Here is a 70,962-nt window from a genome sequence, read left to right on the forward strand (position 1 = left end):
ACTGGACAAGTGTTCTACCATCCCCACTCCCTGTAGGAACTTCAAAAGCCACAGACAAATTGGAGAAAATACACTGCTCAGGTAGAGTAATGAAGAATCCGTCCCACTAACCTTCAAATTTGACCTCATTGAGGCCTCCTTAAACTCTGAGCTTTGGGGATGATTGGCTCATGTGCCACCTTGCCACAGGACATGGGGTGAGAACAGGCTCACCAAACAGCTGCAGTCCTTCCTGGTTTCTCAGTGCCAACCCATGGAAGCTCAGCTTGCCGAGCCAGTTCCCCACTCAGGCTCAAGCCAAAAGTGCTGCTGTCTTCAGCTTGTCAATTACACGGCATCACATTTACTATGTTAAGATTTCGGGGTACTTTCAAGTTTGCAAGGCTTGCCCAGGGCCCAGAAACTCGACCCAAATCATCTACTTCCTGCTGTTACTTAACCTTCCTTTATTTAATCCATCCTTTCTCGTGTCATGAGACCCCCTAGGCCCAACTGCACTCATTCTCAGTTCATTTCTTGGTGAATGTCTCCTCCAAAGGTAGGCTCTCATTGTCTGTTACTACTTGTTGCACTCCAATATAGAAGGATCTTAAGCCAGGAGGAGGCTCCCCTCAGAGCCTCACTGGCCTGGAGAGCAGCAGATATGGTATTCCAATAGATCCCAGCCAAATTTCTTTGTAATATTTGCATGTCTTTCTAGAAAGAGGATACACAAAGATGTTCATGGCCCACAGAAGCTGAATCCTCCCCAAGGCATATGTGAACACATGCCTGTGTGGAGTCCAAAGGTTGACATCAGAAACCCTCTTTCTTCCTTTTCCAGCTTCTCTTTTGGACAAGCCTCCCACTGAGCCTGGAGTTAACCCACTTGATTAGATTGGCTGAACAAAGAGCCACAGGGATTTTCCTGCTGCTACCATCCCGAGTCAGTGGGAGAATAGTCTCATGAAATCCACAGATCCCAAACTCATCAGTAGTTTGCAGAAAATAATCAATTGCTTTTAGATTACTTACCTTTGGGGGGGGTTGGAGACAGGATTACTTACTTTTTTTTCTTGTGTTGGAAACTGAATTTTGGACTGCACACAAATTTAGCAAGCATTCTACCACTGGCTTTGTTCTCAGCCCCTCTAGATTACTAACACTATCTAGGACAATGCCGCACTGGGCAAATAGTTATTACTACAGATATACTATAGAATATCTGGAGAATTCTGGCAAAGCAAAGCTGTATATGTTTAGCACAGGGTCCTCCCTGCAGGTTTAGTGGGGGAAGGGCCGGTCCAGCCAGTCTCTTCCCAGGGCTGAGTGGGATGGTGAGTGTCTTCGGCTCAGACCCTCCCCCCATTAGTTAGTGGGGAGAAAAAACACACACTAAATCGGGAGTCTGTCGAAGCCGAATCTCAATTTATTCCAACAGGCAGGAACTTATATAGGGCTGAGGTAGGGGATGGGAAACATAGGATAGGGTAAGGTGATGTGAGGAGTAAGGGCCAATAGTATTTCACCAAGTTGGCAGGTAGCTAGGCAGGGGGCAATCTTGCATCAGGTCTGGCTGAGTCACCCCCATGTGGAGGTTACAGGTTAGAGACAGATCACCAAACTCTAGCCAGGCTCAGGAGCTTACATTGGGCCTCACATTTGAGCCTTTCTTAGGCCCAACAGTTTAGCACAGGCAGAAACTACCACCACTATCCTAGCGCTGAGGATTCAACCAGGACTCTGTGAATGCTAAGCAGTCATTCTTTATTTCTGACTACATTTACTCTGATTGGTTGAATCAGTGGGTGCAGAACCCACAGATAAGGAACAGTGATGTTTTCAAAGTAAGGCCTCCATGCCGTATCACCGTTTTGAAATGTAGCTCTGTCTTCTTTGCTGTGGAGACACCTAGGCCATCAGCCCTATCAGCATGAGGTCAACATTCCTTTCCCAGACACTGGATGTGAGAAACTCATTGATTCGGACAATGAGTAGAAGTTGTGCTGATGCACCAAAGGAAGACAAGAAGGTTCAGGTAGTCTGAACTAGTGGCAGATATGGTATTCCAATAGATCCCAGCCAAATTTCTTTGTAATATTTGCATGTCTTTCTAGAAAGAGGACACACAAAGATGTTCGTGGCCCACAGAAGCTGAACCCTCCCCAAGGCATATGTGAACACATGCCTGTGTGGAGTCAAGACACCCCACACAGCAGTGTGTCTTGACCCATGGCTGAGTATGTTTGCTGTCGAGGGACTTTGGGACTGTCCTCTTTCTACATCAAGAAAAGAAATGCAAATCTGCTAGGGAGTTGCACTGTGGATACCAACTTGAGTGCTTTTTCTACTTAGTTATAAAGAAGAAGAGAAGGAGGAGGGGTTGTGTAGCTCAGTTGGTAGAGTGTTTGTCTAGTACTCCTAGAGCCCATGGCATAAAATTTTGGCATGGTGTCACATACATATAACTCAGTACTCTGGAGTTGTCCCCTCTGGGCTGCTGCAGAGGGGGTGGTGTTTTGGGCTGAACTCAAGATATGCACAGGACCCTTCTTCACACTGAAGTGCTTGAAGAAGTCCAGTAGACCCTCCTCATCCCAAGATTGCTTTTCGTCTTTGATTAGTTGCTGATGAGTTGTGCCCCTCGTGAGAGAAGCCTTCACTGCCTGCATATGGACTCACTGTGATAGGCATATGAAAGTGGAAGTTGGCTCCTGGTTGAGTGTCCGTTATGTAGACAGATTCCAGTCCAGGGGCAGACTGGCCTCTCTTGGTACCAGGGAGGCTGGGAGGTAGAAATGTTGTTGCTAGGTAACTGAAGATATGGCCCAAGAGTGCAAGCAGTAGACCATATCAGAGCATCAGCTAGAGGACTCCGCCTATGCTTTGCAGGACACCATTGCTGGTCTGTGTGGATTTTCTGATGGCTAAGAAAGTTGGAGGTCAAACTGTATGAAGCTGTGTGTTTCTTACCTGTGAGTGCTCTGGGAATAACCATAGGTGCCCCGTGCCCAGCTCTACCTGCCATCAGTGCACGTGGTAGTATGTTCTGTGTGAACGATCCCTAGTGGTGAATCACAGAGCAAGGTTTTAGGGCAGAACGTGGTGCTGTAGGAGAGCATGGTGGAGTACAAAGACTTTCGTGATTGTGTCCACATGCTTCTTTTGCGATGGCTTACCTAACAATGTTTGTTTTCCCCCCTTAGGTTGGCCTAGAACTTGGGCTCCTTCTGCCTCTGCCTGCCAATTGCTGGAATTTTAGTCCTCTGTCACCATGTCCCCCTCCCTAGGATCTCTCCTTGGCATTTGCCAAATGACTGTTTCCATCTCTTTTCAAGAGAAAGAAAAGTGCCGTCTCTCCTAACCAGTTTCTTCCCCTGGTTTGTTTAGTTATGAAAACACATAATCCATGGCTGCTGCATCATGCAAATAGCATTTGGCTCAAGCTGTCAAGAATGCTACCAAAATTGTTTTAGCAGAAGAGTTGAAAGTGACCTGATTGGATGCTATCGTCTCCCCAGGGTCACGTTCTCCAGCATTCTAAGCCACCTGGGCTATGTTTTCTCTTTTCCTTTTGTATAAACTGACAATATCACTGCTCCATGGTATGCTTAAGGGGAAAACTGTTTTTTTTTTTTTAATTGCAGTTAAGGGAGAGAGAACAGATAGAGACTTCTGGAAGAGTCCAGAGCAGAGAGAGAAAGTAGACTGAACCTGGCCAGCAAACTGGACAGGGCCAGGTTTATCTCCAAGAGAGGGACAGTAGTAGCAGGGGGTAGAGAATAGAGAAAACACAGGAAGAGGAAGGGATGGGGAGGGAAGGAGAGCGAGAACCAACAGGGAGAATAGCAGGCTTATAGGGAGAATTCATGGTGGTGGGGGCGTTTAGGGTGGGGGAAATGCGGAGGACTCTGACTCTAGCACGGACTTTGAAGTGTGATTCCAGTGCTTTGATATGCTGATAGGCACCACAGGTGGCTGGCCGTAGTCCCTTCTGCCAGCGGTAAGGGAAATGGCAACTTTTGATAGAGGGGAACCAGCTTCACAAAGTCCCTGAGGAAAGCTGGTTTTTATTTAACTGCCAGAAATCCTTCTATAGTACATGTTGAGCTTATTTCTGGGTATTTTTGGACTGCCTTTTTGTGGTTTGGGGTACTGGAGTTTCCTTTGAACTTGATACCTTTCTTCCTTTACAAGCCTCCATGCAAGCCAGATGTCTTAGAGGTTGAATTCTTTCTGTTGGGTTTCCTTCGGAAACTCTTTAGCGTCCCTCACCTCTGAACAATCCTGTATGCTTTTGAGAAAATCCTGAAACCAGGGATTAAACTGAACCCAGGAAACTAAACATCGTTCTGTGTTAGCATCTCTGGACTGGCCCGTAAAACCTGAGGGCCGACAGAAGTGTGGAGAAGGAAGGGTGTCTAGCTTCCATTCTTCATAATACAGGACAAATGTCGCGCGGTGAGGGAGGGGGTTTGAAAGCGAAGATCGAGCTCGCAGGGAGACGCCTGGCAAGTCCTCTCTTACTCCCGCTGGCATTTCAGACAGGCAAGAGTTGGAAAGGCCTGAGCGCCTTCAGCTCAATTAGAGCGGTAGCCAGGGTGACCCGAGGCCTAAGGAGCCGCTGGAAAGTGGCGGCAAGAATGCCAGCCCCAGGTGCCCATCCACGGCGGAGTAGGCGGCGCCACGCAGCGCGGAGGCGGGGTTGTCTCTGTGGCAACAAGCCCGCAGCGGGAGGGGGCGCGGAGGGCGCGGGAGGGGGAGTGGGCGCGGGTGTCACAACCGTAGTTCGGCTGGCTGGCGGGGTTCTGGGCTTCAGAGCCCGGAGATGCAGTCAAATGGGCGGCCGCCCAGGATCCCGGGTCCAGTGCGAGTGAACCCCGAGGCTGAGGAAAGGATCTGGCCGCCTCTCCGGCTGGCACTAGGAAGCGTCGCTCCTTCACGCTGACCTCGGTCTCGCTTGTCGCCTCGCCCTTGGCCACACTTAGTGACCGGCACATGGACCGAGAGATCTGCAGACAGGTCCCTGGATAGGCCGAGACTCGCGATGTAGGCACACAAACCGCTGTCGTCCTTCCCTTCGGCTCTAGGGCGTCGGGTCGCCCCCACCCCCCTCGCCCGGGAGATCCAGTCCAGGGTTAATGCCAACGAGTTTCCACCTCCAGCCGCTCCTAGAGAGGCCGCGGCGCAAGCCAGCGGGGGAAACTGGCCAGGGACGGACACTTCCTGTGGGGGAGAGGGGGGGCGGGAGAGCAGGAGCTCAGCCGGGGCCGGGGGCGAGACGAGGGGTCTCGGGCTGGGAGTAGTGGCTGGGGACGGCCGGAGGAGTAGACTAGCCGCTCACCTCCAACGCCACGACGCCCGAGGGCCGCTGAAGGCCACAGGACAACCAGAGACCTTGGGAGGGGGGCGGGGCCGCGGGCAGGGGCGGGGCCGGAGAGGCCCAGGGTCAAGACGTCCGGCCTTCGCGGCCCGAGCCCGGCCGCCCGGTCTTCTGGGCTGCACTGAAGCGGCGGGTGGCGAGGGCTCGGGTCTCTGGGCACTCGAACTGGGTTGCAGGATCGTCCGCCGTCGCCACCGCCGCTGCACTGGGAGCTGGCAGGGATGGAGCGGGAGGCGTCGTCGTGGGGCCTCGAGCCCGGGGATGTGCACAGTCCTGACGACATGGGCAGCCCCGAAGGGTCTCTCAAAGGTGAGGCAAGGACCGCGCCTCCTAAGAGTGTACCAGGAAACTGGGCTGTGGCCTGTGGGAGGAAAATAAGGCTGGAAGCTCAGACACTTGGGAGTGGGGTTGGGGTGGAGACTGGGTGTCCCTGGTCTTTGGAGAGGAGGTGGTAAATTTCAGCACCTTGATTTAGGGCCAGCGACCCCGCTTGGGGAGTCGGGGAGAGAAGTGTGTGACAATTAGTGGACCAAATGATCTTCTAGACTCCCAACCAATCTGTATTTTTTTTGTAATTCTCTGACCCTGCAGGCAACACAAATGAGAATGAAGAAGGGGAAACTTCTCAGCAAGAAGGCAATGGGGACTATGAGGTTGAAGAAATACCTTTTGGGCTTGAGCCTCAAACCCCAGAGTTTGAATCCCAGAGCCCCAGGTTTGAGCCTGAAAGCCCAGGGTTTGAATCCCGAAGCCCTGGGTTTGTGCCCCCAAGCCCTGAGTTTGCACCCAGAAGTCCTGAATCAGACCCTCAGAGTCCTGAGTTTGAATCCCAGAGTCCTAGGTATGAGCCCCAGAGCCCTGGCTATGACCCCAAGAGTCCAGGCTATGAACCGGGCAGTCCTAGGTTTGAACCCAAAAGCCCTGGATATGATTCGAAGAGCCCCGAATTTGAATCTCAAAGTCCCGGGTATGAATCCCAGAGTCCTGAGGATGTGCTGCCGAACTCTGGAGGTGAAGCTCGGAATCCCGAGTTCAAAACCCATAGCCCTGAATTTGAAACTCAGAGTTCCGAATTCCAGGAAGGTGCAGAGATGCTTCTGAGCCCCGAGGAAAAGAATCCACTGAGCATCCCCTTAGGAGTTCACCCCCTGGACTCCTTCACTCAGGAGTTTGGGGAGCAACCCACAGGAGCACTGCCTCTAGGGGCACCATTTGATATGCCTACAGGGGCCCTGCTGGCCACACCCCAGTTTGAGATGCTCCAGAACCCCCTGAATCTGACGGGGACCCTTCGTGGTCCAGGCCGTAGGGGTGGCCGGGCCAGGGGTGGGCAAGGCCCCCGGCCTAACATCTGTGGCATCTGCGGGAAGAGCTTTGGACGAGGCTCTACCCTGATCCAGCACCAGCGCATCCATACCGGTGAGAAGCCTTACAAATGCGAGGTGTGCAGCAAGGCCTTTTCCCAGAGCTCTGACCTCATCAAACACCAGCGTACCCATACCGGCGAGCGGCCCTACAAGTGTCCCAGGTGTGGCAAGGCCTTCGCTGATAGCTCTTACCTACTTCGACACCAGCGTACCCACTCTGGCCAGAAGCCCTACAAGTGCCCACATTGTGGGAAGGCCTTTGGCGACAGCTCCTACCTCCTGCGGCACCAGCGCACCCACAGCCACGAGCGGCCCTACAGCTGCCCAGAGTGTGGCAAGTGCTATAGCCAGAACTCGTCCCTGCGCAGCCACCAGAGAGTGCACACTGGGCAGCGGCCTTTCAGCTGCGGCATCTGTGGCAAGAGCTTCTCTCAACGGTCAGCACTTATCCCGCATGCCCGCAGCCATGCCCGTGAAAAGCCCTTCAAGTGCCCGGAGTGCGGCAAGCGCTTTGGCCAGAGCTCGGTTCTAGCCATCCATGCCCGCACCCATCTGCCAGGCCGCACGTACAGCTGCCCCGACTGTGGCAAGACCTTCAACCGCTCCTCCACGCTCATTCAGCACCAGCGCTCCCACACAGGCGAGAGGCCCTACCGCTGCGCCGTGTGTGGCAAGGGCTTCTGTCGCTCCTCCACGCTGCTGCAGCACCATCGTGTGCATAGTGGGGAGCGACCCTATAAGTGTGATGACTGTGGAAAGGCCTTCTCACAGAGCTCCGACCTCATCCGCCACCAGCGGACCCATGCAGCCGGCCGGCGCTGACCAGTCAAGGGTGGGGAGGTGATGGGCAGAAGAGAAGGAGTCAGGGAACTAAAGAAACCGTTTGAGAGGATAATGGAAAAGCTGGAGGAGAATAGAAGGATGGAATAGTCTAGAAGATGGGTCAGGGTGCAGGAAGTCACATGCCCTCAAGAAGTATGAGAAGTGGGCTACGAAGAGGGGTTGCAGGGAGGCTAAGCAGGCAACAGGAAGCACCAGAAGAGATCCGTGCTGCTGGTCTGAGCAGCAGCGGGCTCCTTAGCTGGGAGGCCTGTCCTGGCAAAGTACTAGCAGGGAGGGGGGGAGGGCAAGGGAGTGTCACTTAATTAGAGTAGGGTAGCTTAGGTCGGTAGCTGCTGAGACCCTTGTGAAATCAGGAAGAGTGCAGAGTGTAGGTGGGGGAGGAGGAGGGGGTCTGAGGTAGGGCCTGGGCCTCTCAGAGCAAGCCCCACCCCCCCTTGTCTTCCTCAGGCTTTGGAGCCTTTTGAGTTCAATAAAACTTTTATGTGGTAAGAGACGTGTCCCTAAGATGTGTATGTGGACTGTTTCCTGAGTAGTGGGAGATAGCGTACAGCAGCGAGTCTCTTGCCTTGGAAATGCCTTTGTGCTCAGTGGTGCAGGGGATCTTAGCAGCCAGAGTTCAGGGCGTGGATTATTTGCCCATGGACACAGAAGTTCATGCCCCATGTTTTACATGCTGATGGTAGGAGTGCGAGAAAGTCCTCAACTCTTCCCAAACAAAGGGTCCCTGCTTAGGCCAGACACAGACCCGGCTGCTTGTGTCTAGGTACAGCTGTTCCCTATCGTCTGGCTTAACCCCACCCCACATGCCCAGTCAGCACTTCAGTAGATCTTTTCTCTAGGCTCTTGAGACTGGAGCGGGAAGCTAAACACCTCAGCCCCACCCAAAGGGGGGACACCTGTCTGACCAAGTATGAAGGAGCCACTCCTCCGCCCCTTTTCCACTGCGTGACCAGCTGGGATTGGTTGGCCACAGTTCGGCTTTCTCTGGACCCTGTATCAATTGAAGGGACCACCTTGTCCTACCAGACTCAGGGGTCTAGAGTACAGACTTCTGTGACCGTAGCAGGGGAGGGCAGGCCGCACCTTTGGGAATCTTTGCTGTTGGGGACACATTTTGAGACAATGCCCACTGGGGGGCGGTGGCTGATGTAGCCCCTCTGAAGGTGAGCTCCTATCTCAAGAAGACGAAACAGTCGTAGAGGCCAGTGGTTGTTCAGTCGCTGTGTGGCTATGACCAGATTTGACGTTCATACTACATTTACCGGCTCTACCTCTGCCTAGGGCTTGGCACATTTGAGTCTCTTTGGTCTTTGGATCATGGTATCATTCCCATCCTTAGGGTCTTCAAACTTCAAAGGCCGTTTCCACCCATCTGGTCATGATCTGCAGCTCTGAAAGGGACCACATGGTTCAATTCCGTTTGCCTGCTTTTCTAAATTAAAAGCACTTTTGAAAGTAGACCATTATTGCTCAAGTGAAACCTTACAGTAATTGAAAGGCCTTCATGAACCGAATGCGGCAGCCACCCCTGCTGCCCCCTTCCCTCCTCCCCTTTCTTCTGAAATGCTACGTCACGCTGTAGCCCAGGCTGGCCTGACACTCAAGATCTTACTGTTGAAGTCTGTTGAGTGTTAAGAGGACAGGTGTGCAGCACCACGCCCGGTTTATGTAAGGCTGGGGACTGAACCCGGGGCCAGGGAGTGTCACTTAATTAGAGTAGCACCCTGCTTAGATGCTTCGGTGCAGTTACTGAAACCTTCGGCACTACACCAGTGGGGCTATAGTCAAAGGCTTCATACCTGCTTTATTTTTACTTTGTTTTATTTTGAGACAGGGTCTTTCTATGTAACCCAGATGTCCTGGAATACTTTATGTAGTTCAGGCTGGCCTCAAATGCACAGAGATCCACCTACCCCTGCCTCCCAAATGAAAGGCATGTATACTTGGCTTTTAAACATTCAAGTCTATCATTTTATCTTATATTTGAATTTATTTATTATAGTATTAGAGCTTGGGCCCAGGGCCTTGCATTTGTTAGGCAAATATGTTCTAACACTGAGCTACATTTCTAGTTTCACATATGTAGTTTTTAATTTTTTGAGACAGTCTCACTCTGTGGTCCTCCTTAACCTGGATCAAGCAGGCCTCAAACTCATTAGAGTTTCCAGTCTGTGTCTGGTGAAAAATGCATTTTATTTACTTTTTTTTTTTTGATAGCCTTGATCTATATCCCAGGCTAACCTGGATTGACTATGTAGCCCGGGTTAACCTTGAACTCATGTCAGTCCTCTTTGTGTCCCAATGCCTCCCAAGGCTGAGCTCTCTGCCTTGCTTGGAGTCAATTTTTGTTTTGTATAGATGTTATTCTTTTTTATGTGAATAAGTGTTTTGCCTGCATGTGAGTCTGAGTAATAAGAATGTGCCTGGCATCAGAAGAAGGGGTTGGCTCCTCTGGAACTGGAATCACAGATGGTCGTAAGCCACCATGTGGGTGCTGAGAACTGAATCTGAGTCCTCTGTAAGCAACAAATGTTTTTTTATTTCTTCAGCCAGTTGTTTCTCCCTGAACACAAGCATTCTTAACCCCTGAGCCATTTCTTCAGCACCTAGACTCTTATTTTTAAGTTCATTATTTATTTTGTATGCTTGTGTATAAGAGTGTGTATGTACGTAGCATGGACATGGCATGGCGTGTGGCTCACTTGTGGAGGTCAGAGGACAACTTGCAAGAGGAGTCTGTGCTCTCCCTCCTCTGTGTGGTCTCAGGAGTTAATGCAGGTCGTCAGGCTTGGTAACAGGTGCCTTCAATGTGATTATACCCTGAGCCAAACCGTCGACATCTTCAGCTGAGCCCACTTTCGAAAAAGCATCCCAGCTGGACTTCACCGTTTACCCCCTCCATATCGTGTATAACCGTGCCACAATCGAACCTGGCTCATACAGAGGCTAGAATATATGGCTGGGAAAGTCTGGGATTTAGGTGGCGCTCTGTGTGCTACTGTAGGAAAGTCACAATCCCTGCTAGGTTAAGACTTTCATACACAGCCTCGGTTTTTGTGGGGAGCGCCCACATTCCTGTAAGTAAACATCAGCTATGCTCGTAACAGTAAGCCCATTAAACTCATTGGTTCCTCGGAGTGAACTTTGTGGAATAGTGCCTGGGTTTGTGGTTGGGATCTTGGGAGGAGGAAGGGCGCTGTTCATATCTCCCCTGGGAAGGAATTTCAGCAACACACCTTTAGCTTCTGGGCCATTTTGCTGGCTCCTGGAGCAGGTTTTAAAATTTTTCTTTCCTTTTTGAAGTGAGCTTTACATATTTTATTTTTAACGATATTTTGTTTTTATTTTCATTTGTCTGAGATTTTGCCTGCATGCATATGGACCACATGTGTACCTGGTACCTGGGGGCCAAAAGAGGACATTGGATCCTTTGGAACTGTTACAGGTGGTTGTAAAACCACCATGTGTGTTTCGGGAACCGAACATGGGTCCCCTGAAAGAGCAGCAAGTGCTCTTAACCTCTGAGTCATCTCTCCAGTCCCCTGAAATAGATTTTTTTGAGGGGGAGGGTTTCGAGACAGGGTTTCTCTGTGGCTTTGGAGGCTGTGCTAGAACTAGCTCTTGTAGACCAGGCTGGTCTTGAACTCACAGAGATCCACCTGCCTCTGCATTGGTTTGATCTGCTTTTAGGTAAGTTTGACCTCTGTTGGGTTTCATATCTGCCAATTCATCCAACCACAAGTTAAAAGTGTTCAGGACCCTAGGGATGTAGGCTAGTGGTTGGGTGAGTGTTTAACATACTTAAGGCCCTAGGTTTTATGTTCAGAAACACCAAAAATTGGCATTTGTACTAAATGTATGCTGAATTTCTCTGCTCTTGTCATTATTTATAGTATACTGGTTTTTGCAAGAATAAAAAACAGATTAAAGTGTAGGGGTGGAGATGTGGCTTAGTGCCAGACAGAACACTTGTCCAGCTTACAAGAGGCATTGGGTTCTATTCCTGATGCCACAAGCACCTAAGTCACCTGCAAGTGCTAGGCCATTTTCTTGTTTGTTTTTCTTTTTAAAAGACTTTTATTAATTACTATTAATACAGTATTCTGCCTGCATGCTAGTCAGAAGAGAACACTGAATCTCATTACAGATGGTTGTGAGCCACCATGTGGTTGCCGGGAATTGAACTCAGGTCCTCTGGAAGAACAGTCAGTGCTCTTAACCTCTGAGCCATCTCTCCAGCCCTTGTTTGTTTTTTCGAGACAGGGTTTCTCTACGGCTTTGGAGGCTGTTCTAGAACTCTCTTTGAAGACCAGGCTGGCCTGGAACTGGCGATATAGACAGGCTGATCTCAAACTCACAGAGATCTGCCTACCTTTACATCCTGAGTGTTGGGATTAGAAGAATGAGCCACCATGCCTAGCCCTATTTACTTCCCCTGAGACTTTCTGTGCAGAACAGGCAGAACTTAAACTCACTATTCTGCCTCAGTCTTGCACATGGCTGGGATCACAGGTATGCATCACTGTGTCACACTGTTCTGCGCCCTCTTCATTCTTTTTCTTTTAAATGAAGGGTTTTCTAGGGCTCACATGACCTATGCTGACATGCATCATTATTCTGATAGCTCACAAATGAGTTGGGTGATTGTCTTGGTTAGGGTTTCTATTGCTATAATAAAGCACCATGACCAAAGGCAACTTTGGGGAGGAAAGGATCTATTTCATCTCACAGCTTGTAGCCCATTTTCCAGGGAAGTCAGGGCAGGAGCTGACAGGGGCCATGGAAGATGCTACTCACTGGCTTACTCGACCTGGCTTGCTTGGTTTGCTTTCTGGTAGCATCTAAGACCACAAGTCCAGGGGTGGCACTGCCTACAGTGAACTAGGCTCTCCCATACCACTCATCAATCAAGAATATGCACTAGGCTTGTCCACAGGCCAATCTGGTAAGGGGCATTTCTCAACTGAGTTTCCCTCTTCCAAAATAACTCTAGCCTGAGTAAAGCTGACAGAAAACAAGCCAGTGCATGGTGCTGAATTATTTTATTTCCATCTTAACTTCAGACTTAATAAATACAATATATCTAACACATGTCAAAAAGGCCTTTGGGGTTCCTGCATATTTTTTAAAGATGTATTTCTTTATTACATATACAGTGTTCTGCCTACATGCTGAATAGGGCACCAGATTGAATTGTAGATGGTTGTGAGCCACCATGTGGTTGCTGGGAATTGAACTCAGGACCTCTGGAAGAGCAGTCAGTGCTCTTAACCTCTGAGCCATCTCTCCAGCCCTCCTGAATATTTTTAAACACTTAATAGACATATGTCTTTGTGTGGGTGTGAATATGTGAGTGTAGGTGCCCCAAGGCTAGGGATGTTGGATCCCCTGGAGCTGGATTTATGAGCAGTTATGAACTGCCTGATGTGGGTGATGGGACCCTCTATGGGAGCAATGAGCTCTCCTCACTACTAAGCATCTCTTCAACTTTTTAAGAGTATAGAGGCAGAAGGAAAAATGACCCTGACTACCTCTAAGAATGTACTGTGGTACACACACACACACACACACACTCTCTCTCTCTCTCTCTCTCTCTCTCTCTCTCTCTCTCTCTCTCTCAATAGAATGTAATTAAACCAAAATGAATTATCTCCTCTTTCTGGAAAAATGGTTTCACTTCTTCAATACAATTGTCTTGCTAATGAGTTCTTCCCATGATTCCCTGGGGTCATATCAAGTGAAGGCTGGTGTAGCTGGAGAGGCTGTTAGGCTCTGCTATGATGGTTAAGCATTGCAGAGACAGCTGGGGTGAAAGGAGAAACATTGGCAGGGACCAGGAAGGAGCATGCTGGGGCAGGGAGACTAAGAGCAAGACCAGACCTCAGTTTACCCCGTCTTTCCACAGATAAGGCTATAAGGCAGGCGGGCTCAGATAGACTGGATGATGGCCTGTGTCTTTCATGCCAGGCTTGGAAATGTTCATGTACTTAGTCAGAGGACCATCAAAGATCACTGCCTAGGGGCTCTCACTGCTTGTCTTATCTATACAGGTACACGGTTTTCTCTTTTCCCAGTGCTGAGATCCATTCTCTGGGGTCTGATTGACCGCACAAGAGGATTAGTGACTGGCTCCTTCTGTAGCTTCTAGATCTCTGTGGCTTCCATTTTTGTTTTAAATAAAAGATGAATGTCCACTTGCCTCTCTTACTGTTGCTTTTCAGTCCATGGACAGAGCCAGGGTCTCCCGAGTACAGGGCAAACTCTACCACTGAGCTGTACTTTCAGCCCCTAGTATTCCCATCTTTTTTGGTCTGGTCTAATAGGCCAGGGTGGCCTGGAACTCGAAATCTTTCTGCCTCACCCTCCCAGTGCTGTAATTACTGGTGGTACCATAATTCCTAGCATGTATTACTTTCATATTTTTAAAGGTTTGTTATGTGTATGTGTGTCTGTGTCTGTGTGACTGGGTATGTATGAGAGTGCAGGAGTCCACATCCTCCTGGAACCAAGTTTTGAACAGTTATGAGTTTCCCAATCTGTGTCCTGGCAACTAAACTCAGGTCCTCTGCAAGAGCAGATGTGTTCCTAACTGCTGAGCCATCTCTCCAACCTATTTATTCCCATATCCTAAAAGCTGCCAAGTTGCTGATAGCCTCTTCTTTATTCGGTCTCTTTCCCCATGCTTTTGGTTGGAATTAACCCACAATGTTTGCTGCAGGCCAAGGATAGCCGCCTGAGGGTCATGACGGCAAAGGGACGGAGGGGTGTTGAGTGTGAAAAGACATTTGGGTAGGCTCACACATTTGAACACTTGGCCCCGATTTGGTGATGTTGTTAGGGAAGAATATGGGACCTTCAGGAGGTGGAGCTTCATGGGGGAAGTGGGCCAGGGGTGGGTTTTGGGCTCTTATACCCCCCAACATCCTAGTTGCTCCCAGCTCCCAGACTGTCCATGCAGTGGGAGAGCATCATGTTCCTGGCACACACGCCATTCCTACCATGGTGGCTTACATCCTTTCTGGAAGTGTAAGGCAAAATAAACCTTTCTCCTGGAAGTTGCTTTTTGTTGGGGGTAGCTGCAGAAAAAAAAAAAAACCTAAGACAAGAGAAAAGAGGCAGGGCTGATTATTTTGGTTCAACTTGCTAAAAATTTGAGGGGAATGTATTCATTTAAACCAGCCAGGCTGGAAGGCTGCACTAGCACAAAGCCATCAGAATTAGACATAATTCCACACTTACTGGATAAATAGATGCAGGCATGCTGTGTCCCTTACTTCTCTGTTGCTGTGATAAACTGTCACGTTCAAGGAAACTTATGGAATCAAGTTTATTTGGGCTCATGGTTTCAGAGGGCGGGAGTCTATGCTGGTGGGAGGTACTGCAGCCAGTGGCTTGTTGAAGCACAGTGTGGGGTCCCCCCTGAGCCAGGACAGGAGGAGGCAGGGATGTTCCAGGCAGAAGAGGACGTGAGGGAAGTGCAGCAGCACAGGGGGAAGACTGAGGCTGGAGGGGCAAAGAGGGAAGTGGAGAGAGAGGAAAGGGTCACTCCAGCGAGGCTGGGAAGGCCACTGGGGCCTGATTTCCCAATGTCCTCCTAGGCTCATCAGGAATTTTGTCTTTGACTCAAGAAGAAGGCATCTGCAGTAGCAATGCAATGACATTGGTGGGATTTGCCGTCTCTCAGCAGGGTCCAGGCTGGACTCCAGGCAGGAAGAAGTGCGAGGCAGATCCCGAAGGCTGGGAAGTCTGAGTGCCGGTGGGAGAGCTGGAATGTAACTGGGTCCTGAGATGACAGTTTCTACAAGTTTGGATCAAAGACTCTCTCTGGAGGACAGCAAAGCACCCTCACCTCTGACCCCCTGGCCTCCTTAATAGAGTCTTATCATACACTTGTAGATAAGGCGGGGATGAGCTCGATGCTCACAACAGGGAAATTTAGGACCAGGAACAGTCATGACTAGCTAAGGATAACGGTACACATCAACACATGGCTGGGCCATCGCCGTATCGGACCTAGAGCTCAGTCCTTGTCACCCTCATGGAGGGGCTCTAGGCAGCCCGGATCTTTGGTCTCTTCTCCAGATACTGCCGGAGGGTCAGCGTCTTCACTAGGGCTTCCATTCATGACACAGCCATCAGCCTCCATCTTCTCCTTCAGGTTCCGTTTGAAGAAGCCCACCTGTCAAAAGCACACACTGAGTGGGCAAGCATCCTGGGACCAGCTGCCCCTGCAAGATGTGAAGATGTCCTTCCTACGCTGACAAATAGGGTATACCACAGTCACATGGCACCTGCATATTTTGCCTATCAGAAATATCTATTTTTTAAGGGGCAGCAGCTCCAGGTAAAATCATTTGTCACACAAGCCTGACTACTTGAGTGTAGTCCCCAGAGCATCAGTGGAAGGAGGAACAGGCTCCTGAGAGTTGTCCTCTGACCTCCACCTGGCACTGTGGCTTCCTCCACTACTCCCCAAAAATAACAGAAAAATTTAGCTTTTTTAGATTTATTTTTATTATTTTGTGTGTATGAGTATTTTGTGTGCTTGGTATGTGATGAAGTGGTAAGCCTCCATATGGGTGCTGGAAATTGAACCTAGATCCTTTGCAAGAGCAAGTGCTCTTAACCATTGAGCCAACTTTCCAACCCACAAATTTAGAAAACAAACATTTAGTCTAGGTGTGGTGATGCATGCCTTTAATGCCAGCACTCTGGAGTCAGAGGAAGGAGGATTTCTATGAGTTCAAGGCAGCCTGATCTACGTCGGAAGTTCTAGGCAGCCAGGGCTGCATGGTGAGACCTTGTCCCCTCCATCCCCCACAAAAAAAGGATAAAATTAAAGAAATAGATATGCTTTTAAATCTTGTGAATACTAAAAAGCTTTAAGTTTGGCGATTCATTCTTTAGACTCATTAGAAGGTCATGTGTCAGCCAGGCATGTTAGCCAGCATCACAGCCCCAGCCTTCAGGAAGGAAGGCAGGAGGATCTTCAGCTTTAGCCATCTGGGCTATATAGTGATGCTCTCTTTCACAAATGTGGGCTAATGCTGTAGCTCAGTTGCTAGAGTGCTTGCCCAGCATGCAAGCTGATAACGCCCAATACTGCATAAAGCCCCGTGTGGTGAGGCAGGCCTAGATGGCTAGCACTGGGGAGGTGGAGGCAGCAGGCTCAAGAGCTCAAGGTCTTTTCAGTGACTTATCAATTTACAAGGTAAAGGCCAGCTTAGGCCTGTCTCAACAAACAAAACACAACACAGAACGGGGGCTAGAGAATGGCACAGCAGTAAAGAGTGCTGAATGCTTTTGTGGAGAACCTGGGTTCAGTTCCCAGCACCTCCCATAACTCCAGGAGATCTGACTCTCTCCAACCTCCCTCTGTGGGCTCCTGCATATACAAGGTGCATGCACACGTGCGCATGTGCACACACACACACTCACACACATGCATACTCATGGACACACATATACAGTCATGCACATACACACTGACACACACACTGATACACACTGACACACAGACACACACACTCTCACAACACTCATGCACATACATACACAGTCATGCACACACACACTGACACACACAGACACACATACATATACACAGACACACACATACACACACACACACCGACACACACAGACACATACACAGACACACATACATACACAGACACACACTGACACACACACATACACATATACACACACTCTCACTCACATACACACTCATGCACATACATACACAGTCATGCACACACACACTGACACACACAGACAGACACACACACGTGTGTGTGTCATGTATAAATCTTTTAAGCAGGTGATGTTTTTCTTTCAGAGCTGAGACTGGAACCCAGGGCCTCCCCCATGCCTTGCTTGCCACTGCTCTACCACTGACGCGCGTAGATCTCAGTGGGCATTTGACAATATCTTCTAATAGGAAGAGTCAACAGTGTGCTACTTAATTACGTGCTGTGCTCGCTCTCCTGAAAGCTTAGGATTGTGTGTGCATGTGCATGTGCCAGGGTCTCCATCTCAAGAATTAATTCTAACAATTTGGATAAGTGTGGAAAGTGGTAATAACGGCTGTTTTGTCAGTTTAGATGGATGCAAATGAGAAACCATCTACAGTGTAGATTCTACATGGTCCTTAATAGGGAAGTTGTTGAATAAAAGATGGAGCTCTGGGACAGCAGAAAATTAGTCAAGTTCAGGGGGAGGCACAGCTGGTGGTGACCATGGTGAGAGAGACATCAGGACAAGGCAGTAAGGGGAAACACACGCCTGACAGGCTGTGAGTGGGAAACGCGTCTGACAGGCAGTAAGGGGAAACACACGCCTGACAGGCTGTGAGTGGGAAACGCGTCTGACAGGCAGTAAGGGGAAACACACGCCTGACAGGCTGTGTGGCTCCACCCCATTTCTGCCTCTCAACTCCTCTCTCCCTTATCTTTTTTCATTTTTTAAATTTTATGTACATTGATGTTTTTCCTGCATGTATGTCTGTGTGAAGGTATTGGATGCCCTGGAACCTACAGACAGTTGTGAACTGCCGTGTGGATGCTGGGAATTGAACCCAGGTCCTTTGGAAGAGCAGACAGTACTCTTAACTACGGAGCCATCTCTCCAACCCCTCTACCTTAACTTTTGAGACAGGGCACCTTGTGCTGGCCTTGAACTTTCAGAGAGTCTACATCTGGCCCCAAATGCTGGGACTGCAGGTATACAGTATTGCATGCAGCTTCTGTTCTGAAACTCTCGAGCCTTTTTCATGGGACACCTGTCTTCTGGCCCTCTTTGTCCCTAATTTTTACTTGTCCAAATTTCAGTTCAAATGCCATCTCTTCTTGGCGGTCCTCCCAGGTCTGAGTCAGACACCTTCATTACAGGTTCCAGAATACACAGGCCTTCATTCTGCTCATACCTGTCTGTGTCCTGTATTTTGACTGTGAACTTTATGGGTGGGAACCTTGTTTATATCACATGTCTCTGTTTTGTGGGGCCTAGTACGGAACCTGTTACCAGAAAGTCCTCAGTATGTGGGTCCCTCCTTCCTCTTTCCTCCCTCAACCTAGTCCTGGCTGGGTCAGTGTTGAAATGAGTGATGGTGAAGTCTCTTTCACTTTGCATCTTACAGCCCTATCTGTAGAAGGATGGGGTGGGCTGAGGCTTTTTCTGTCTCTTATATTCCCCTACCCACTATGCTCTTCCCTGGCCCCTGCCAGTCACCCGCCACCCTTTGCCACGGCAATGCTTAACCATCTGGAAGCTCTTACCTTGTAGAGCACTAGGAAAATCAACAGTAGTAGTACTAGCCCCCCAATGCCACTGAGCACATACAGGTGCAGCATCTCCTTCTCGTAGACCACATCAACCTTCATGAGGACCTGGGGAGGAGAGCTAGGTGAGGGCAGGAGAAGCCCACCCACCCTAAAGGCCCGGTGTGCCCGGTACATCCCCAGTCTTATGTGTGGGTTCATCATAGCCTGCTTTCCTGCAGATGTGCCACCCATTGCCCTCACCAGTCACTTGGCCACATGTATCATAGGCTGCTCTGGGGTCTCCAGGGCACCAGGAGGAAGCACCTCCGCTGGGCACTCAAAACCCAGAAGAACCTGCTTTCTGTGTTTAGACCCATCTTCTGGCCACACTGAATGGCCTGATCCCTGGGCTAGCGGCCCTTTGCTAAGGTACCATTGCCTGATCTTTAGCAGACACCTGAGTCTGTAACATCTCAGACAAGTGACTCTGCAGTTGGCTGGCAGACACCCAAGTCTACAACATCTCAGACAAGTGACTCTGCAGTTGTCTTGCTTCCCAGTGAGGTGGGACCTCCTGTTCCACAACGTGAATTAGAGGTGCCTCTGCCTGGGGCCAAGCTTCCCTTCTCCCATGTGACCCCTCCGTATGAGCTCTGCGTGGGTTCCCGAACCTCTCTGCTGTCTGTTTGCAGGCTTCTGAAGTGTGTACCTGGGCCATGGAGGCTTTGCTGCCATACAAGTGGAAATGCTTGCTGCTGTTGAAGGAGATGGAGAGGGAGCTGCAGAGGCTGAGCGTGGAGGAGGCCTGCGGAGGAGGAGAGTGTCAGAACAGGACTGAGACCCCAGACTTCTGCCCACCTGCACAGGGAAGGAGAGGACCCAATTTTCTGCCTCATCTTATTACTCTGCTGTGATAGTCTAACGTGCCACTCACTCCTCAGTGTCAGAGGGGGATTTCCTAGAAGTAACTACCCCTGGCGACCGTGGCACATGGCTCTCACCCCAGTACTTAGGAGGTGATGGTTGGAAGATCATAAGGTGCAGGCTAGTCTGGCTACATAGTGACTCAAAAGCAAACAAAGCCGGCTGTGGTGGCGCACGCCTGTGATCCCAGCACTCGGGAGGCAGAGGCAGGCGGATCTCTGTGAGTTTCAGGACAGCCTGGTCTGCCCAGTGACTTCCAGTGTGATATAAAAATCCTGTCTCAAAAAACCAAAACCAAAATAAAAATGAACAACAAGCCTCCCCCACAGAAACACCCTATGAATTTAAACAAATCCAGCCAGGTGATTTGTTGTAGTTTGTTTGCAGCTATGCAGATCTGCGTATTATTTAAGAAGAGACAAATGGAGGGAGCCCATGTGGGAAGCCCACCCCCATCACTCCTAAGGCAAATGGATCCTCAACACCCCTCACTGCCAACTACAACTACCTTAATTTCCTCCGAGAGTGCCACTGTCCCAGTCACTTGGATGAGGGTCTCCTGCCTGAAGACAATTGGACAGCGGAACAGAATTCCAGGTAGACAAGGCTGTTGTGGTCAAGAACACCAGTCAGAGAGGCCACCATCCCAGCTTACTGCTCACCACCCACCTGATCCCTCAGCTCACACACCCATACCTCAGTTTCATTAGATGGCCTCTTCATGTCCTCACTGTGGCAAAAGACAGGAGGGTCCTAGGGATTGGAAGTGGGGTCTTCAGTAGGCCTGAAGCCTCTTGCTCCCCCACAGAACTCAGACACCCCCTCCAAGATATCCCTTGTCCAATTCAGACATCACTGAGTCCATGGAAATGCAGCCCATCCATCCACATTCCCTTCCTACATAGAGCTGTTTCTCACCATGGAGCAGCTCACTGTGCCCTCTTCGGAGTGGTACTCACCATCTGTACAACCCATGTGTGTGTGATGGGGCCCTCACTGGGAGGCTGCGGCACCCCAACCAAGGCCTCCAGTGTAGGCATGCTGTGGTCATAGGCAGAAGGCTGAATCCTCACCTGGGAAAGCGCAGAGACCGAAAACCTTGAATGGCGACTACCCCGACGACTACCCACCCTGTGTGACCCGAGGCGCTGCCTGGGTGAGTTCTAGAGCCTGTTACCTTATACGCAGTACATAAAGATGGACCATACCTGGCTCTGTCCTAGTGCCTTCTTGCAAGTGTGGTTAAGAGCACTGGTTGCTCTTCCAAAGGACCCAGGTTCAGTTCCCAGCACCCACGTGGCGATTTGCATCCATCTATAACTCCAGTTCCAGAGGACCAAACTCCTTCTGGCCTCTGGAGGTACCAGGCTTGCAAGTGATGCACAGACATAAAGAAATAAAATTTAAAAAAAAAATAAAAGAAAGTGTGACTTCGAGAACCCTTCCCCATGGAAGTTCATACCTGGTAGATATGGTGGACTTGCTGGGTCTTGGGACCTTTAGGGGTGAAACTGGTGTACAGCGTGGAGTTCTCCTGGCTGTGGAGAGAGAATTTCAGAGATGGAAGGTAGAAGGAAAACAGTCCAGACCCCCAGAAGCCTCGGAGCCTGGGGCACTGTGCTAGGGATTTCACAGCACCTTGTCCCGTGGTCCTGCTAAGGCCAGGAGAGAGACAGGACTGAAGCTTGGGAATCCACGTCTTCACTACCACACGCCCCCTTCACTAGGGTCTCGCTCGTCTACACAGCCGTCTCTCCCTGTGTGTCCTTCCCGTGCACAGCCCTCCGACTCCCACGACACCACCCTGCCTGCAGCTCACCTGTTCACACCAGCCGCCTCCCACTACTCTCCTGTACACGCCGCGGGTGTTGGAGGCTGCCACTAGCGGTCCCTCTCTGAGCCGCCTCCTTGCCTACGCTCTGCTCACGGTCTCCTTCCTGGCCCTCACCCTGGTGCCTCCAAATGGAAGGTCAAGGCCAGCTTTCTCCGTGAACCTTCCCTCTCTGCAACACCTGGCCCGTCTTTCCCACCTACACCACCTGGCTATGTTTAGAAGCACTAGCTAAAGGCTTGAGCTCAGACGGCAGCTACATTCTCGCCACGTCGACCCACTTTCAAAAGCCACTGTGCTCTCTGTGTGGTAACCAGAACACCCGGCTAGAGACCCTTGGAGTCTGCCACCCACTGCATGCTGACGCCACTGACTCCACGTGTCTGAGTCTGCTCTGACTAGACGGTAAGGGGATGGAGGGCAAAGGTCATCGTATGAAATGTTCCTCCACACTCTTCCAGCACTGTAATCCCAGGAGAGAGGGAATCTATGCAACCAAGTGCTTTGGAATCAGACAGACTTGAGCTTTGTCTTTCCAGCTGTATGGCCCTGGGCAAACGCCAGCCTTCTCGGGACCTGTGTTCATCAGTAGGGTGCAGAGGCTCCTCACAGGGGTAAGGGAAGCTGAAGAGAGTGCCTGCCACCAGTCAGTCGACGGCATGCTTCTCCACAGGAGAACACTGACTGGATTCACACAGAGCTCTGAAGGGGTCTCCCACAGGAGAACACTGACTGGATTCACACAGAGCTCTGAAGGGGTCTCCCACTTTGGATGGGGATGAGCTCTGACTGAACCCGAGACATCTGAGAAGGGAGAGGGCTGGGGGTGGGGGACTCTGAGTGACAAGGACACCATGTGGGAAGACTGGGGTAGAAGGAGGGAGTGACTGAGCCCAGTGGCACTCACTCCTCCACAAGGATGTTGACTGGGTAGAGGGTAGGGATGCGTGTGGTGGCTGAGTTGTCCTCCAGGAGGCTTGCGTCCTCATTCTCACTGTGTGGGGCGAGGTGGAGGGACACCATCAGAAGAGCATGGCTGGGCTTCCTGGCCACCTAACTCCAGCCCCGCATGTGGATGGGCCTGCTTACCAGTGCACAGTGCCATTCAGCTCAACCAAATCTCCCCAGGAGCTGTTGAGCAGCGTGTTAAACATCACCTGGAGGCTGACCTGGTGGGGAAACAGGTGAGAGAAGACGGAGGTGTCTCGGGGTAACCTGAGTGTCTCAGGGCTCCAGCTGGGTTTCCAGCCCTACAGTGACTGTGGGGTGTGTACTTCCTGTGTCTTTGGCACTGGGTAAGTCTCATCCCCACTGCATAGACGAGGAGATCGAAGCTCTGGGGGCTGAGTGAGGTGTGCGAGGCCACAAAAGGGATTAGCCCAGTCTCCGGGCTGTCTCATCCCACAGCCAGGCTCAGGGATGCAAAACAGCTCTGGATACTGCTCTCTTGTGACAGGATAGACCCTTCCGGCCAACTACCTGCTCCCTCCCCAGAACCAAGATCTCCTCCCTGTTTGCCAGCTCAGGCCCTGGGGGCGGCCACCCAACACCCACCTTCCAGCCTGCTTTGAAGATGGGAGAGCTGACATTGCAGGCCAGTGTCTTAGTCAGGAGGCTCGACTCGTCAGCCAGCTCCTGGCAGCTCACAGGAACTCTGCTGTGTGGCTGAGGATGAGGAAACATTTTGTGAACAAGGTCCAGGGTCCCCCCAGAGGCCACTAACTCTCAGGGCTTGTAGCTTGCGGGACTGTGTTCTGCCACGACACATACTCAGACGGGAAGGCCCAGAGGAGGCAAAGACAAAGGCATAACTGAACCTAACAGTGCATGTCTTCCGTTGCTGCTACCCAAGAGGCTGAGGCAGGTGGATTGCCTGAACCCAAAAGTCTGAGTCCAACCTGGGCAACATTGGGATACAATATTAAACAAAACAAACCATGTAGAGTGAAATAAGCCAGCTATGCACATGTTGTGAGTCCACTGCTACATGTAATCAATATTTAAATTCACAGAATAGTATATGAGAAGTTGGCATGAGACCAAGAACAGGGAATGACACCTCATGTTCAACAGGCTTGAGATGACATAAGTGTTCTGGAAAGATAGTTGTATGACAATGTGACTAGACTCAACGTCAGTGAGCTGTATGCCTAGGAATGGTTAGAATTCTAAAACTTATATATATTCACCACACACACAAAGCTAAAAGTAAGCCAGGCAGTGATGAGGTACACCTTTAATCCCAGCACTCAGGACGCAGAGGCAGGAGGATCTCTGTGAGTCTCAGTATCCCAGACTTGACCTTCTCACATACCCCCAGGACCTCCCATCTCTGTCTCCATCTCCTCAATACTAGGAGTGCAGGCAGGCACCACCCTTCCCAGTTGTATTCGGTGCTGGAAGGAACGCAGGGCTTCATGCCTGCTAGGCAGGCACACTAAAAGTCCTATTCAACACAATGGAGGACACTTCTCAAAGGGACTTCAGCCATCTCCTGGGGACGCAACTTTATGTTTATGCTACCAAGTGTGCTAAAGACATCACCCCAGAGCCTCTTTCATACACTTCTTTCTCTTCCTTTCCTCCTTCTTATTTATTTATTTATTTATTTTTGGTTTTTGGGTTTCTCTGTATTGCTTTGGAGCCTGTCCTGGCTGGAACTCGCTCTGTAGACCAGGCTGACCTTGAGCTCACACAGATCCACCTGCCTCTGCCTCCCAAGTACTGGGACTAAAGGTGTGTGCCGCCAATGCCTGGCATACTTTTTAGAAGGCATTATTTTAGCTGAGCATGATGACTTATACCCTCAATCCCAGCACTTGGGAAGCAGAGACAGGTGGATCTCTGTGAGCTCAAGGCCAACCCGTTCTACGTAGTGAGTTCCAGGCCAGCCAGGGTTACATTTGAGTGCCTGTCTCAAGAAAACAAAACATATACATACTTATTTGTTTTATATGTATGAGTGTGTAGTTGAGTTCGTGTGAGTGCGTGTATGTGTGTGTGTGCCCGCGGGCCTGCATGTGTATGTGTGTGTGTGAGTGTGTGTGTGTGTGTGTGTGTGCCCGCCCAGCACATGCACACAGGAGCCCATCAAAGTCAGAGGAGGAAACAGAACCCCAGGAATTGGGCGTTACAGCAGTTGTGAGCTACCATGTGGGTGCTGGGAACTAACCCTGGGTCCTTTAGAAGAGCATTCAGTACTCCTAACTGCCAAGCCTTCTCTCCAGTCCTTTTTCATTTTTTTCTAAGTATGTCAATGTATGAGGGTGCACTCATGTGTGAGCTTTTTACATGGGGACCAGACTCAGGTCTTCATGTGTACAAGACAAATCCTTTACCTACTGACTGAGCCCTATTCCATTTTCCCAGCCTCATTTTTTGGCACTAAAAACAGACTCCGAGGCCCAAAGAGCTTATGCCTCAGCTCAGGCTGGGAATGCAGACATGACCCTCAGAGCTGTACACATTAGCTGCCGTCCCACCTACTCTGGCCATCTAGGCTACCCAAAGCTCATACGGGAACAGGAGCCAGTGCGGGAAACTACTTGCAGGTGGCACCCTGGGGCTCACCTTGAGCATCTCCACTTTTCGGAAGGAGAGTCCCGGAGGGAAACTCAAGTCCAGCTGTACCCAGTAAGCATCCTCTCCCGAGTTGCTCAGCGTCCACTCCACAGCAAGGCTGGCGGAGGAAGTCAGACGCAGGACTCTGGATCTGGGGGATTGGGAGGTGAAAGAAAAAAGTCATGGGCGCCAAGATGGCAGGAGACAGCATTAGGTGAGGACCTGGGAGCTGAGGGAGCTGGCCAACCACAGACGTCAGCTCCCTCCTACGCCTAGGCTCAGTGCCCTAACACTGCCTAATCCCTGGCCAAGCTCTGCTAACAGCTGCCTTTCTCAGAGAAGGAAGGTGAGACCCAGAGGGAGGTTCTCATCCTCGCGGACACAGCCCATTTGTGAAGGGTCTTTGGACACTGCCTCAGCATTCTTCGCAGCTGCCTTGGGAAGATGGAGCTGCATTGAAGAAGGGGTCAAGGGACAAAGGCTTACAGACCTGGCAGCGGACGACAGGACCATGTCTGCCTCACACCTCTTGTCCTCGCCACAGTTCTTCTCAAACGGGATCTGGAAGGCCAGGACAGGGCCCGGAAGAAGGCTCAGGCACAGCTGGACAGGGACCCCAGGCCCTGCGTCTGCCTCTCCTCCCTCTTACCTCCTTAGTCACTGCGTGTACTGAAGGCCTCAGGATGGGCTGCGTGTCCCTGCCCTGTTGAGCATGGAGACGTGAAGACAGTACTCAGGTGAGTGAGCAGGTCTTGTGATGGGACAAGAGGGGCTTGGGGCTCAGCTGGAATGAGTGTGGTCTTCCTAAACCCACAGCCACACCCACAGCCAGGTGCATGGTCCTTCTCCAACCACAGCTCCACGGTAGGAGGATGGGGCTTGGGGTGCCTCTCCCCCCCTTTGTCTGCACTAGGACAAAGCAGACTGCATTTTCACCCTTGGCAGGAGCTCCTGGCTGTTGAGCGTCTGACCTCACCTGCCTGCCAGTGGCAACTGATGATCATGGACTGTAACCTCTGAGGCCACGAGCCCAAATGAACCTTTCTTCTTTATAAACTGATTTTCTCTCAAATACTTGTTATCAGAACAGAGAGTTAGCTAGTACACTAGAAGAAGAACAGGGAGAAGGAGAAGCAGCAGCAGAAGCATCCAGGAAATGGAGAAGAAAATTCAGAGGCTACAAAGGCCCTGCCTGAGGCAAGAGAGGCGGTCGGGTCTCCCAGGAGCAGGACTAGCTGGAGCACAGTGCTTTAGAAGGAGCAAGAAGACAGAGAAGAGTCCAGGTTCCACTGAGCCTTGTGGGCAATGCTGGGGCACTGGTATTATATTCTAAAGGTGATAGAAACCTGGGAGAACTTCAGAGATTATCAAAGTTGGATCTGGAGGACTCCAGCCTCCTGACTTTATGTGGATAGAGTCCTTGTGGACTCTGCTGGCTGCTCCACACCCACCTCAGCATCACAGAGGCGCCCACTGCCTACGGAACCATGAGCCAAGTGGGTGTCAGGGCCTTGAACTCCTCAGTTGTTTTTCTGAGAGAAGCGAGGTCCATCCCTTGACTGTAAAGCGTACACCACTCACACATCCCATCCCGTCCTGACGTCTCTGCCTAATCTACTCATTTTGTAAAACTCAGAACTTATGACATTCTCCAGGAAAGCGTCCTGATGTTGACAGTGACCTCAAGCACCCTTCTGATGTGCTGGATTTTCTTTAGAGGCAGTTGGCAGTCCCTGAACAGGGCTCTTCACCTCTTGCCTTAAGAACAACCTCCACTTTTTTCTTTCCTTTTTTTTCTTTCTGTTTATTCCCTTGTACAATACATCCCGACTGCAGCCTTCCCTCCCTCCTCTCCTCAGCCCCGCCACACTTCCCCTCTCCCCCAGATCCACTGCTCCTCCATGTCCCTTCAGAAAAGAGCAGCTTTCCAGGGATGTCAGTCTCTTACCCCCCACTCCCCCACCACACACAGGGAGGGTTTCTCTGTGTAGCCCTGGCTGTCCTGGAACTCACTCTTTAGACCAGGCTGGCTTCTAACTCAGAGATCCCCCTGCCTCTGCCCTCTGAGTGCTGGGTTTAAAAGGCCTGCACCACCACTGCCCAGGAAGTCTCTACTTTTCTTAGCCTTTCTTGAAGCTGAATGTGATCATATGACCAAATTACCATCCCTAGAATGTCAGTAGTAGTGTCATATAGATTTTTTAGGAAATATTCTTCAAGGGAAGCTATGTATACTGCTCTGTCCTCGTTGGTCAGGTACACAAATGAGGTAACCATAGCTCAGGCATCTTGGAACACAAGATGCCACCACCACAGAAACCACACAGCCCTAAAAGCAAAAGTGTTTTTGGTCTTTGCAAATAGTTTGTTGACTCCTGATTTAGAAGTACAAGAGCCAAACCTGCCTTGTACAATAGAAAGACTTCACACACACACACACACACACACGCACACACACGCACACGCACACACACACACACACACGCGCGCGCACACACACACACACACACACACACTATGTAATAGAAGAGGGTTTTTTCCCATCATGCTTAGCTGGGTGTGATGGCTCACGCCTATAACCCTAGCAATTAGGAAGTTGAAGTAGCAGGCAGGGTTATTAAGCATTCCAGGCCAACCTGGGTTACAAAATGAGATGGAAAGAGGGAATGTCTCCAAACAAACAAAAGTCAAACAGGCAAAAAGCCAGTTTTAATGTAGACCTCTATTATTTGAAGTTGAGTAGGCCTAGGAGGTATCTTGGCCTAGAACAGATCTAGTCACTTCTTGTATGATTCAGAGGCCTAGGTCCCACACATGCTAAGGCTGAACTCTCTAGTCCTCCTTCCTGACAGAACTGTGCTCTCTCTAGGGCTTCAGGGTACCATCATCTACCATATCCTAAGGACAAATGGTCTCTGTCTTTTGCGTCTCTGTGCATCTCAAGCTCCTGGGAATCCTGCTCTAGAGAGTGTCTTTAATGGATCTCCTCCTCCACATTCCCAGAGTGCCTGGCTATTGCCTGGTGGGACCCACCACCTCTACATCCTCCCTGCTTCTAGGTTTGTGCTGTGGCAGTGCAACCCACATCAGTGCTGGGACTGGCTGCTTAAACGTCCACGTGACAGTAGCAATGTCTTTCCGCTTTCCCATGTGTCTGGTCCTGCCCTACAGGCCTTTGGTTGTCTCCATACATTTCGGGTATGAACACCATCCAGGCCGAGTCCCTGGCATTGGGTCAGGGGTGTGAGTGTGACGAGGTGACAACAATGGTCTGGTCTCTCTTTAACTTGGTTGGCAGACATCTGACAGAGTACAAGGCAATGAGCTACACACAACATGAAGAGAGCTCCCTAAGCTGGGCAACCGGCCACATGCCTGCAATCAGGTTTGGGAGATGGAAGCAGGTAAACCAGGAGTTGGAAGAAGACCCAGGCATCATAGCAAGCCCCAGGCCAGTCTGGGCTATATGAAGCAGGGAGCGGGGAGGAAAGAAAAGAGAGGGAGAGAGAAAGACTCTCGGTGCCTTTGTCCAGGTGTCTGGATACAGATACACATGAAGTAAGGCCTGTGCTTTAGTCTGGTTTGATCAACGCCCCATCTTGCTTACATCAAGTTTTAGTTGGATTTCTGACACTGGCATTCAAACCACCCAAGAGGAGCTGGAGAGATAACCCAGCAGTTAGGAGCACTGACCACTCTTCCAGAGGACCCGGATTAGTTCCCAACACCCTTGTAAATGGTAGCTCAAAGCTCTAGTTTCAGGGGATATGTGCCCACTTCTGACCTTCATGGGCACATATGTAGTGCAAATACATGCATACAGGCAAAACACGCATGCATATAAAATTAATAACTACGAGAAGAATTCAGCTCATGAATATATAGCATTCCATTTTCCCACATAGAAATTCTTTCATGTTTCCACAATGCTCTTAGCTGGTTCCTAACTCTATCTGCCTCATCTCCCCCTTTGTGCCTTTCACCCCGCAGTCTCCAGTGTCTTTTGCCTATACCACATTGTATCTTTCTGCACGCTTGGGGACCTCTGGGTCACCTCTATGGGCAGATTTGCCTTACCCCCTCAGATCTCTGGCATACATTACTGCGGCCTGGCCCATGATTCCACAGCAGCGCCATTGAAGAGGGTTGTCGCCATGGCCTCTCTGGCAGCAGGCTGTGAGCTCCTCCAGGACAGGGTCACACTCATGGACCACAACAAGATGGGTGCCCAGAGGTGGCACAGCACAGAGAGGGCCTCAGTTAGCTTTGCGGTCGGGCAGCCGGTACACCGTGTTTGTTTCATTGTAAGCACTCTGCCCTCACCTCCAAATCCCAGCATGGGGGCGGGGTGGGGATGCACCCCTCGCATGGTGCCATAGGCACAGAAAGACTTTGATGGCCACCACACAGGCCTCCTCTGGCTCTGGAAGAGCCCCACTAAGAGGAGACGGTGGGGCGAGAACCCACTGAGGCTTTGCCAGGAAGATTCACAATCGGGCTCCCAGGCCACCTTCTTCCCCCAGACCCTGTTGCCTCTCACCAGCCCAACCGCCAGCCAAATGTCAAGTGTTTCAAAAGAGGACGTCATGCTTCTGGCCCTGCGTAGGCAGTGTCTGATCTTGGGAATTACAATAGAAGCTTTCCCCACTAGTTTTATAGACCCCAGTTTGAATTGGATACCCAAGGGAGAGAAAGCTAATTAAGGTGCCCTGTCATTGTAACATCAAGGGACAGGGCTGGTCCAAAGCTAACCCTTCTGAAGCTCTCCCTGGAGTGTATGTTAGACAGTGCTGGAGAGTAACGTGGTTAGGGCTGATGCCTAGCAGGACCTGGAACAGGTTCACTGAACACTGGCTTGCCTTCTTTCCAACGCGGTTTTAAGTGCAGACTCATGAATTCCCTTCTTGCTTAAGTAACACATATTCACTTTACTGTTGCTACATAGATTTTCCAGCCTTCCCTTTAAAACATCCATCCCTCCATCAGTCTTACCATCTTTCGGTCCCTCGGTGTTCCTTCTTCCTCCAAAAGAGAGAAATTCAGAGAGACATTGATAGGAGAAATGAGGTCTTGAATGCAGACCTGAGGGTGAGGACACAGCAGCATGATGAATCTAATCAAAACCACAATTCAGACCAAGTGAGAGCGTGCCTCGTCTGTACTTGACCAGTGGTAACATTCTATCAGTTACGCGTTAAGACCTCATCATTTCCCACTGTACACACATGAATGCACTAAACACATTTATTATGTATCAGGCATTTATAATGTGTTTCCCAGTACAAGCTTTCATTCCTCATTGCCAGACATCACTAATCAGTCCCACAGTTTTCCACAGGATTGTAATGGAGGCACTTGAACCATCTGTGGTGGTTTGAATGAGAATGTCCCCATAGGCTCATGTGTTTGTACACTTGGTCTCCAGCTGATGGAACTGTTTGGGAAGGGTTAAGAGGTGTGGCTTTGTTGGAGGAGGAGTGTCACTGTGGGTGAGCTTTGAGGTTTCAAAAGCCCATGTCATTCCCACTTACCTTTCTCTGCCTCTTGCTTAGAGATCAGAGGTAAGCTGGCAGCTACTCTGGCAACATGCCTGCCTGCCATGCCTGCCTGCCTGCTGCCATGCTCCGTGCTGTGATGGTCATGGACTCACCCTCTGAAATTGTAAGCTAGCTCCAACAAAATCTTTGTTCTATAAATAGCTTGGCCATGGTGTCTCTTCATAGCAACAGAAAAGTAACTAAGACACCATTGTTAAGTTGGTCCAGACATGGTGGTTCATGCTGGGACTTAAGAGGCTGAGGCAGGAGGATTACATAGTACTCCATGCCAGCCTGAGCTACAAAGCAAGACCTTTTTCAAACAATTTTTCAAGATTGTTTTAGGGAGCTGAAAGGTGGCTTATTGGTTAAGAGCACTGACTGCTCTTCCAGAGGAATCTGGTTCCATTCCCAGCACCCACAAACCTAGGAAATCCAATGCCTTATGTCCTGCTTGGACACCAGGCATGCAAGTGGTACAAAGACATACATGCAGGCAAAATACCCATGTATATTATACATGTACATCTATATAATACACATATGATATACAAATGTTATTATATACATACATTTATTTAATAATATTTATTATGTATATATCTATTCTAAACAGCCACTATCAAATTTCTTTTTTTTTTTTTTTTTTTTTTTTTTTTGGTTTTTCGAGACAGGGTTTCTCTGTGGCTTTGGAGGCTATCCTGGAACTAGCTCTTGTAGACCAGGCTGGCCTCGAACTCACAGAGATCCGCCTGCCTCTGCCTCCCGAGTGCTGGGATTAAAGGCGTGTGCCACCAACGCCCGGCCACTATCAAATTTCATGGAAGACTATTCCAGAATAATTAGGCTATTCCTCCTTTGACTACAGAGATCAGATCTATCTTTTGTCATTACTAGTGACCATAACAGTGTAGTTAGGCTCTCAATTTGAACTATGCCTAAGGAGCCTACAGATCTTAAGAGGTGAGCACAATCATTCCCTATTCATAATGAGGGAAAGAGCTCTAAAAACTGATGCGATTGTCTTCAGACCTAGAACTGACAGGAACAGAGCCAAGGGCTCCTGTGTCATATGGATGTCTTCTCTGGCAAATTTATGTCTTAGGTTTCCAGAGTTAAAAGGGTGGGGTGGGAGGGTCAGAGGGACACAGTACTAGTTGGGGGCAAACTGAGACTGTGAGTGGATAATTGTCCAGGGTGGGTGCTAGTGCCTGGGCAATGGTCTGGTTCTGTATGTTTGACACCCCAGAGAAGGAACCTAACACAAGCAAACTCCATCTAGACATTTCAGCAACTGTCCAAAATCATATTAAAATAAAATGGGGCCAAGGGCTGGTGAGACGGGTCAGGGGTTGTTACTTCAAGAGGTCCTGGGTTCAGGTCCCAGCACCTGCACAGTGGTTGGCAACCATCTGTGAGGGAGCTGATGCTTCTTCTGACGGGCAGGTGCACATGCAGGTAGAGCCCTCATAGACACGTATATAGCACACAAGTAAACCTTTGAAAATTAATTAACTAACTAATTAATTGGGGAGGGGGTTGGGTGTGGTGGCTCACACCTTTTATCTCAGCACTCAGTAGGCAGAGGCAGATGGATCTCTGTGAGTGAGGCTAGCCTGGTCTACAGAGCGAGTTCCAGGACAGCCAGGACTTCACAGAGAAACCCTGTCTGGAAAAACAAAAGCAAAATAAAGCAGTCAGCGTCGCCTGTCACAGCTGTATGCTGACAGAGCCAAGCCTGTGCCCTCATTGCTTCTCACTGCTCTCAGCCCTTCCCAGAACGCCGGCACCAGCTCCCTTACCGGGAAGTGAAACGAGAAGTCCATGCAGGACTTATCTGGGGTGACAGATGTGTTCCCACTGAGCTCATGGCTCCCTCCTGGGAACAGACCTCGGCTCCTCGACCGATGGCCATCCAGCTGCAGAGTGTAGCTAAGGTTGACATGCAGGTGACCTAGGCACGGAGGAAGGCAAGAATTGAATGATGGGGGGTCCTCCCGACATTGGGGGCTCTTCTGGGAGCAGGGGGACGGCACTGACCCTGAAACTGAGGTGTGAGAGGCAGGATCTGGAGGCACACCTTGAGTGTGACTCCTCCCTTCTGCTCCGGGCTGCCTGAGAAGGAGCACTCCACCTCCTGCACCGGGATTTCGTTTGGGGAGAAGGACATCTCAGTGACAACGTCCACTACTGGCCTCGAGCTGCAGAGCAGAAAACCGAGCGTCTCTCCCTGAAGCACATCCCACTGGGCCTGTGGCACACATTTGGGAGCTCTGTCCAGCAGAGGACAGAGGACTCCCTCGCCATGTCACTGTCAAACGTCCCTCAATAACAGCAGCAGCGACAACTATGGCTTTCCTAGTTCACTAGCCTTGTGACCCACTTTTCCATAAAGAAATGATCCTTGAAAAAAGAGAAACCAGGCAGTGAGGTGATGCCTTAGTAGGGGTAAAGGCGCTAACCATCTAGACTAGCGACGAGAGTTTGGTTCACAGGACCCACATGCAGAAACAGAACAGACTGCTACAAATTGTGCTTTGACTTCCACATTTGTGCACAGCACACACGTGTGAGTGTGAGCACACGCTCCCACAGGCACATGCACACACAATACATACATAAATAAACAAACATAACTTCTTGTTTTTGAGATAAGGTTTCACTACATATTCTTGACTGGCCTGGAAACTGCTCTGTAGACCAGGCTGAAATTGAACTCAACAAAGATCCACCTGCTTCTGCCTCGCAAGTGTTGGGATTGAAGGAGTGCGTCACCACAAACAGCTCGATAAACATGATTTTCAAGAAGGCTGTCAACGGTGTGGTTCAGCAGGTAAAGGCACTTGCTCCCAAGCTTGATCACCAGGGTTCAGTCTAGAGAAGCTACACGGTGGAAAGAGAAACCTGACCCCCATCAATTGTCCTCTGACTCCCTATATGCACACCCACATGCACAAATAAATGAATAAATAATAAATAAATAAATGCTGTTTGGAGAGATAGAGAGAGAACAAGAGGAATCAGAGTGGCACACCTATAAGCACTCTTAAGCATGAGACAAAGACCACAACCTAGGCTAGTGAGATCCTAAGAGGGCGACAGGGAGAAAGAGAGAAAGAGAGAGAGAGATACCCACATGATACAGTGGTAGGTTCTATGCTGGGTTTTATGGTATTAAGAAATGGACTTAGAGACTGTGCCCATTGCCATATGGCAGGCAGGCAGGCAGGCAGGCAGGCAGATATAAGGTCTTACTATGTAGGCCCTGGTTGCCCTGGAAATCACTATGTAGACCAGGTCATGCTATATAATGTTCAGAATACATTTCAAGCTTTTTATTACCCATGATGTGTTTATTGCCTGTCTCAACAGCCTTGTTTCCTACCACAGTGTCCCTTGGGACAACCACATTCTAGCCACACTTCCCCTCTTTCCTGTCAGCCTTCTACTTCCTTATGGCCTTGGCACATGCTGGGATTTCTAGAAAGCTCTTAGCCTAGGCTTCTCACAGCCTACACATTTTCAATTTTCAGTTCTCAGCTCCAACACCAACCCCCAGAGAGGCCCGGATCTGCAACAGGCTGTCTCTGCTACTGTCTCCCAGGAGCCTGCTCTCCTTGTAGCCAACAGTCCAGCTTTATGTTTTCATTATACATATCCTCACACACACACTAGGGGCACAATGTCTGACCCAGTGTTCAAGATATGGCAGGTGCTGAGCATGGTGGTACATCTCCATGATCCTGGCAGAGAGAGGTAGAGGCACCAAGACCTTGACTCCAAGGACAGCCTGGGCTACCATACTAAGCTCTAAGCCAGCCTGTACTCCAACGTGACCCTAAACAAAATCCCCCAAATAAAAAACAAAACAGAAAAGTCTTGGTGAGCAGGCTAAGGGTGGGGTGCAGTGATAGAATGCGTCCCAGCCTGCACAAGGCTCTGGTTTCCATCCCCAGCACTGCCACAAGGCAAAAGGGGGCCGGCAAGAGGACTCAGTGTCAGGGTAGAGGAGTTTGCTTCCAAGCCTGACAGCATGAGTTTGATCCTGGGACCCACAGGGTGGAAGGAGAGAACTGATTTCCAAGAGTTGCGTTCTGATCCTCACATGTAGTGTGGCATGTGCCTGAGAGCACACACACACACACACACACACATAGACACACACACACACATAGACACACACACACATAGATACACACACACACACATAGACACACACACACATAGACACACACACACATAGACACACACACACATAGACACACACACACATAGACACACACACACATAGACACACACACACACATAGACACACACACACACATAGACACACACACACACATAGACACACACACACACATAGACACACACACACATAGACACACACACACACATAGACACACACACACATAGACACACACACACATAGATACACACACACACACATAGACACACACACACATAGACACACACACACATAGACACACACATACATAGACACACACACACATAGACACACACACACACATAGACACACACACACATACACACACACATACACACACACACACACATAGACACACACACAGACACACACACGCACACACACAAATGAACATAACTTTTAAAGGCATACTATGTGATATCTATTCCCTGTGCCATGTGGCTAACAAAGCAGGAAATGTCACCAGCACTTCAAACATGGAGAAACTTTGGTTCCAAAAACCCAAGGCAGCAGAATTTAACATCATATAATGCTTTTAGGACCAGAGAGACTTGGGTTCAAACCTCTTCTCTGTCTTTGAGTAGCGACTGCTGAGCCTGGGGTAAGACATGGAAACCGTGAAGGAGGGCTGGCCCCCGAGCCCCCGAGCATCGCAGTGCAGTGTCCCCAGCTTCAGGAAGGAAGAGAGCCACCCTGATAAGGACGACTCAGGAAGCCCATCTTACCTCAGCACAATCACCCGGCCCTCAGCTCCTACAACTACATCTGCCAGCCTGTCCCCTCCAAGGTCCTTCACCCCATGGATGGAGCGTCCAAACCACTGGATTCCTGGGGACACCTGGGTTCCTTGTATTCTCTATGAGGGAGCAAGAGAGAAATGGGTGCTAAACTGGGAGAGGCCAGGTGCAGGAACCGAAGTCAAGGATCAGCCTGGGCCATGAGCTTGGAGGCTTCAAGGCACATGCATGGGCAGGCGGGGTTCCTTACCTGGCTTGGTTGGGGACTGAGTCCTCCAGGCTGCCCATTGAAGATATACACAGCCCCCTGCTCCTCCAGAGGGGCTCCCACGGCCACGTCTGTCAGCCCATCCCCATTGATGTCTGTCAGGGCAGTGATGGCAGCACCAAACCGCCCAAGTGGGTAACCAGGGTTGCCCAGCAGCTCTGAGACCATGCTGAACACCTTCAAGAAAGGAGAAGGATTGTATGTTATCCCCTTAATCTCAGCAAACTCTCCCAGAATGTGGCGTTGTGGTCGATGCATTGAAGAGCCCAAAGAAACGGTGTGGCCAAGTCCCCCCAAAGCATCACAATGCCACTGTCAGGCTGACAGCCCAGTTTGCTTCTGTTTACATGACCTTGTGGCTCTGGGAAGTGAGGGAGCAGCATTCCTAGCCTTGTGCTCACATCTGTAGTGTAAGGCTCTGAGTGCTTAGGAGGCAATCAAACAATGAAATGAGGCATGTGCAGGAGGTGGCATGCTCCTTCCCAGCTAAGATGCTTAGCACCTTCCCTTGTGCAATAGACCCCAAAGACTATCATGTCAGCTGCTGTTCGTTGTTTAGGGGTTTGGTTGGCATATCCAAGGAGGAGCCCTTCAGGATAACCCAGACCAGAGCCTCTGCCTCACCCCTGGCCTGCCTCAGTGGGAGTCCTGGTCCTCACCTCTCTTTTCTGGTAGATGAACACTCGGCCTCCTCTCTGCTCCCCATAGAACAGGGGTGCTCCAATCAGCAACAGCTCTGTCTCACCATCGTGATCCAAGTCAATGCTACATAGCTCCCCACCAAAATAAGATCCAATCTGTGGGGACAGGAAGGCATCCGACAAGAGTCAACAGGGCCAGCAGGAGGTGCAGATTCCCCCAGCCCCAACCCCTCAGCTGCACCATGCCCACCTTCTCCCATCTTAAATGCAGGATCAGGTCTAGGTTGTACCCTTGAGCTAATGTGAATTAAGAGTTGAGCCCCGGGAGGGTCAGTGTCTTAAGGCAGAAAGTGGAGAAAGCTGTTCTAAGCAGCAAACACGATTCACCCCACACAGTGCAGTGTTTGCCGGGCATAGGACTCATCCCTCATGTTGCACGGGCAGATGCCCTTCCTGTCACTCTCACCTGAGTCCCTTCTATTTTCTGGATCTGACTCCAGTTTCCTCCGGCTTTGGGTACTTGGAAGAGCAGTACTTGCCCCACATGCTGGTATCGTGGGGCTCCCACTGCCAGTAGTGACATGGAGCCACGGGAGGGCATCCAGGCCACAGTGTAACCTAGTGAGACAGAGGCGAGAGACTTGGAGTTAGAAGCACGAAGGTTGCTGGGAGAAAGGAAGCCCAGGACATTGGGCTCATAACCAAGAGACATGGAAATAGCCGGAAGACCTTTTCCCTAAGAGAGGCAGCCCTATGCACTGAACAGCCTTACCACGCCCAAACTTCTCAGTTGTGGACAACCTGACCCAGGGAACAGCCAGCCATGTGCCGATGGACACCGTGTCTGCTGTGCACAATTTACTTTATTTCATATATGTGAGTATTTTACCTGCAGATACACAATGCCCCATGTGTACACTTAGCAACCATGGAGATCAGAGGAGGGTGTCAGATCCCTTGAAACTGGTGTAACAGGTGGTTGTGGGCTACCATGTGGGTATTGGGAATCAAACCCCAGTCCTCTGTAAGAGCAGTCAGTGCTCTAGGTCACTGAAGTCGTTTTTCCCACCCTTCCCACAAGGTTTAGCCAAGAAGGGAAAGCCCAGCCAGATGCAGGTGGTACCATTTCATGCTGAGGCCCGGGACTGAAGGAAAAGTAATAATTTTTCTATTTTTCAGCGATGAATTGTGACAAGCCACCTCAAACCCCTGCCACCGTGCCTTTCCGACCAGTGTACTGCGTCCCTTCCTAAACTGTGAGGCAAAAATAGTCCCTCCCTCCATGCGTTGCCTCGTCAGGGATGTTTGTCATAGCAACAAAATAAGAGACTCACTCACAAACTATTCTCAGAAGGCAAAGAGCTGGGCATGGTGGCGCCCACCTTTAAATCCGGCAGTTGGGAGCTAGAAGCAGTTGGATTTCTGAGTTCGAGGCCAGCCTGGTCTACAATGTAAGTTCTAGGACAGCCATGGCTACACAGAGAAACCCTGGCAAAGTTGATGTGCTGGTACACACTTGTAATCGACTCTCTAGGCAGGAATCTGCAAGTTCCACATCAGCCGGTCTACTCACACCAAAAGGAAAGGGTGGGAAGGATGTGTGAGAAACAGCCATTCTTAAACATGTTACTTCAAAACCCTTTTTAGGGCCGGAGAGCTGGCTCAGCAGTTAAGATCACTGGCTGCTTTTCTGCAGAGGATCCAGGTTTGAGAACGAGTATCTATGGTGGTTCACAGTACCAGAGTATATGATGCCCTCCTCTGGTCTTCAAGAGCACTACATGCAAAAAGTACACAGACATACATGTAGACAAAACCATACACATACCATAAAAATATAGATGCCTTGAAATGTCTCAAAAACAAAAATCTTTTCACCAAGATGGCAGTAAAAGTAAAAAAGAAATCCCCATCCCCTCTCACCCTGAGACCACAAGCATTGCTGAATGACATCCACAGCCATCCAAACGTGACCACGTGTCACCCACTTTCTGGTGACCCAAACTACCGTGGCTGTGGAGGCAGAAGAGCACCCCAGGAGAAGCACTGTCACCCAGTTCCCCTGGCCACTCTGGCGAGGACAGCAAGCGCCTGTGCACTGTGGACAAGGCCAGATCAAGCAGGCTGTGAAGCCCTCTAAGCCACTGCTGGGGCCCAGATCAAACCTTGATAAGGTTCAGCAAGAAATAGAGGGCACATGCCCCCAGCTGCTGCCCTGGGTGTTGCCACAATAAATAAACAAAAGTAAATATGGAGCTGGGCACTTTAACCCCAGCACTTGGGAGGCAGAGACAGGTATATCTTTGAGTTTGGAGGCCAGCCTGGTCTACACAATGAGTTCCAGGCAGGAAACTTTGTCACCCCCCAAAAACAAAGCAGTAAATACAGTTCAAGAGTCTATCAAATAGGCTGGAGAGATGATGGTTCAGTGATTAAGAGCACTGACTGCTCTTCCCAGAGGACCCAGGTTCAATTCTCAGCATCCACATGGCAGCTCACAACTGTCTAACTCCAGTTCAAGGGGACCTCACACCCATGGCAAAGCACCAATGCACATAAAATAAAATAATTAATTTTTAAAAAGGAGTCTGGTTCTTTTTAGAACAACTGAAAATAAGAAAAGCACAGGAAAGGAGGAGACTGAATGTCCTCCCTGACCAGTGAGTATGTTCATGAAGCTGGAGCCCAGAGGATGCCCTGGGAATCAGGGACAGGTGTAAAGCCCAGGCCTATACTTCCTCACTGTGTGACCTGGTGAAAATCCCTCCAAGACTCTTAATCTGTTTATAATCTTAAAAAAAAAAAAAGGAGCCGCGTGGAAGCGGTTCTGAGAATCAGATAAGACCAGAAACATAAGTGCTTAGCATCCCGCTAGTGAGTGAGAGCGGACATCAGAAGAGCAGCTAGAGAGAGGAAGCCCATGCACAGAGCCAAGGGAAGGGTGTCAGGGTGAGGCCCTGGGGCAGCCTGGGGGAGCTCCTCTGGTGAACTAGCCTGGAGCTGTGCAGAGTGAGGCCTCAGCTGGGCCTGAGAGAGAGCTTGCACCTGCACCCTAGAGGTCAGAAGGTATCAAGGTTCCTGGAGCTGGAGTTACAGGTGGTATGAGTTTCCCAATGCAGATGCTGGGGACTGAACTATGGTCCTCAGCATGAGTAACAAGCACTGTTAATCTTCAAGTTCTCTCCCCAGTTTCCCCCAACCCCCGCATTCTTTTTCAGATAATCTCTGTTTGGGCCACGAGGGCTTCTGAACTCACAGTCTTCTTGCCTCGGCCTCCCGAAGTCACAGGCCTATGCCATCATCGTGCCTAGCTGGAAAGAACTCTTGAAATTAAATAAAACTGGGCTGATGAGATGGCTCAGCAGGTAAAGGCTGCTGCCACCAAAGCTCATGACCCATTGCCAAGACACGCACGGCAGAAAGAAGAACCAACTCTTGCGAGTTGTCCTCTGAGCTCCACACATGCCCTGTGGCATTCACATACAATCTATCCTAGAGTCCATAACAGTTTGTCTCACAAAAATATTCACACCTGTAATCTAGCACTTGGGAAGCTAAAATAATAGGCTTGCAGTGAGTTCCAGGTCACCTTGAACTAGATCAGACCCTGTTTCAAATCTTCTTCTCTCTCAAAAAGGAAACAAAGGAAGAAGGAAGGAAGGAACAAAGGAAGGAAGGAAGGAAGGAAAGAAGGAAAGAAGTAAGCTAGTTTCCACTGTTATTTTGAAAGCTAGTCTGAGCTAGTCTCTGGCCTTTCCAACCAGAATAAAACAGCAGAAAAGCAAGGTGCTCACCCAGATAGCCTGCTCTCATATCTGAGGTTAGTGGTTCGTTCCCAACAAATGTGGCATCCTGCAAGTCTTCAGTCAGATCCAAAAAGCCCCCAGCCCAGTCCTTGGCTCCAACTGCTCCCACAACTGCATGGCCCTGCTCAGGGAAGGAGAGGAAAAGGCTGAGTGTCATTCTGAATCAGGGAGCCGACGGCACCCCATCTCATCGCCTCATCGCTGGGCACCTTGCTGAGGTCTGCGCTGATCCCACTGGAGGAGAGTTCCATGTTAAAGGATGTCAGGTCTTGTACGTTTGTGCCTGGGGGACAAAGTAGATCAAAGGGACAATGAGAAGGGAGACATCTGTGGGAACAGCAAACAGACACAACACTGCTGGGCGTTGGTGGCGCACGCCTTCAATCCCAGCACTCGGGAGGCGAGTTTGTGGCCAGCCTGCTCTACAGAGTGAATTCCAGGATAGGCTCCAAAGCTACAGAGAAACCCTGTCTCAAAAAAAAAAAATAGAGGCACAATATTACAACCTTGACCTTGGGACAAGGCAGAATGCATAAACTTGAATGTTATAGGATCAGTGTTTCTCAAGGGTCTGACTACACAGTGTAGGCCCCAAGCCTACGTGCATACAGGCAGTACTAAGGGAACTCAGGTATTAGTTTTTGGGTTTTGTTTTGTTTTTAAACAGAAAAAGTGAACAGAGAAGGAAGAGCTCTGTCTGAGGTCACACAGCAAGTAAGAAGCAAGCAAAGATCCTTAACCAAGTCTACCTGGTCCCGCCCTATGCACACAGTGTGTCTTCCTGAGTTGGGCACTAAGGCTGTGTCCCGGCACAGGGCACTTCCCTGTGGACCCTAGTTCCTGCAAGCACACTTGACTGCCTGGAGAAAGGTCCCCATGTTCAGTCCTCTGCTGACATCATCCAAAACCTCTTATTCTAGGTCAGGAACGAGTGTCTGTGGGCTCCGCCCCCTGGCTCCTGCCAGGTTGCCCATCTTACGTCATGTGGGGGCCACAATCAGCAGTGCTGGGGTGAGCCACCTCTCCAGCCCCTCCTCCCCACCAGCTGCCAGGGTCTGGAACTCACCCTCAATTATGTAAATCCTCCTCTGCAGGTCATCAAATAGGCCCTTAAGCTTCTCAAATGTGTCCAGAATCTTGACAAATTCCTTTGTGGGTTTGGAGGCAAATATGTGAAGACTCTCCTGTTCTTGTGTGGACTTAAAATTCCGTCCAACCTGTGAGGGAGGAGAGGGAGAGCTGGAGCACCCCAAATCAGCCAGAAGACGTAGGCACAGTGACGAGGGGGCCACATGGAGAGCTGCAGCACCCCAAATCAGCCAGAAGATGTAGGCACAGTGACGAGGGGGCCACATGGAGAGCTGCAGCACCCCCAAACAGCCAGAAGACGTAGGCACAGTGACGAGGGGGCCACATGGAGAGCTGCAGCACCCCCAAATCAGCCAGAAGACTTAGGCACAGTGACGAGGGGGCCTGGAGCTCAGATGAAGAGAGGAGACCACATGGGCCTGGGGACCGTACCCCGATGATGTAGCGGGTAATGTCCTGGGCTGCATTGATGTCTCCAGTGTCAGTAGCCTCACCGTCTGTGATGATGACTAGCACTTTGGTAGCATCTGGCCGGGCACCAGACTCTTCTTTGAACACGTTTGTCCTGTGTCCAAGAAAGGGGAATGTGCGATTTCTCTCAAAGCAGAGCCCAAGGCCTCACCCCCGGCTCCCCCACTGCTCACAGAATCATTGCCCAGGCAACCAAGCAGAAGCCTTTCCCCAATCTACCAAGCAGGTTTTCTAAGCCTTCAAGTGTTCTCCTGACCCAGACGCCACCCTTTAGACAAGCTCTCTTTCTGGATTGGCGGGCTTCACTCTATTCTGGGTAATGTGTCCCAGAGTTCATGTGTAGCCATGGGGAAGTTTGAGGAGGGGTGACTCTGGGTTTTGCCTACCCTCCATTCTGATCACATGACAACCACAATTTCGTGAGCTATAGATGTTTGTCTATATGAAATTCCAGTAGGGAAAAGGACTCTGTGGCCAGAGAAATTTGGAGTCACTTTTTCTTTTTTTTCTTTTTTTTTTTGGTTTTTCGAGACAGGGTTTCTCTGTGGCTTTGGAGGCTGTCCTGGAACTAGCTCTTGTAGACCAGGCTGGCCTCAAACTCACAGAGATCAGCCTGCCTCTGCCTCCCAAGTGCTGGGATTAAAGGCGTGCGCCACCAACAAATTTGGAGTCACTTTTTCTAAGCAAGCAATCTGTCAGCCACTTCTTCCTTCCCACCACATCTGGCTCTGCTACAGCAGAAAAATCATCTTCTTTCTTTTTTATTTATCTATATTTGAGAAAGGGTCTCACTACTCTGTAGCCCTGGCTGGTCTAGAACTCATTATGTAGACTAGACTGGCCTCAAGCTCCCAGAAATCCACCTGCCTCCACTCTAGAGTGCTGGCATGTGCCACAACACTCAGCCCAAGAACAATCTCTTTAAGAATATAAATCGGATTTGGGTACCATGGTATATATATGCCTTTGATCCCAGGACTTGGGAGGTCAAGGCAGGAGGACTGTGTGTTAGGAGCCAGCTTGGGCTACAAGCGTGTGAGACTATATCTCCAAAGACAAACACAAATGAACATATATCAGACCACTGCTTCTCTGCTTAAAACTTCTGATGCCTTATTCTGGGGACGCCAAGACCTCGCTACAGACTGAGTCGTCACTCGTCTGAATGGCCACCACCGCGCCACTGACCACACCTGCTGCCATGTCTCCTCCTCTTTATTCTCTCCAGCCACAGAGACAGCCTAGTTCCCGGTTCTTCCTTCACACTTTTTAGTTTTAGTTTAATTATGTGTATTCATATGTGTCTGTGTGGGGGCATGTGCACCTGAGTGCAGGTGCCTCCAGAGGCCAGAAAAGGGTGTTAGATCTCCTGGAGCTGGAGTCCCAAGCTGGCCCAGTGTGGGTGCTGGGAACTAAATTTGGTCCTCTCCAAAAGCAATACATGTTCTGAACCACTGAGCTGTTTCTCCGACACTCTTTTTGAGACAGAGTTTCACTATGTAAGATCTAGCTGACCTGGAACTCCCTATGTAGCCCAGGCTGACCTGGAACTCCCTATGTAGCCCAGACTGTCTTGGAGCTTGCAGCAATCCTCTCTCTGCCTCCTGAGTGCTGACATTAGAGGCATGTGCCACCACATTTGGTTCTTATTGAATATTCCAAATTTGCTGAAGTTGGCTCTTAAGTGTCCTCCCCGGGGCTTGGTCTCCTGAGTGGCACTATTGGCAGCTGGAGGAACTTTTAGGAAGTGGAACTCAGTGAGCTCTTGAAGCCATTGAAGGGGATAACAGGACCCTGACTCCTTCCTCTTTCCCTCCTTGATGTCTGAGCCATTAGCTTAGCAGTTTCTTCCTGCCAAGCCCTCCTGCCATGATGTTCTGCCATGGCCCAAAGCAGTAGAACCTGGATGACCACGGACTGAAGCTTCCAAAACTGAGTCAAGGGTGGGAACTTAGTGGTAGCATGCTTGTCTGCACTAGGAGGCCCTGGGTTCCAATCCCCACAGCACACCCAGAAGCTGCCAAAACTGTGGATGCAAGAAACCTTTCTCTTTATCAGTTCGTGGGCTCAGATATGTTTGTGACAGTGAAGGAACGCTTCCTGTGGGCTTGTGTGGCTCAGGCTCATATCAACAGGACGCATCTCTAGCTGGGTGTAGTGGTACACACCTGTAATCCCAGCACTTGCGAGAGTGTGAGGCAGGAAGATCAGGAGTTCAAAGCCAGCCTTGTCTGCACAGTGAGCTTGAGGCCAGCATGGGGCTATATGAAAGAAAGCCTGTCTCAAATTGCTGTTCTCTGCCAAAGTTCCTTCTCTGATGTTCCTATGCAGCTTTGCTTTACGTTTCTGTATAGTGCATACATCTAATGCATTAAAAACTTGCTTATTTATCGTGTTTATTACATTTCTCACTCCTAGTGAAATGTTAAGCTCCCAGAGGACAGAAGCTTCGTTCACTAGGGACATGGATGCCTAGTGCCTAGAGCCTGACATACAGCCCTCCGCCTGCAGCAGCCAGACTGTCCCCAGGCTACTACCTAAGAACAACTTTTTTTTAATCCTGAAAGGATATAAAGTCAAACAGTGAAGAATATGCAACAGATGCCACCTACAGACAGAACACGACAGGATTTATTCTCTGGTCTTGTGCAGAAAAAGCTGGCAAAGGTCTAACTCAGTCACAGAGTGCTACCCAGGACAGTCAGAGGTCAAAGTGTTTATGACACACATTTCCATAGCCACCTTTTTTTCTATCATAATCAGCACCTTTTAGAATGTCTTGTCCACCCTGTGGGAACCTCTTCCCCTAACAAAACCCCTTCCAAAGATAGACAAGGTGGGTATGCCTGTCATCCCAGCGCGAGGCAGGCTGAGGCAGGAGGATTGCCGTAAGTTTGAAGCAAACCTGGGCTGCTTAGTAACTACCAAGCCAGTGAAGACTACATAGCAGGACTCTGTCTTAAATAAATAAACAAGTAAACACCCCTTCCCATAGTGAGGAGACTCCGATGTGTGAGGCTATGCACATGCCATGGCACACGTGTGGTCAGATGACAGCCTTGGTGCGGGTCCTCGGCTCCCATCCTGTTTGAGGCGGACCTTTCTTGTTTGCTGATGCCCATGTCGTCAGGCTAGCTGGCCCTGCAACCTCCGGGAGGTTATTCTGTCTCTCAACATCTGACCACCCCAGTGCTGGCGTTACAGACAAGTGCCGCTACCTCAGATCTACGCGTGGAATCCAGGCGTCTGAACTCCTGTGACCGAATGCACATAGCCCCTGTTTTACTTTTTTGTTTGCTTGTTTGGTTGGTTTGTTTTTTTGAGACAGGGACTCTCTACAGGGCCCTGGTTGTCCTGGAACTCCCTGTGTAGACCAGCTGTTTTCAAACTCAAAGAGATCCTCCTGCCTCTGTCTCCTGGGTGCTGGGATTAAAAGCATGTAACACCACACCTGACTTCTGTTTAGTTTTTGGAGATGGGGGTCTCACTATATTGTCTGAACTCCTGGGCTCAGTGATCTTTGTTTCGGTCTCCTGAGCAGCTAGGATTGCAAGGAGGCACCCTTACGCCTGGCCCAAGGTATGCTTGAGGGAATTGTTCTAAAGATTGATGTGTGTGTGCTTGTGCACTTGTGTGGTGGCCATAAGAAGACCTACTGTGTCTTCCTCTATCATTTTCTGTATTTTTTTTGTAGCAGGATCTCTCCTTGAACCCAGGGCTCATGTGTTCTTAGCTAGACTGGAAACCAGTAAGCTCCCTGCTGATCCTTCTGTCTCTGTCTCTGTCTAAACTGGGGTTACAAGTATGCACTGGGCACTTGGCTTATTATGTGGGTGTTGGGATCCAAATTCTGGTCTTTGGTATTGCAAGACAAATCTTTTAACAGCTGGGCCATGTTTCCAGTCCCCTGATTTTTTTTATTTGTTTATTTGGACAAGGTCTTACTATGTAGCCTAGGCTAGCCTCCAACCCATAAAACCTGGAATCCTCCTGCAGAAGCCTCCCCAGGCTACAATTAAGGCATGGGTTAACCACATGCTTCTCTTCACTTGAATTTATACGATAAACTGCCACACCCTGCACCTGCCCATGGACTTCCTGCATTACACTGCTGGAAGAGCTGGGTCCCATAGAACTGATGAGGAGACACAGATGTGTCTTTCCTCCAAGGGAACTTACACCACATAGTTGATGGCACCAAAGGTGTTGGTCAGTAAACGCATGTGTCTGACGTTACGGAACAGAGCGTCAGGATCCTTCTGTTTAGCGTAATCCAAGAAAGTGAATTCTGTTTTGTACGATGAGGAAAACTGAACAGCAGCAAACTGGGAAAGAAAGGAAGAAACGTTATAGAGTCTCTGGAGCCCAGGGCCGCCATTGGTGGGCAAGCATCGGCACTCAGCCATCTGCCTCTTACACAGACCCTGAGAAACCCAACTCCACATCCCTGCCCCAAAATCATTCTGATAACTTAAGATAAATATAAACAGATGTAGAAACGAAATTAAAGAAACCCCTGCTTTCTTACCTAGAGATGAGCACTGGGTTCCTGGTCTCTGGACCCACCTACCTCACCAGGATGGACAGTGCCCAGTAGCCATGTCTGTGAAGCCCCTAACTAGACAGTTAGCTCTGCCAGACACAGCTGGGTCAGCCAGAATCTCTTTAGAACCAGGACTTGGCAGGAGCACTAAGGTGGGAGGAAGTTTAAAGTGCTCTTTTGGAACTTTATCTTGTAGATTTAGGAGTTTGCAACAGGCCAGGAAGTCTAAGGAGAGACTGGAGCCTGTCTACACAGTAAACAGAGAGGAAAGATGGAGACAAGCACAAAAGAACTGCCACAGAGAACTGGGCAGCTTTGACCACTGGTTCTTCATGCTGCCAGAGATATAGGCACAATCATGCCTGTGCGTTCTGGACACACACCTCACAATACACTTCCCACTGATGGCATAAGCCAGGTCAGGTGGGTATCTTGGGATATTTACTTTATTTTGTTTACTGAGACAGGCTTTCTCTGTGTAGCTCTGTAGACCAGACTGGCCTGGAACTCAACAGAGATCTGCCTGCCTCTGCCTCCCGAGTGCCCGGCAGGTAGGCATCTCGGGTCTGCAACTAAGGATCCTGATGTGTGGACGTACCTGGTAGGAGGTGTTGCTGAGTTTCCTTATCACATCCTTCATGAAGTCCAAGACTTTTTCAAAGTCATTTTTCTCCAAGCTCATCGAGCCATCGAACAGAAATACTAGGTCAACCTTGCCCTTCGTACACTCTGCAAAGACCACATGAAAACAGGCCTGACTGACAAAGTCTGGCCTGCAGGCTGGCTCCTGTGGAAGCCAGCTCCTCCTCAGAGGTATTTTACCAGCACGGTCTCCAATTCCTTACCCTGATAAGCAGGATGCCCTTGTAACATAGGCCCCCCCAGACTCTGGGGAAAGAGGTAACACTGGCCACTGAGGTAGGTGTTCTGATCACATGTCCGAGACAGTCCAGGATCACAGGCCTGAAGGCAGCAAGGGGAAAAAGTTAAGGCTTCCTTGTGTTATGTGCCTTTCAGGCACTATCACCAGAGAATAAGAACCTTCAGAACCCTGTTACCTCCTTCACTTCCAAATGGTTTTCGTTCTTCCTTTCTTTTTTTTTTTTTCCAAGACAGGGTTTCTCTGTAATCATCCTAAATGTCCTGGAACTCACTCTGTAGACCAGGCTGGCCTCAAACTCTGCCTTCCGAGTGATGGGATTAAAGGTGGCTGCCACTATGTCCAGGCCAAATGGCTTTCAAAGCAAAGCATTCCTGCCTCTAACACTGCCGCCCCCCAGTGCTAGTGTTCTATAACAGCGGGTGCTCACACCTATGGGATGACTCTAACCTCCCATGTTCATCACATGTTCTATGCACAGGTGGGCATTGCCCCTCATTTCCAGGACTACCCCTCCCAACCACACACCCTTTATTCACCATATCAGAACCTCAGTTTTCCAGAATAGACAGTGCTACTCTTTGCATTTACAACTACTGTCTTTTCTGTCGGACTGCAATGTACAGACAGGGCTTTGCCCTTTATACATCTTTGTATCCTACAGCCTTACCCCATGGAATCTAGCACAGGTCCTGACCTGCAATAGTAGGTAAGTAAACAAGTTTAATTAAGCACTGCGTCACACGGGGCATAGGGGTGCATGCCCACGACCCAGCACTGGGAGGCTGAAGCAAGAGACGCCCAGCCTGGGCTACATAACGAGACCCTGTATCAAGGAAGACAACAACAGCAACAACCCACTAACTGTACAAATCTGCAACTATTAGAACATTAAAAATAAATGTAAGTAGCCTGCGTATAGATGTGCTGCGTAGCTCTGTTGGAGGAAGGAGGACTAGTAGCTGAAGGTCAAACCTCAGCTGGGCAGTGAGTTTGAGGCCAGCCCAGCCTATGGAGAAAAGGAAGGAAGACACCCGTTCCCAGTCAGTTCTCAGAAAGCATCAGGGTGATTGCAATCGCTGATGCCGCTAGCACTTTATCCGATCTTTTAACTATTTCTTTTTTCTGAGACGAGGTCTCCTTATGTGACCCAGGCTGTCTCAGCTGCCCCTGTGCTGGGATTACAGGTCTATACCCCATAACTGGCCTCTCTTTCCCAGTGCTCTGCTCCCCGGGCCCTGATTGCATCACACAAAATTCTTACCAAAAGGCTTCCAGCGGTGGCGTCTGTCACTAAGGTCATTCCCAAGTATTTGGAGGTATAGTTGGAACCTGCATGCACCAGAAAGGCAGTTTGGAGGCACTCAGGCCATCAGGTGTGTTGGGGTCAGCCTCCGTTTCCCTGGGACCCCACTGCCCATCCCTTCCCTCCTTACTCACCATGCAGGCTGAGCTGTTGGCAGGAACCACTGCCTGGATGACACTGATAGAGGCGTCCTGTGCTGTCCCCCTCACCTGGAGCTCCCACAACAACCCTGATGGAGAAATCTCACTTGAGGTGAAGTTGGTTGGGCTTTTGCCTACCCAGCCCCTCTTTTCTTGTTTCCTACCCACTCATCCTCCCTCCCTCCCTCCCTCCCTTCCTTCCTCTCTTTTTTTTTCCTTTTTGAGACAGGGTTTAACTGTATACATAGCCCTGGCTAGCCTAGAACTTGCTAGCCACATGGTTAGTCTTGAACTCACAGAGATCTAACTTTCTTCTCTCTCCCAAGTGCTGAGATTAAAGTCATGCACCACCACACCAGGTTCTTCTGTTTTTGTTTTGTTTTGTTTTGTTTTTTTCAAGACAGGATTTCTTTTTGTAGCCCTGGCTGTCCTGGAACTAGTTCTGTAGCCCAGGCTGGCCTTGAACTCACAAAGATGCACCTGCCTCTGCCTCCTGAGTGTCGGGAGTAAAGGTGTGCACCACCACCACTCAGCTGTGCGTCTTAACAAGGGATTCAGAGTGATGCAAGCCTGGCTGCTCCGTGGGTAAAGGCGCTCAGCAGCCTGACAGCCTTAGTCTGATCTGATCCCCATGACCCAAAAGGTAGAAGGAGGGAGCTGGTTTCAGCAGTTTGTCCTGACTTCCACACACACACTATGGCCTTCATGTACACACACTATCACACCACACCAACAATAACCGGATGCTGGATGCTAAAAGCTTTGTGCAAGGCAATGCAGCTCTTACCCTTCAGGGAGCTCCTCCATGCCTCTTCTCTCCCAAAAGCCAAATAACATCATTCTAGAACCTTACGTTTTTTTCTATTTGCAGTCTAGAAGAGTGGTCTGTCAGATGGACACCTTAGGACTTCGTTTGCTAGGCCATCAACTCTAAAGCTATTTTGGTGACACAGGCCTGTCATCTCTGTTACTCAGAGACAGAGGCAGGAGGATAATAAGTCCCAAGTTAGCCATGGAAACTTAATAAGACCCTGTCTATAAATAAAATTAAAAATAAGCCAGGTCAGGTGGGACTTGCCTGTAATCCCAGAACCCCAGTGGTAGAGGTCAGGAGATCAGAAGTTCAAGACTATGCTCAGTTACAGCAAGTGTGGAAGCAGCATGGCCTACAGACTGCCTCCAAACAAAGTAAACAAAGAAATGAAGACCTAGGGTGCAGCTCAAGGGAGAACTCGGCAAACACACAGACCTAGTGTTCAAACAACAGCAGCACTACCAACAAAGCCATCAGTGACCAAGCTTGCCTACTATGTGTTCAACTAGGTTATGAATTAGAAAGAGGAGCCGGGCATTGGTGGCGCATGCCTTTAATCCCAGCACTCAGGAGGCAGAGGCAGGTGAATCCCTGTGAGTTCGAGACCAGCCTGGTCTACCGAGCGAGTTTCAGGACAGGCTTCAAAACAATACAGAGAAACCCTGCCTCGAAAAAACTAAAAAACAAAAAACAAAAAAATGAATTAGGAAGAGGAAAGGAGAGGGTCCCTAGACACTCATGTGGCATATTACCCATCACCCTCATTTTGTGGTATTGGGGAGCCTTGTCCCTGTTATTGAAAAGCCACCTAGCAGACACGTGCAGAAGTGAGGCCAGCCCCAGCTTTGTGACCCTGGGCAGATATGGAACCCTGCATACTCTCCTGATTGTGGAGGGGAGTTTAAAGGGTAGCAACTCACCCATCTCCGACCTGCAAGACCCGGTACCCAAAGTGTCTTCCAGCATGTGCTAAGAAACTCTGAGCATGCCGCGTGTCCAGGTTGTAGCTCCAGGCCTCAACTGAGGGAAGCAAACTCAATCAGTGCTTCCTGTCCAGACCCCACATCCCACGTGCTGCCCCAGGGCCGCTTCCTCCAAACCCAGAGGCTGCCTACACCCAAGCAGAGACGGACTGGTGCCAGGACTTTCCCTCTAGGGCCTAGACTGGAGGATAGGAGATGACACAATCTGTCTCCCACGGCACAGACAACTCCTTCCCAGGCCCTGAGGACTCAACTTCCCCTTGGACCTATTGGCAAAGAAGTAAGAGTAAGAAGGCGGAGGCCCATGAGAAAGAAGCCAGGGAAAGGGGCCCCAGGCAGAGAATGACCAAGTTCCCAGGCAGAGACCAAAGAGGGTGCCCCGAGGTGCAATGGCTACTCCACACACTGCTCTTTTCTGGGGGGTCTCGCAGCCCAAGACCTGAGAACCCCAAAGATCAACTTCACTGAATCTCCATATCTTGTGCCCAGCAGGGAGCTGAACTCAAGCTCTGGAACCCACCAGGCCAGGGTATCTCCTGTACCTTTAGAATTCAACACCTTCCCCTTCCCAGCTAGAGTGTCATCCACAGAGCTGGCCAAGCCTTCCTTACAGTCAGACTTAGAACCCTGCGTCCTGCGATGTCAGGGATGAGGTACCCTTATTTACTTAGGTGAAGGGAGGTGATGCCTCCGAGCAAGGAGAGCTAATACGGTGGTGGTGGAGTAACCCAAGCCGGCATTCTCCTCCCCACCCTGGGTCCCACCAACCATCTACCTAAGACCTGAAGACCCACTCCACCTCCCCTGCTCCCTCCTCGCCCTTTTCTCTCCTTGCTATCATGTTTTGACATCATGTGGGTCCCCACTTATCTCTCTGAGGTTCCTGGATCCCACATCGCCTGGGTCCCACATGGCCTGTGCCACCCACCGCTCAGAGTGGCCCCTTGTTTCCTACAGCTCTACAAAGTCTTCTGGTTTCTCCTGCCACAGACAATGTCCCTTCCCCCATCCCTCCTGGATTTCCTACCAAACAGTTGGAGTCCCAATAGCAACAGCCTGGCGCCAGCGATGTGGAAACTCATCTGCACCAGGGAGGGACCTGTGGGTCCAGCCTCAGTCTCTGAGAGCTCTTGAGATTTCTGGCAGCTAGACGGGGTGGAGAGGGAAATGGTGGTGTCTCTTGCATGGGGCCCCTTGCAGTGCAACTTTCTCAGGGCGCCAGGCTGGTGACACTGGGTGGGGGTGGAGGGAGGGGTATGCTCCTGCCAGGGTTGTGAAACCTCTCTATTCAGAGAGGAAGTGTAAGCAGGTTAGATACACTTCCTGTGCCTACTTGCATTTTCACATCTTCTCAGAGCAGACAGCAAGGCGGTTAAATGACAGTCACTCCAGCTAGGCAGCCTCAGCCCCCGGAAGACTCTTCAAAGTGAGATAGAGGGGGAGAGGAGGTATATGAGAGGGCTTGGATGGGGGTAAGGGAGGGGAGAAGCGTTGTAATTGTGTTATAACTAAAATAAAACAAAAAACAACACCCCGCCAAAAATTGATAGAGGGTTGCTCAGGAAATAACCCTAAAGCCATACTGCCGAACCACAGAGGAAGAATGTAGGTGACAAAACGGTGGGGGGAGATGTAGCCTGGAGCAAGCTGCAGAATGGCATGTTTCAGAACTAACTTTGTTTCTTAAAACCAAATGAAATAAAATCCTTAGAATGGGAGAAAACATCTGTAAAGAGCTCAAACGGTGGTGCAGAGGCAGAGACTGTATGTGAAGAACTCGGACACAGAGACAGCTCAACAACAACAGACAGACAACTTTGGGGGTGGCTTTTTAAAAATTTCTTTCCTTTTAGAAAATCAATTGTTGTCACACACCTTTGATCCCAGCACTCAGGAGGCAGAAGCAAGCAGATCTCTGTGAGTTCGAGGACAGCCTGGTCTATAGAGCAAGTTCCAGGACAGCCAAATCTACACAAAGAAACCTTGTCTCAACCCTCCTTCAAAAAAAGTTCAATTACTGAGCCCATGAGATGGCTCAGTGGATAAAGGTGCCAGGCTGATAACCCGAGTTCCACCCCCAGAACCCACGTAAGGTCAAAGTTGTCCTCTGACCTCCATGTATGCTCCGTAAGGTCAAAGTTGTCCTCTGACCTCCATGTATGCTCCGTAAGGTCAAAGTTGTCCTCTGACCTCCATGTATGCTCCGTTCGCCTTGCGCACGTAATAATTTTGAAGTCAAAGTTTTATAAACGAGTATACTGTTGAAAGTTGAGAATGAGTAATTCTTTCTTGTATGCACCGCGGAGACCAAACTGACGGCTTCATGCTGCTGCACTGTTGTCTGTGGCTAGGCACACCCCTCGGTTCCTAGTGTGTTTTAAAGGAGCGAAAGGTTTGGGAAGACATTTCTTCCGTGGTGCTGTGAGTTGGTTCCAGGCCCTGTGTGCTAAACAAGCATTCTCCCACTAGCTACATCCCCAGCCCAGGCAGAACTTTCTTTAAAATGATATATAAATGGGCAACGAAGAGTTGAAGGGATGCTCAACAACGCTAGTCATTAAAGAAGGAGCAGAGCCCGTCACTCGGTCGGGTACGGAGGCGGGAGAGAGGTACTGCCAGCTCTTGCAGACCCTGAAACAGCCAGGCACAAGGGCTCACATGTGGGATTTCATTTGAGTTGCACGCACAGAATAAGTATAAACTTTTGTATGTGTGATGTTGGTACTCAAACATGGCACCTCAGGCTGCTGGTTAAGTTGTCTATCAATGAACCACAGTCCCAGCCCTCACATAGGTAAACCTAAAGAGAAGAGAGAGGGGCTGCTAATGGGTTTAACCTCTTTAAGTAATATTTAATGTTCTGGGTCTAGATTGTAGAGATGATTGTACAACTTCATGAACACAGATATGGGAAAAGTTTTGTTTGTTTGTTTTGTTTTTTTTCTCAAGATGGGGTTTGTCTGTGTAATTGCCCTAGCTGTCCTGGAACTCCCTCTGTAGACCAGGCTGACCTTGAATGTATAGAGATGTGCCTGCCTTAACCTCTCAAGTGCTGGGATTAAAGGGGTGTCACCAATGTCTGACTATGAGAAAATATTTAAGAGAGAGAGATAGAGTACAGCTATCGCCCTCCCTTGGCCCTACAGGAGCGGCACACCCAGTCTGAATGCAGTAGCAGTGACTGAATTGCCCACTTACTTCTTGACATGGGTGTCAAAACTGTGCAATGGAAAGAACACAGATTAGTCAACAAATTGTACTTGCAAAGCTGGGTGTCTGTCTACCTGCAGAAGGGCGGAATGTGAGCAGTCTCTCACCTTGAAGAAAAAACAACTCAGAGTAGATCCAAGTCCTAAACACTGAAACTGTTACAAGAAAGCATTGGAATACACTTCAAGATATGGGCGAAGGCAAAAAAGTACCTTTTTTTTCTTTTTTCTTTTTTTGTTTTTCGAGGCAGGATTTCTCTGAGGCTGTCCTGGAACTAGCTTTTGTAGACCAGGCTGATCTCAAACTCACAGAGATCTGCCCGCTTCTGCCTCCTGAGTTCTGGGATTAAAGGTGTGCATCACCACCGCCTGGCAAAAAAAAGTAACTTCTTTTGTTTTAATTTACTTTTAATTTTTATTTATTTATTTGTTTTTGCTTATGAGACAGCTTCACTGTGTAGCCCTAGCTGACCTGGAACTCTTAAGGATCTGCCTGCCTCTTCCACCAGAGAGTTGTGCTGGGACTAAACGTGCTGCCTCACCTGGCCTTGCTTTCCTTTTGGGGTGTGTGTGTGTGTGTGTGTGTGTGTGTGTGTGTGTGTGTGTGTGTGTGTGTGTGTGCGTGCATGTGTGAAGGTCAAAGGACAACCTTGGGGAGTCTGTCCTTATGTTCCACCTTGCTGAGGCAGAGATTTCTTGTTCCCGCCTGCTTGCCAGCTTCCAGCAGATTCCATCCAGATGCTGGCCACTGCGTCTGACACCTGACATTTTAGGAGGGGTTCTGGACACCCCACTCAGGTCATTCGGCTTGGGCAGGCTTTGACATCTCTCCGACTCTTTGTTTTTGTTTTGAAACAGGGTCTAGCTCTATAGACTAGGTTAGCTTCAAACTCCAAATAATATTCCTTCCACAGAGCCCTGCAGGCTGGGATTACAGGTGTCAGTCATCATGCCTGGTGAGTATATTCATTTACTGATTTATCAGTCTAGCTCCTGCAGTCTGCTTGGATTGTAGAACAAAATACTTTGTGTCTTAGGGAGTTTTCATTTGTCTCAAAATGGCACTTTCTTGCTTGTCTCCCAAAGACTGTCTGTACCTCTATATATCTTTGCATTGGGGCTTAAATTTCAGTATAAATTCTGGGGAAAACACAAATATTTAAACCTCATGGCCCTCAATATGCATGCTGTTGTGGGGTATCCACCAATACTGCTCAGACACAGATTTGAGCCAATAGAATGTCTTTATTAGCCCAAAGTGACTACACTGGGTGTTCAGGATCCCTGTGTAGCCCCCAGTCTCTATCAGGGTGAGCTTTTAAGCACAAAAATCATGTTCTGGGTTGACATACTTCAGTTGACAAGAACAGTTATCCAGAAGCAGAACTACAGAAGCCAGAAAGCAAGGTCAGTACATTTAGAGATTTCCCAGAACTGTGACTTTGATGGAGTCAGGCTTTGTTTCAGTTTTGACAGGTTATACTGTCTGCAGGCTGAGTTTTACAGCCTGGTTCACAGAGGTCAGTTGTGCTGTGGTCTGGGGCCTGTTACACACGCCTTCCTCACTTGCAAAATGTATTTGTTCCATCCCAAGATGACTTCAAATACCTTAACTTTACAGCCGGAGCCCTCAATCTTATCTCTTCCTCCCTCCTTCCCTCCTTCCCTCCCTCCCTCCCACTTTCTTTAGACAGGTTTTCTTGCGTAGCTCTGGCTGTGCTGGAATGCTTTCTGTAGACTAGACTGGCCTCAAACTCAGAGATCCACCTGCCTCTGCCTCCTGAGCGCTGGATTTTAAGGGTGTGTGCTGCTACATCCAGTTATTAAACAGTTATCTCAATTGGATCCAGGGGGAACTTAATGTCTGCTTCACCCTGAGGCCGAAGAGAACCAGATTTTTGTCCAGTTTTGAGCCTGTCACATCAAGCAAGTTAGGAATTTCCAAAATTCAGTGGAGAAACAGGATGGGTGTTCTCATCACAAAAAGGAGAAATAGCGTGTGATGGTAGTCCACGCCTTTAATCGGAGCAAGGCAGGCAGATTTCTTGATGGGAAAACTCCTACACAGCTGCAGCTGCCTCGTGAGTGTCCGATTGTAGCCCTAATCTGCCTTTTGTCTTCAGCTCCTTCTGTTTTAACAAATGCAAATTGTGTCTGAGAGTTTCCCAAAGGTGCAAAACTTGTTATTTTCTTATCAAGAATTTGCATTTGACATTGTTCCTTTGGAAGCTTAATTAGGATGTTTTGAAGAAATCAGCTTGCTAAGGTACAAATTGGAGAACAATAAAGAAGCCCTGGGCAAAGGGAAAGAGTTCAGTACTTAGAGGAATCAACCCTGCAGCTGGAAAAGGCTAACATCATCCTTTTCTATCCACAGACTGCATGAATGAATACCCAATGCCCGAAATACAACAGAGGCTAACCTGGTCAACCGAGTGACTTCCAGGACAGCTACAGCTACACAGAGAAACCCTATCTCAAACAATAACAACAACAAACAAAAACAAAGCAAAACTGAAAGGTTTCAGCACCTCGATAAGCCTCTCCACCAACGTAGCAATCCAAATCAGACCAAATCAAATTAGAAACAGCGCATGTTTAATGGATACAGGGCTCCCGGATGGACTTCGAGACCCCAGAAAGGAGACAGGAAAGAGAGACTGGAAAACCATATGTCTGTTTTTCTGGGGGGCAGTTTAAATACCCTGCGGGAGTGGTCTTGAGCATCTCTGGGGGAGGGGGGTCACCATTTGGCGGGCTTTCTGAGATGCAGGAGAGATTGGAGAGAGATAGGGAAGGGGAGCTTGGGTGGAACCTCCACCATAACAAAAGCAAAACAAAAAAATTAGGAGAAATTGGAAGTTAGAAGTCCAGCAGGAGTTTAAGGGGCAGGAATATGGGGAGAAACCCTTCACACAGCTGGGTATGATACCAATAATTACAGCTGAAGTAGGGGGATTTGGATGCATTTAAGGTCAGCCTGAGCTACATAGTAAGATGACTCAACAGATAAAGGTACCCACCCTGTGGCTCTCAGACTCCTGTCACTCCAGTTCCAAGGGATTTGCTGCCTCCACCTGGCCATCCTGGACACCCTCCACACTTAAGCAGAGGGGACAGAATACCCCTTATATGGTACTATACTAACACCATCTATAAAGGTAGAGACCTCATAGCTGTCATGCCAAGAGGAAAGGAGGGAGGGAGAGGAAGGGGCAAACATGACCACTGGGTGCGGTGTCACACACCTTTCATACTGTGCATTGAACCCAGGGCCTCACCTTAAGTTCTGCTGAGCTACACCAGTCCAGTACTCAAATAATGCTGTCACCTTGGGGTCTGAGTTCCATGTGCATGGAAAGACGTGTATTTGAACCATAGCAAATTCTTGGGGGTTTGGGGGGTTTTTTGTTTGTTTTTTGGGGTTTTTTCCTTTTGTTTAAGAACTATGAAGCGTAGGAAGCTGTGAGGCTTAAGAGTTATAGGAAGTCAAGGGTAAAATCAAGAAAGTGATTCCCCTGAGGAAGTTGGCGACAAAGATCTCAGGCTGGGACCACACTGGGGAAGTCCTGAAGCCGCAAGTCTCTCTCTCTCTCTCTCTCTCTCTCTCTCTCTCTCTCTCTCTCTCTCTCTCTCTCTCTCTCTCTCTCTCTCTCTCTCTCTACACACACACACACACACACACACACACACACACACACCTTCCTAGTCAGTTATCAGGGCCTTCGAACTATTTCTTATCCTGCCCCTTCTTTTTGGATTTTTCTTTGATGCTCCCTGCATCTGACGGTCATAACCAGAGCTCCTCTCCCTCAAAGGGACTGCCACGTTGGCGTCGGAAGCTGAAATGTGGCTCTCTTCTGCTTCGTGGACTTCTGACGGGTGGGCATGGTAGCACCTGCCTGTAATCTCAACAAGTGGCACCTGCCTGTAATCTCAACAAGTGGCACCTGCCTGTAATCTCAACAAGTGGCACCTGCCTGTAATCTCAACAAGTGGCACCTGCCTGTAATCTCAACAGTGGGGGCTGAGTCGGGAAGATGAAAAGTGCCAGGCTAGCTTGGGATCCTCGAGCCTCTGTCAAGGAAAGAGAAAGCTGGGTTCGTGTTTCTTTTATGGTACCTGAGTTTGAACCCAGAATCTTGCGCTTGCTGATCTAACTCATAAGCCCTTGCTAGTCAGACCCTTAGTTAGCCCTGGCTTTCTGTCTGTCTGTTTGGTGAGGGTGACAGTGGTTTGCTGCTGTGTTGTTGTTTTCCTTACAGTTTTTATTGTGGTGAAGTTACAAAGGTAGATACGAAATACTTTTCCTCTAAAAGTACAGTTAACTGACTTAGAAAAATAAAAGTGGAAAAATGCATCACAAATTTAAGTGAGGAACATTTTAAGTTTGTTTAGATGGTAACCAAGATTAACTTCTGCAAACTCCTGATGTATTTATTTTATGTGCATTGATGTTTTGCCTGCAAGTATGTCTGTGTGAAGGTGTCAGATCCTCTGGTACTGGAGTCACAAACAGTTGTGAGCTGCCATGTGTGTGCTGGGAATTGAACCAGGTCCTCTGGAAGAGCAGAGGTGCCTCTCCAGGCCCTGCAAACTCCTTTTGATGCAGACCAACACAGGGTGCTCTGCTAGAGTCCATATGTGCCACATGGGCAACTGATTTACAAAACACCAGGTTTTTGGGTGTGGGGGTTATTGACTTTTTGAGACAGGGTTTCTCTGTGTAGCCCTCAATGTCCTGGAACTCCATCTGTAGACCAGGCTAGCCTTGAACTCAGAGATCTGCCTGCCTCTGTCTCCAAAGCACTGCATTTAAAGGTGCATGCCACCACCACGGCCAGAGTACCCGTTTGAAACAGAATCTAACATTAAGAAACCCCAAGTGAATTTCAGTGCAGTTGCTTCAGTGACATGACGGCAGCACATGCAGCCCAGGAAGCCTTTATGGTCCAATATCAAAAGCAAACGCAAGAATAAGAATCCTGGGCTGGAGAGATGGCTCAGAGGTTAAGAGCACTGACTGCTCTTCCAGAGGTCATGAGCTCAATTCCCAGCAACCACATGGTGGCTCACAACCATCTGTAATGAGATCTGGCGCCCTCTTCTGATGTGTACATGGAGGCAGGGTGCTGTATTCGTAATAAATGAATAAATCTTTAAAAAAAAAAAAAGAATAGGAATCCTACAAATCCACTCACTGATCCCTGGAGGGAGGACCCTGCCTGCTGAGGGTGCTGCTCGTGGATGAGTACCCAGGCTGGTGGTGTTCAGGCCGAGCTCTGTGCCCACAGGGCACAGTCCTGACTGGAAACCCATTTGTAGGCCTACACTCTTCATTATAGTGGTGAGGCAATGGCATCTCTGAGAAACCCTGCTTTTAGTGTGACCTCACCACTCAGACTGAAGTCAACAGTTGTAATCAGGAAATGGCAACATGTTTGCAAAATCTGTCACCACCAGGACTGTTCCTCTTGCCTTTGTTACCTGTCAGTCGGAGAGAGTAGGATCTGCAATTCTCCATTAGCAGGGTGCCACACACTGGTGATCCCAGCTCTTGAGGCTGTGAATTCAAAGACAGCATGGACACATGGTGACATTCTGAATCAAAACCACAGCAAAACCAAGGCTGAGCCTAACCCTCAGAGAAAGGGCATTTGCTTTGTGTGATGGCTGTTCAGGGTTGTCAATTTGAGTACATCTGGAATTAACTAAGACCCAAAAGGCTGGGTGTACCTATGAGGAGGGATTTTCTTCATTGAATTATTTGAAGTGGGAAGACCCTCCCTAAATCTGGATCTTTTGAGGTGGGGAGATGCACCTTAAATCTGGGCCACACCTTCTGCTGGCAGCCTGTACGAAGGACACGGGAGAAGGAGGCTTCTCTCTTTACCTGCTTGCCCTTGATCTCACTGGTAAGTTCATTTCGTCACTGGTATTAGCGCCTGCTTCTCTTGGATTTTGACCTACACTGAAAACCATCTGAAACGTGCCAGATTCCTGGACTTTCTATTGGTAGAGTGCCATCGTTGGACTAGCTGATCACAGCCTGTAAGCCACTCTTAAAAAAAAAGCCCATATATATGCACATGAATATATATATATATATATATATATACACAAATGAAGTTATTCATTCTGTTAGTTCTCTTCCTCTGGATAACTATGACTAATACACTTTGCATGTGTGTGAGGCCCTGGGTTTGCTCTCAAGCAGTACATTAATAGAAGAAGAGGGGGCCAGTAAGACAGCACAGCAGGTGAAGGCACCTACAGCTAAGCCTGGTGATCTAAGATTCATCCCAGAGGCCCACACAGCGGAGGAAGAGAGCTGACTCCTAGTGGTTGTTCTCTGGCCTCCATGTGAGAGACACACACACACACACACACACACACACACACACACACACACACATTGGTGCACACATGCAGCACACACACCTGCACACACCTACACACACCTGCACACACATTGGTGCATATATACACACGTGCATACACATGCATGTAATTACATACACACACACACACACACACACACACACACACACACACACACGCAGGGCAACTCCTACACAGCTGCAGCTGGCTCCTAAATGTCTACATGTAGCCTTAGTCTGCCTTTTGTCTTGTTTAACATGTGTAAACCATGTCTGAGAGTTTCCCAAGGGTACAAAGCCTACGTAAAACTTGATTGGGAAAAATCCAGCACACTGCCATTTTCCTTATGAGAATTTGCATTTCACATTATCCCTTGGACGCTTAGTTAGGGTGCTTTGGGGATATGGAAACCAACTGACTAAGGTATAAATTGGAGAACAATCAAGAAGGCCTAGGCTAAGGAAAAGGGTCTCAGTCCTTGAAGAGGTTGAGTCCCTACAGCTAAAAAGGCTAAAATCATCCTTGAGGTGTCTCTGTTCCTCTTTCCACGGACCCTCAAGAACACCCACACCCAAGACACAGCTGGGCGGTGGTGGCGCATGCCTTTAATCCCAATACTCGGGAGGCAGAGGCAGGGGGGTCTCTGTGAGTTCAAGGCTGGGCTGGACCGATAGCCTCCGAAACAATACAGAGAAACCCTGTCTTGTAAAAACCAAAAAAAAAAAAAAAAAAAGACAGCACACACACACACACACAGAGAGAGAGAGGGAGAGAGAAAAACAAATAAATATGTAATAATTAAAAAGAAGAAGCCAGGGGCTGGAGAGATGACTCAGAGGTTAAGAGCATTGGCTGTTCTTCCAAAGGACCCTGGTTCAATTTCCAGCAACCACGTGGTGGCTCACAACCGTCTGTGATGAGATCTATTGCCCTCTTCCAGTGTGCAGGCAAAACACTGTATACATAATAAAATAAAAATAAAATCTTTAAAAAAAAGGAGCCAAGTGACATTGTACATACTAATCTTAGCTCTTGGAGGCAGATGCAAGTGGATTTCTATTAATTCAAGGCCAGCTCGTTCTACAGAGTGAGTTCCAGGACAGCCAGGGCTACATAGTGAGACCCCATCTCAAAAGATGAATAAAAATAAAAATTTAGTTGGAAAGGTGATTTTCACATCTGTAGATGACACCTCAGGAGTGATAGGTAACGTGGTTTCCTTAACCATGTATTGTTGAATCAATAAAGTCCCAAACACAAAGGGTTATCTGGCCCGGGTGAGCAGCCCAGTTGGGATGACCTTGAAGGGTTCTGCTCCATAAAGTGTGACCATGACTGGTCAGCCAATGAGCTGACTCCTTCTAGAACTTGAACTGGAAATTACAGAGGGGGCTGGCCAGTTCAACACAAGAGGAGGGTTGAGGATACAGCTCAGTGTAGACCACGTGCCTAGCATGCATGGCGCCTAGGCTCCATCCACAGCACTGCCATAAAGAGAGAGGACCCCGACACTGCAAGGAAAAGAAACACACTGAGAGGGGAGATGGGGAAGTGATTTAACTGTATTTCAACTAAAATTGAGCCAAAAATAAACCTTCTTTCAAAACTGAGAGAACAATGCATACATAAGAGAAATAGTTGCCAATGTCTTGTGAACTGGCCAAGGGGGTCTACAAAGAAGACTAACAATAACAGGGGCTCAGTGGTTAAGAGCACTTGTACAGGGCGATGGTGGTGAATGCTTTTAACTCCAGCACTCAGGAGGCAGAGGCAGGCAGGGGTCTATGTGAGTTCATGACCAGCCTGGTCTACAGAGCTAGTTCCATTCCAGACAGCTAGGGCTGTTACATGGAGAAACCCTGACTTGAGGAAAAAAAAAAAAGCACTTGTTGCTCTCACAGAGGACCCAAGTTCAGTTCCTAGCACCCACATCATGGTTCACAACCATCTATAACTAACTCTAGTTTGAGAAGATTGGATGCCTTCTTCTGACCTCCATGAGCACAAGGCACCCACACACACAGTTCACATACATACATGAAGGCAAAACACTCACACAAATAAAGTAAGTAAATCTAAAAAATAAAAGACTAGCAATAACAACTGAATGGCATTCATGCCTATGGCTGCCCTAGTCCCAGTCCATACACTGGTATATCAAACCTTCCTCTTTTGTGGTTCTTAAATCTTGCATAAACCAAAATGTGGCAGGCAGGGAGTCTCTGGCCACACTTAGGGCCTATAGACCTCTGACCAGAGACTCTTGCCAGGCAGCCAGCCGGGGCCTTCTTAAATGTCTTGTGGTCCCACCAGGCCTGATCACCCACAGCCCATAGGCAATCCAGTTTAATGTTTTTAGAAGTGTGCACTTGGGGTGGGTGGTATGCTTCCGGCTCTAGTCAGCTGGTGTCCTGGCTCACGCTCCTCACCAACCACTTCCTCTTGTTACACGTAGCCCGTTTGTAGTGGTACCATCTTTAGTGCCCCACGTTGTGGTGCCAATCTGTAGTAACCCGTCTTTGTGGGGCTTAAGTCAGACCCAGCCGACTTGCCGGGTTCGTACCTGAGAGGGGGAGTGTGGATTGAGAATTGGAAGGTAGAGATGCTAAGGAAACGACAGAGACACAGAATAGAGTCGGGAGGGCAATCCAGGGAATACTGGGCGTACCAAGTTTATTCTTCAACAGTCTCAAATACCCCAACCAAAAAGGGGAAAATTGCAAAAGATTCTTTGTCATGATACAAGGAAGAAACAGACTTTCTTCCTTAATTCTCCAGATATTTGGTAGCCACGCCTTAGCCTAAATCTCTTGTTATCTGGACTTGAGGGTTAAGAGTAACCACATTTTAGACCAAGTCTCTTGTTATGTAGATAAGACATCCATGACCAAGACCAAACATCCTACAGTAGCCATGCCTTAGACCTTCGGGTCTTATGACTTTAACCTTGGAAGAGTAAGCATAGTTTTGGACTCTCTGACCTTAAACCAAGATGAAGCAGAACCATTTTATGGGCCCCTGTTGCTGGAGTTTCTTTTTCCACCAGTTCCTACCACCCTTTAGCCCCAAATAAACACACGGACGCTAAATTAATTTAAACTGTTGGCCGATGGCCAGAGCTTCTTGTTGGCTAGCTCTGTCTTAAATATTAACCGTTTCTATAAATGCATGTATTTCCACGTGGTCTACTGGAGAGTGCGCAGACCTGTTACTCCTTTTGCGGCTACACGGCTTCCTCTTCTAGTGCTTCCCTGCCGCTCTCCCCAGCATCCTCCTTGTCCCCTAGCCCCGCCCATCTTCCTGTCTCTATTGGCCAAACAGTGTTTTATTCATCAACCAAGAAGAGAAACACATATACAGAAGGACATCCCCCATCATGCCCCGATACCTGTTATACACCACAAAGGAGAGAGACAATTATGTGTTCCAAAGATTTTATTAAATCACCACATAAGCAGGTCACTGAATCAGGGCTTCAGTAAAGGGACTTGGGAGCTTTGTTTCTCCTGACAGCCCTGAGCAGGGGTAGGAGTGGGGGGTTATAAGCACAAAAATGACAAACATTTGTTGCCATTACAGTTATAGCTTTCACCAATCAGGATGGAGAGATTAGGGACTTTCCTTGAGGGTTCCATCATTTTCACCCGACATACAGTGCAAGCCTTTTAGTCCAACCAATCAGATCCATTTGTGCCTTCTGTTACTAGGTAAAGCCACACTGTTTCTAGAGAAGTAAACATGTGTAACAGATTGTTTCTTGGGTTTAAGGGGGAGGTTGGTCAGCCGTTGGAAAGTCCTCAGCTTGGAAACCTCAACTTTACTTCACCCTGCAGGTAAAATGAAGTCTGAAGTAAAATGGCAGTCCTCAGGCCAACGTGCTTTTGCCTGTTCCCCTCACTCTTGAATGTGGTGGCACAGGGGCTTTGGCCAGGAGGGATCTGACAACCATGTGGGGATCACCACAGTGCTCCAAGAGATTAGGAGACAATGCCTTGGAGAGAGGAAACCCTGTCTTGAAAAACCAAAAAAAAATTTTTTAATAAAATATAGAGCCTGACCCAGGCTTTCCCTTTAGCCTTGGGTCCTGCTTTCCTTCCTCCACCTTTCTGGCCTGCCCTATGTGCCCAGAAGGTGCATCCCCTATGGGAATGCCAAAACCTCACCAGCCTCTAGGCCTGGCGTCAGCTGGGCTTTGCCATATTTCATAATACCTTTGCCTAATGGAATTTTATAGCTGAAAGGGCTTTAACCGTCTCCTAGGTCAGCCTACCTAGATATCAGAAGTCCCTCTGTATCCCCACTATGCGTTCTGCCAGCTTTTGTGTACATGCCTGCAGAAACTCTCCAAGCATAACCATTGTGTCTCCTACTGTGGAAAAATCCTGTACACTGTGAAGATGTGTTGCTCTCATTGTTAATAAAAAGCTGATTGAGAGCTAGGCAGGATTTTGGGGGCAGAGAGAACGCTGGAGAGGAGGAGGGTGGAGTCAGAGGGGTTTTCAGTCCGACTCAGGAGAAACAACATGGGACGTTCATAGAAGAGGTAAATGAGCCTCGGGGCAGCACATAGATTAGTAGAAATGGGTTAATTTAAGTTGTAAGACCTGGCTAGAGACAAACTTACGCTATTGGTTGAGCATTCATAACCAATAAATCTCTGTGTGGCTATTTGGAGAGCAGGTGGTAAGACAGAGCTGATTGGAGTCTAGACAGACAACTGTGCCTACAATCTCCTGCAGCTCTGCTTTGGGCTTTCTGAGTTCTATAAAAATTTGCCTGAATGTAACTGACTTTCCAGCATTAGTGGGAGCCAGCACAAGTCTGCTCCAGCTGAATCTGGAAAGCCCTGTGTCTTCTCTCCTCCATGCAAAACATTGGCAGTTAATCAAACATTTCCCAGAAGGCAACTCTCAAGTCCAGTTCTGGCCATACCATGAAGAACTCCTATTCCAACATCACTCCTAAATTCTGCTATCTCAAAGTCAGTACAATAAGGATGTTCCAGACAGGGTCTCCCTGTGAAGCCCCAGCTATCCTGAAACTTGCTCTGTAGACTATGTTAGCTGAGATCTGCCCGCTTCTGCCTCCTGGGTGTTGGGATTAAAGACGTGAACCAATGTGTGACTTCCAGAAAAAATTTTAATATAAAAAGGAAGATGGGTTAGGGAAGGGGAAGATGGGCTGGACGGGGGAAGATGGGCTGGGAAGGTGACTCGGGAAAGTGCTTGCTGAGGACATGAGTTTGAAGCCTCAGCACCATTTAAAAGCCAGGTGCAATAATTCACATCTGTAATCCTAGAGATAAGTAAGTCCTAGGAGCTCACTGGCAAGTCAGTCTAGAGGAAACAGCAAGCTCTAGGCTTGTCTCAAAAAAAAAGTGAACAATGCTATATATATACAAGTACAGGAGCACACACACCTGTGCATATGTGTACACACACATACATCCCACAAATAAAAATAAGTCAAGCTATGTATCCCTCAAAGGTTAAAAGAGAAGGCAGATATGGGCTGGAAGGGAACGCTTTGCAGCTGAGTGAATGCCTTGTACACACCGGGCCCTGGATTTGCCCTTCAGCACTGCACACACAAGAAGGATAAAAAATAAGTACCCAGCAGTAATGAGTTGATTAAATCAATTAAAGATATCCATGTTAGCCTGGAAATGAAGGCTCCTGCCTCTAATTCCAGCACTCAGGAACTGAGAAGGCTGATTATGAGAACCCTGAGTTCAGCCTTCAGCTACACTCAAGATGCAAGTCTTCATCCTCACACACACACACACACACACACACACACACACAGAAGGCATGTGTGTGTTGAGAGGGAGAGAGAGTGGATGTATGTGTATGTGCGTTTGTGATAAGACAGACACTACTCAATATTTAACAATGGAGAATAACTGGCATGAGCTAACACAGGCTGTCATGATGATGTAAGCAGAGTGAACCAGCTACAGAACACCCGTGCTATCTTGTTTATCACACGCGTGCTATCTTGCTTCTCTCCTAGACAGGAAGTCTTTCCTTCCTGCCATGCCTCTGCCCTTTTATTTAACCTTTACGACGGAACCCCTTTGTGCATGCTAGTGCAGTGCTTGGAGCTACCTCGTCAGCTCTGTCTTTGTCTTAAGATTCCTTCATAAATATACTCAGGTTCAAGGCCAGCCTGGTATCAAAGTTAAGTTCCAGGACAGCCAGGGATAAACACAGAGAAACCCTGTCTTGAAACAAAACAAACAAACAAAACCCCAAAAACAAAACAAAAAGGAATACTTCTTTAATTTGGCATTGTTTTTATTTCTAAATCATAGAGTCTCAAATTGTATCTAGAGACAGAAGATAAAATTTTAAGAAATTTCTAGGAGCTGGGTGATGGTGGCACACACTTTTAATCCTAGTACTTGGGAGACAGGCAGATCTCTGTAGTTTAATCCTAGTACTTGGGAGACAGGCAGATCTCTGTAGTTTAATCCTAGTACTTGGGAGACAGGCAGATCTCTGTAGTTTAATCCTAGTACTTGGGAGACAGGCAGATCTCTGTAGTTTGAGGACAGCCAGGGAAACCCTGTGTTGGAAAACCAGAGAGAGAGAAGGGCAGCGAGAAAATAGATGGGTAGATAGATAGATATATAGGTAGGTAGGTAGATAGATAGATAGATAGACAGACAGACAGACAGATTGATTTCTAGGACCTGGAGAGCTGGCTCACTGGTTAAGAGCACTAATTGTTCTGCCAGAGAATCAAACAACCATACACTCTAGATAGAAACAAAATCTCACAAAAGCCTCGCTTTATAAAACAAGAAAACAAGCTCCTTTTCTCACGCCTTGCTGCCAGCCACTCACCCTCCTCCTTGCTGTTTCTCACGTTTGCCCTACTGCAGCCTTTGGCACTGGGCTGCCCTGGATCATCACCTTCCTCTCAAATCTGCCCTGCTTCCCCCAACTCCAAGTTCTCCTGTGCAACTCCTGAGATTCAGAGACCTCTCTCTCTGTCTCTGTCTCTCTCTCTCTCTCTATGTCTCTCTCTTTGTCGATGTCTCTCTCTGTCTATGTCTCTCTCTGTCTCTCTCTGTCTCTGTCTCTGTCTCTCTCTCTGTCTTTCTCTGTCTCTCTCTCCCCTTCTCTCTCCCTCTCTCTCTCTCCTCTCTCTGTTTCTCTGTCTCTGTCTCTTTGTCTCTTTCTGTCTCTCTGTCTGTCTCTCTCTGTATGTCTCTGTCTCTCTCTGTCTCTGTCTCTGTCTCTCTCTCCTCTCTCTGTCTCTGTCTCTCTCTGTCTCTCCCTGTCTCTCTCTCTCTCTCTCTCTCTTTCTCTCTCTTTGCCCCCACCCCCTGCAGATGACTCACATTTATCTCACTCTAGTTCTTCTCACTTGTGAAGGTGGGTGGCGGAGAGGTTGTGAGAGCTGTGGTTCTGGGTGTCAATCTCAAATTTTCTTTTCCCTGGCAGTCCTGTTGCCAGAGGCCCTGCAGACTGAATTCCAGGAAGGCAGGGGCTGGAACAGGCCTAGAAATAGCAACGGAGTCAAACTGAAGGGAGGGAAAGCCAGCTCAGAGACCGTGGGCCTCCAGGGTTTGACTGCAGAATAAAACAGTTTTAATTTGTCATGCTTTTACGTGTATAGGTGCCTTGCCTGCTTGTCTGACTGTGTATCATGTGTGTGCACAATGCCCAGAGAGGCTGGAAGAGGTACTGGATTCCCTGGAACTGAAGCTACCATGTAGGTACTGGGAATTGAACCTGGATCCTCTGGCAGAAAACAGTCAGTGCTTTAACTACTGAGCCAGCTCTCCAGCCCCCAGAATAAAATTATTTTTTGTTTTTAATCTTTATTATTTTTTACATTACAATCCCAGTTCCCTCCCTCCTCTCCTCCTGATCCCCTCACCCCCCCCTCCACCTCTGGTCTGCTCCTCAGAGAGGGTAAGTCCTCCCCTAGGAAATCTACTAAGTCTGTCCCATCATCTTGTTGATGCAGAACCAAAGCACCTCTCCACCCCCACCCCTGTGTCTAGGCTAGCCCACTGCCAGTGGTCTCATGTACTGTCTGAGTCACACCATTGGCACCTATACTAAGGGAGCCTACTTCGGTCTTATGCAGGTTCCCCGTTTGTCAGACCTGCGTCAGTGATCTCTAATTAGCTTGGGTCAGCTGTTTCTGACCCATCATGGTCTTGACTGCTTTGTTCATATTATCGATCCTCCCTCACTTCCGACTGTACTCCAGAAGCTTGGCCCAAAGGTTAGTTGTGGCTTTCTGCAACTGCTTTCCTCTGTTCCTAGCTTCTCTGGGGTTGTGGATTGCAGGCTAATCTTTTGCTTTATGTCTGGTATCCACTTATGAGTGAGTACATACTATGTTTGTCTTTCTGGGTCTGGGTTACCTCACTCAGGATGTTTTTTTCTAGTTCTGTCCATTTGTCTACGAATTTCAGGATGCCATTGCTTCTTACCGCTGAGTAGTACTCCATTGTGTAAATGTACCACTTTTTTTTTTAATACATTCTTCAGTTGAGGGGCATCTAGGTTGTTTCCAAGATCTGGCCATTATAAGTAATGTTGCTATGAACATAGTTGAGCAAATGTGGTTTGAATGTCAGAATAAAATTCTTTTTTTTTTTTTTGAGACAGAGCTTCTCTGTATTGTTTTGGAGGCTGTCCTGGAACTCCCTCTGTAGACCAGGCTGGCCTCGAAATCACAGAGATCCACCTGCCTCTGCCTCCCGAGTGCTGGGATTAAAGGCGAGCGCTACCAACACCCAGCTCAGAATAAAATTCTTAACCAAGAAGTCCGTCAGTGTAGCTCAGTGGTAAAATCCTTGCCTAGAATACACAAAGTGAGATTGTTAGTCCCACGATGATCTCTGACTGGGGCAGCTGCACGCCCAGCTGTTCCTGTGGTCCAGCTCTGCTTTCCCCTCTCACTAATCACTAATCTCCCGCCATTGTTCCTCGACCATCTACACACTTATCATGGCATTCAGGCCATTACTTCAGAGGCCCGTTCTCAGCGAAGCCTTCCCGCAATCACACAACACCCACTCATAAACCACCGCCCCCTCAGACCACTCCTTAGCATTTATCTCTAGAGGACGCTCTTCTCTGTGGCTCTTCTCCGTGGCTGTCTCCCGACCAGTTGAGGACTGAGGGGTCTGGCTTCTTTTGTGTGTGTCCATTCGTGCATGTAAGTGTGCCATTGCACACATGTGGAAGTCAGAGGACAATGTGTAGGAGTCAGCTCTCTCTTTCTACCTCGGAGGTTCCAGGGACTGAACTCAAGAACTCAGGTTGGCAGCAATGGTCATTACCCGATGAACTATCTTGCCAGACTGGTTGACAGGCTTTGTCTGTTGTGATTCCCTCAATGCCCGGCACAGAGGTCACATGTACATTTTTAAAACTTTAGCTTTCGAGGTAGGGTTTCATGTAGCCTAGGCTACATGTGCATGCCCTTGCTCTCCGGATTCTCTGTCTCCACCTCCTAAATACCTGGACTATAGTATGTGCTTCCTTTCCTGGCTCCCAAGTCTTTGTTTGTTACCTGAGACATGAAACTAAAAGTTATGTATGCTAGAGGGGTACCATTCTTCCAAGCATTCGGGACAACTGTAAGTAGGATTATCTTGCTTTCGTTAAGGGAAACACACACACACACACACACACACACACACACACACACACACACACACGCACTACTTGTATCTATGTGAGTTCAAGGCCAGCCTGGTCTACAGAGCAAGTTCCAGGACAGGCTCTAAAGCTACACAGAGAAACCCTGTCTTGAAAAGTCAAAAAAAGAAATGGCTACAGACCCAAATATCTCTGGAACTTGTTATGTGGAATCTGAACTCTTGATCCTCCTGCCTCAGTTCCCCGAGTGCCGAGGTGACAAGCATGCACTACCATGCCGGCCAAGTGCCTTTATTTTTGGAACTTCTTTGTTCTCCAACCTCCACCCCCAGGTTTTACCTTTGCAGTCTTAGACTAGGTTGGTCATTTTTTGTCACTGTGACAAGTCACCTGAGTAGGAAGAACAGAGTAACTTAAGGTAACCACCAGGATGGCTCAGCACGGGCCACCAAACTTGAAGCACTGAGCTCAGTCTCCTGGACCCACATAGAGGAAGGAGAAATGAACGCCTGAAAATTGTCCTCTGCAAGTGTGAGCACATGCATACATACAAGCGCACATACAAGCATACACACACACACACACACACACACACACACACCAAGATTCCTTCTGTCTCATGATTTTGGTCTTGAGTGGCTGGCACACATAAAGGGGACAGATGTTTTTAGACATTGAAGAGGAACAGTCACAAAGTCACCCTAGGGGAACCACATGGGTCACATGAACTTGTCAGTCTGAGTCCACTCACTGGCCAAGGCAAATACACAACTTTCTTTGTACTGACCCGAGAGACCACTGCTCCCAAGTACCAGTGCCTATCCACAGGGAGCTACCTGCATCAGTGTCTTCTGGAGAACCCTGCTCCCTCAAATGTTGTGGGGTGAAAGGTTGGGCAGAATCCTCAGGTCTGCCAGCCCTGGGTTTTCCTTCTTACTATGTTGCTTCCCAGATGATATGTAACAGGGCCCCAGACCTTAGCACAACTGACTCCATGTGGAAGTATCATTTAGGCTGTAAAACTCAGCATGTAGACAGCCCTACCATCTAAAGTGAGAACAAAGGCCTAATCCATCAAAGTCTATAGTTCTGGCAAAATCTCTACATGTACTAACCTTGCTTTTTGGCTTCTGTAGTTCGTCCTCTGG

General features: G+C 49.0%; 2 protein-coding genes across 3 annotated transcripts; one reads left to right on the forward strand and one right to left on the reverse strand.

The window, feature by feature from the left end:
- Positions 1-5,253: 5,253 nt before the first annotated feature.
- Positions 5,254-8,061, forward strand: Znf768 (zinc finger protein 768). Its single transcript, XM_013116937.3, has 2 exons — positions 5,254-5,671; positions 5,954-8,061. Exons 1-2 carry the CDS (start codon positions 5,584-5,586, stop codon positions 7,549-7,551), a joined length of 1,686 nt encoding a protein of 561 aa, XP_012972391.1. The 5' UTR covers positions 5,254-5,583; the 3' UTR covers positions 7,552-8,061.
- Positions 8,062-14,885: 6,824 nt separating this feature from the next.
- Itgal (integrin subunit alpha L) lies at positions 14,886-51,806 on the reverse strand. 2 transcript variants are annotated; one of them, XM_005064364.4, is made up of 31 exons: positions 51,620-51,806; positions 50,530-50,629; positions 48,790-48,884; positions 48,614-48,681; positions 47,315-47,432; positions 47,068-47,198; positions 46,106-46,251; positions 41,888-42,020; positions 41,433-41,583; positions 40,576-40,649; positions 40,355-40,487; positions 37,027-37,178; positions 36,579-36,716; positions 35,902-36,096; positions 35,640-35,770; positions 32,730-32,890; positions 32,492-32,643; positions 30,145-30,234; positions 25,802-25,855; positions 25,643-25,713; positions 25,162-25,303; positions 23,146-23,256; positions 22,681-22,760; positions 22,499-22,585; positions 21,223-21,298; positions 20,720-20,833; positions 20,457-20,513; positions 20,269-20,367; positions 19,546-19,641; positions 18,852-18,962; positions 14,886-15,751 (listed from the first exon to the last, which is right to left on the reverse strand). In XM_005064364.4, the coding sequence occupies exons 1-31, from the start codon at positions 51,672-51,674 to the stop codon at positions 15,593-15,595; spliced, it is 3,480 nt and encodes a 1,159-aa protein (XP_005064421.1). In that variant the 5' UTR covers positions 51,675-51,806; the 3' UTR covers positions 14,886-15,592. The 2 variants fall into 2 exon arrangements, with proteins under 2 accessions (XP_005064421.1, XP_040609903.1); XM_040753969.1 differs by lacking the exon at positions 22,499-22,585.
- Positions 51,807-70,962: the final 19,156 nt, after the last annotated feature.

This window comes from Mesocricetus auratus, unplaced genomic scaffold, assembly GCF_017639785.1.
Source record: "Mesocricetus auratus isolate SY011 unplaced genomic scaffold, BCM_Maur_2.0 Super-Scaffold_4256, whole genome shotgun sequence".
In the NCBI taxonomy this organism is placed as follows: domain Eukaryota; kingdom Metazoa; phylum Chordata; class Mammalia; order Rodentia; family Cricetidae; genus Mesocricetus; species Mesocricetus auratus.

Excerpts from the sequence above, each read along its gene's own strand:
- Znf768 (XM_013116937.3), top strand. The coding sequence starts at position 5,584 with ATGGAGCGGGAGGCGTCGTCGTGGGGCCTCGAGCCCGGGGATGTGCAC. Across the intron at positions 5,672-5,953 it reads CCCCGAAGGGTCTCTCAAAG|GCAACACAAATGAGAATGAA; the intron begins GTGAGGCAAGGA and ends CTGACCCTGCAG.
- Itgal (XM_005064364.4), bottom strand. The coding sequence starts at position 51,674 with ATGAGTTTCCACATCGCTGGCGCCAGGCTGTTGCTATTGGGACTCCAA. Across the intron at positions 40,488-40,575 it reads TCAGCGCAGACCTCAGCAAG|GGCCATGCAGTTGTGGGAGC; the intron begins GTGCCCAGCGAT and ends TTCCCTGAGCAG. Across the intron at positions 25,304-25,642 it reads GTCCTGTCGTCCGCTGCCAG|ATCCAGAGTCCTGCGTCTGA; the intron begins GTCTGTAAGCCT and ends CCAATCCCCCAG.